We start from the raw sequence: 60,948 nt of genomic DNA, 5'->3' as shown, positions 1-60,948 counted from the left end.
TATGGGGTTTCTTTTTATGGTGATAAAAATGTTCCAAAATTGTGATGACATTTGCGCAATTCTGTGAATATTTTAAAGACCACTGAATGGTACACTTTAAATGGCGAATTGTTGGATATGCGATTTATATCTTAATAAAGTTGTATGTATGTACATAAAAACCCTATGTAAATAAAATACACCATTATGCTTTTAATAATTCATTTTTCATTTAAACATTTTTAGGGTTTAAGATTATAATTTCCATATAAAGAAAACGAAAATTAAAATAAAAACATTGCTTCACAAGTTTTAAAAACGACCATTACCTGACACATTTAAAATAATGAATAAAACTTAGTACTCTATTTTAAGTTAAAAAATATTTAATATTACCAGATAAAAACACTGATGGTGACAGCTTTATATGGCTCATTCCATACATTCCATAATGTAAAAGGGCAAGACCTTACTAGGAAAGAAATGAGTAGATGGGTTTGTAAAAGATTTATTGACCACATATAAGCAATTAATACGAGATGACAAATATTCAAATTATTACAAAACTTTTAGATACAACGGGGTCAAATAACTCTGATGTGTCTTTCTAAGAAAAAGAAATCATGTACCTTTTAATCCACAAGAAGTTCAAAGTCAACATTGATATTGTATAACTATCAGTGCTATCCTAGTGGCCTATAAATTTGCTATAAATAGCTTTATGTTTTGCTAGTCAATCACTCTTACTATGATTGGATTTTAACAGTGAGGACTGAAGAGGCATAATCATTTTTTAAGCACTGAGTAAAAACAGTGATATAAATTAATGATGGATGTTAGGCTTGACATCTGGTTTTTATAAGATGAAATATATTTAATTGGAGGACTCTGGCTCATTTTTAAGTCCCAAAATGTGTTTATGAAATTTTGTGAGAGAATATGTGTATGCCTTGACTCACTCTGCCTTGCTTTTAAAATGGAATATGTTTGGCACTAAATTGAACAAATGAAGACCAGCAAAATTATGTTGAGACTAAGCTGCTCCATCAGAGTTGCCTGTCCTGACTTATAATTCATATTACTTCTTAATTCTTGACTGAGCTGAAACAGACTTACTACATAGAACTTGTGATGTATGAAAACAGAATCTAGAGCTAAGATGAGACTGCTTCACTGATGAGCCAATCCCTCACTCTGTCATAATCATAGTTACAAATGTGACATTCATTTAAGAATTCATATTTTCACCAAATACTTATAATTTTTCAAGTTTTCTTGCTAGATATTTTCTTGGTTATGTGGCCAGCTAAAATATGGTATTTGAATTAAGTAAGGAAATTCATATAAAAAACATCTATTTTATAGGGATCTTTCTTTACTTGAAACTTCTTCAAAAAAACAAAACACCAAACAAAAACTTTGTAACCAAACTCTTGGAACAAAGCACTGGCGGCCATATTTTTGAGTCTCCAGTGAGTCTCGAAGTCCACTCATTTTTCAAGTTTCAAGAGTTTCTTCATTTGCTCCACAAGTATCAACAACACAAATTAAACAACTCGTTACTGGAAAAGCTCGAACTTTGGAGTTGGCAATCCATTTGTCTGTTTCGGTATTATATTCAAGGATGTGTCCTAATCGACCTACACCTTGAAAACCAGCCAAGACATAAACTATAGAGCCAACTGCTGCACACTTCACCGTTACACCCTTCCATGGCATCGGCGAGACCATCTTCCATTCGTTTAATTTAATATCATAATATTCCACATTGTCCAGACCACCTTCGAAAGAATAAAACGTGAACAACTATATGAACAATTTTAAGAAGACATCTTAAAGTAATAATTCTTTGCATTTTCCCAAGATACTATTATGAAAAATTTTTGAGCATGCAGAAAAGTTGTAAGAAATTCACAATGAATGCCCACATATCTACCATTTAAATTCTTCTCACCTTAATATAATAAAAAGTTACTTTTTCTGTTGTTTTAGAATCATAAATGTTTATATTCCACAAAATAAAAAATTTGCTATTTTGGAAAAATAAAAAAGTCAACTGATCTGTAGATTTTCCTTCTGATTAACTTTGATTATAATTATTCAAATGTCCTTTTTAGGCCTTCTGCTACTTATCCTTCAGCAGTTTACAGAAAATACCAATGAGTAGAGGCAGAAGGGAAAGAAGTTATTTGTTATACTTATGTAATGCTTAAAGTTACTGATGAAAATGAGGTTTGTGGCCTATCTATACATTCAGTCCAGTTTTCCATTATTTAAAGCAATTATTTAAGATTAGTATATTATTTAAGAAAATAAAAAGGTCAAATTTACTAATTTCAAAAATAGTAATATTGATTATTTTTATGCAATGTTTAAAAATGTATAGGAAACTTTGCCATTCAGAGCCTGGATCCAAGTCCTAAAACTTGTATTTAAAAAGTTTTAAAAGTTTTTTTAAGATTCGAATGTTTCTGTTATTCAATAGTTCTTAACCTAGTGTGATAACATTCCCCAGGCGGTATCTGGAAATTTGTGGAAGCCCTCGGAGGTTGTCACAATGACTGATGACCATTGCCCACATTTCATGAACAGAGACGTACTCCAATTTCATAAAATATGGTAAACGTACCCCAATGTTCCATAAAATATATTAGTCCCCAGAAACTATAATAATAAGTGTAATGATGTATGTGATAAATGCTTGTATCTAGATTTTAAGAAACATTTCAATAATTTAAGATAAGAAAATATCAGCAAACTCATTGAGAAAGCTGAACAGTGAATTAACATCAGATAGATACCTAAGCCATTCTGACCACCCACAGCAAATATCTTGTCTTTTACAAACACCAGTCCATGATTCTTCCTGGCCTCAATCATTGGACACAACTCAGTCCATCTGAAAAAATAAAAGAAAATTTTTAGTGTACTTATTCATGGGCAGTAAAAGGATTCATACTAATTTATAAGAAAGGTTTGTTATCCCAGTTAAGTGCTCGTTTACCACTAGCAAATGTGAACACACACACACATGTCCGGAAAGCTAGAAAACAAAAGCATAACAGTGGTTTTGAGTAATTTATTTACAGGTCGGGTAAATACAGATTTTATTCTCTTTAACTCCTATAGGACATAAGATATAGAGGATCTCTGGAGACTATTAACATAACATGTCTTTGGAAGAAATCCACTTCCTGTAGTTCACAATAACTTGTAAAAACGGTAACAAAAAAGAAGGAAAAGATACATAGGAGAATATAAAGCACTAATACTGTCACATGTGGTATTAGTTAATATTTACGTACGAAAAAGTAAAACACAAATTTATCATGGGCCTCTAGCAATCAGCAAATCAGTAGTACCTGTTACTATTCACACATTCATCTTCAAATCTACTCTTAGAACTTTAGGCAGCTCGAGTGTCAAAAGTACTGTCATATCATTCTGTCAAATTTAATAGCTTATTAGCGTGTTGCTGTGTTCACAGCCACTACTACACATACCAAGATTGAGAATATAAATATGGACACGAGTGTTGAAGAACATTAATTCACAGGTGCTAGCATCATATACACAGACACTGTGTTTAGCTATTTTTTTTCCTTATGAGATTCAACCCCTTCTTTTGCATACACTCCCGTACACACGACTGACATCTGTGATGGTGAAGGCGGTACTGGCATACAGGCTTGTGCTCTCGACAGCTATTACAAACCAAAATACCCCAAACTACAAAAGGAAAATTTGGCATAAGCATAACTCCCTAGCATGGTTATTTCTCTCTCTCTTTAAAAACAATTTGATAAATTTAACCTTTTAAAACATAATTAGGGTATAATGATTAGCTATGAAATATTAACAACTCTTTTGTTGGTTTATATTAATGTATTTTTAAAAAAATGGTTTGACGGTCACCATTCTCGTTTTCAGAACACTCAGTAAGGTGAGGTGGGCAATACTGCTCCTGTGCTTCAGGATAAACACACGTGCTCATCCGGGTGAAAAGACTAGCGACTAGCACACAGCTGGGAGTGAGAGAGCTGGATGAGGCCTCTACTGCCTCTCCACACGGTGAGCTTCAGAGAGTGAGCTGTCACCATTAAACATAGTATTTGACTTGGAAAAATTTAATAGCCATAGCCCTCTCTTCTCCGATTATGCCCATGATATAAAGAGCATGTTTTCACGTGTATATAAATCTCCTGAAGGTTTTGCAAAACACACTTCCTTTTATAATTCGCATGCAGAGATTGCACCAGGTCTTGCTCTCTCCAATGTGAAGCTTAGTGTTTAGAAGCTTTCCTCAAAATTCTGACTGCACAGGCTTCATTTCTTAGCTTCCAATTAAACCCGTTCTAGTCACAAGACGCTGAAGAAAACCGTCAAAACTGGGAAGAAAGAGTCTTACAACCTGGATGGACTGATCACGTATTAGAAAAGAAACCACAGTAATATGTAACATAACTTATTTTTCATTTTGAGATTTGTTTAATTATATTCACACTAGCTTTTTTTTTCACTTAGGAAAATTTAAGGGCATTGCAGAGAAATAGAGAATTCAAATTTAACACATTAGCTCAATATATATGAAACTAAAGAAATGCTAAGTTGTGTTTTAAAATATTCCCCAAACTGAATATATGTGGCTACTTTTAAAAAATACTGAGGTTGAAGAATTCCCTTAATATTTTTTCTCTGCTACTATGAACAGAATATTATTTCAATATCTCAAAATTTAGAAGCCTGGAGTTTACATAGTATGGGTTCTACTTTAAGTGATTTTTTTAGAAGTGAAGAAAGAATTAGGCAGCAGGATAAAATAGACTGCAGTTTTCCAACTAGTATTCTGTAATACTTTTTGAGTACAGGGTTTACAGGAGGGAGGACAGTAGTTATACGCCCCCTCCTGTGGTGGGGACAATATGGGGTGGATAGTTGAGTTGACGGATGATGGGATGAGGATAAGGGGTATTCCTAGTGTGCCCTGGCAAGTAAATTTTGAAAGAAGTTGTAAATTTGAAGATTTCAAGAGATTTCCTAGTTTCAACACTTTAACAAAAGACAAGTTTCAAGATAAGCTGCTTTTCAATTCTATTCCTAACATCGGTAAACCAGTTGAGCAAAATATGAGAAAAGAAACACTGTAATTGCATTTTTGTTTGGGAAAGGAGTTATTGATTATGCTTCCTTAAATCCTTTAAAAATAGGTGAGAAGCATACATAAATGAACACGAATGATATTTTATAATTCCATTGTTACTAGTTATTAAAAAAAAGCAACAGCCGGAGTGGAAGACTTCTATGTTTTGTTGTCTGGCAATATTTCCTAAATATAAAATTTGAGCCCAAGAGTTTTGGTGCCATTCTTTGGCATAACATTTAAACCGAATGCACTTACTCAATCACTTGTTCTGGTAAAGGAAGAATAATCCTTTCAAAAAGCAAGTGACTTTACTTTATGTAGTTCTTTAGATGTTTTGAGTATCAACAAAAAGTCTGACTGGAAATCATCTGTGTTCATTTCCTCATTAGTTTCACGTCACTGTAGTTACCTCTGTCCCCAGTGTCCGCTGATTTAGCACACTTTCTTTGGCTACATTAAATAGGTTCCATCGTTAATTACGAAGTCAGAAAAGTCAGAAAAACTGGCTGTTTATTTCTTTAGCATCTTGCCTTTTAAAAAGCAATTATTTACTCTGCAGTTGATTTAAGAATACTTTTGCTTAATAAATGTAAATCCAAACATACTTTGGTAAGCGCAAACTCAAAAGACATTATACCTAGCATTATGACTTATTGATGTCACGAACCAATACACAATATTTCTAATTAAAGGCAAATTTACTACTGATCATAAAAATTTTCCCCTCCTCCCCTACATTTCTTGACCTCTCAAAAATATTTTATGAGTCTGATGAATCAGTCAGACTTGTCTCATTCACAGGCATTTATTGCACAAGCAGAAGCAGAAAGGGAGGGACTCCCATGGGTATAAGCTAAAGCCATTTCTTAAGGTGTTCAGGCTATAGATATGCCCCTGACCTAGCACATACAAAAGTGTATGTACTATAGACCTGAAACTCATATAATACTGAATGTCAACTGTAATTGAAAAAAAGAAAAAAAAAAGTTTACGTGTATGTACATGCTTAATACAGGAACTAAATTCTTCTGCTGGGTTCCTTCTGCCTTTTGAAGTCATCTTCCACTGAGCTTATAGAATACAATTAACTGTGAAATAAGAGTTTTAAATTGGTACATACGTTTCTGTGGCAGGATCATAAACTTCACAGGAATTCAGCACTCGCCCAGAAACATTGTTCCCCAAACTTCCACCACAAACATAGATGAGGCCATTGGCTTCTACCATTCCGTGGCTGCAGCGCTGTGTCAGCATGCTGGGCTTCGTGTGCCAGCTTTCAGTTCTTGTATCATAGCACTCAAATAAATACAGAGCTGAGTTTCCTGTAAAACAAGAGGGTCCCATCATGCTTCATGTGGCGTGTGTGTGGGCTTGGAGGAGCGCGCTGCAGAGGTGAGCTAGTGACTGGAGGGAAGAATTTAGGGTTGTAGTCTTTTCTATCCTCAACCAACTACAACAGCCAAACACAAGGAAAGCTTAAGAAAAGCTAAGTCTTTCATACAGATTTTGGAAAATATTCAAGAAAGGATCTGTTGGAGAGACTTATTTATTGGTAATTAAACTTTAGAAAAAGAAATGGTTTTGCTCTCAGAAGAAAAATTAAATAAGAGACTGTATGTATGTCTTCAAGCCCAGTTGTGCATGACAGGAATTATCCAAATTTCAAATGTTTACACAGAGGGGAAAAGCATAGCTATTTACAGATGGTAAATCCATACCTTAAAGTATGAAAACTACTATCTGATAATATTCTGAGCCTTTTCGTTTAATATTCTATATCAGCCACTGCACCATTAACAAAACTACTCTTTCTGACTGCCCTCATGGTTGTGTGTAAGCCCTGATGTCAAATTGGTCCATTCTTCAGTATAGCTCGAGTTATCACTGTGTGTTTCTGGTACTTTGATGATATGTTTTAATGGCAAAACACATGTTCATTCTGTTTTACAACTTCTGCACATTAAAGGGGCCCAATAAAGAGTTTTCAAAATGGTACTATTAAAGATCAAGTGCTTTTTTCCTTTCCAAGAAAAAAAGTTAGAACTTTACCAAATTATTTCTCATCTCTCACTCTTCCAGACTTTGCAAATGCTTAAAGACCCCACTCCTACCCCTACCCACACCCTTACCCCCACCCCCACTACCACCCGTATAATACTCAATTGCAACCAAGGTCTATGAAAAGCAAAGATCAGCGAGTAACAAACAGAAGAAGCAACGGTCATGACTAACATCTTTTAAAAATTTTTAAACATTTTTAATTTTGTAGGTTTAGTTGGTTGATAATTTTGTAGGTTTAGCTGGGGAAATATACAGTATGACAGATATAAAAAACCAAGTAAAATACAGAGTAAATGCTGAAGAAATGATCTACTACACTTTCTACAAAAAGCATATCTACAGAACAGTTACTTTCTACTATTTTTAAGATTTCTTGTATTTGACATATGCTGTATTAGACATTCTTTGAAGATGCTTTAAAGAGGGAAAATGGTCACCTCAAGTCACATTTAGGAAATTATAATTTTTCTTTTATTTATTTGATAGCTAGTGTGGGCGATGTGAAAACTTAAAACAGATAAATATGCTAGACAAAAGTAAAACATTCTTTGGGCTAATATAAAAGTCATCAAAGAAAATAAAAAGATGTAGTGAACATTTAAATTCCATACCTTAGGTTTATTTGGTCTTCCTAGTTTTCTTTATAAGGCCATTATTCAGCTAAAGATATTACTTGAAAAGATGAAAGCATATAAAAGCTATGATGTGTCTAGTCTTCACATAGAATATTCATTTAGAAAAAGACCACTTACTGGACACTAACTTATTACCCATTAACAAGAAAGGTTTTTACACCCGCACCTACACCCCGTTCTGATCAATAAGTATAAAATACCACTGTCAGTCATTTTATTCTAAAATTAAAGAATAAAGTAAATAAAGAGATCATTCTTAGTTTTTTTTTCTGATACAAAGAAAGATAATACAAAATTTAAAAGCTTGAATGTAGTAAAGCGGTCTTTAAGGATCTATGAGTAAGCCACACTTGAAATCTTTAAAGCAAATAATATTACGTATCTAAAACAACTAATCTAGAACTAAAATCCAGACAGTGTCAATGAACACTTCGATATGACAAAAAATGGATAATTTACATAATCTAAGAAGCTGAATTTTTTCTAAATTAATGATTTATAAAGGAGTAAGGTAAACCTGTAGAAAAATAGGCTTTAATATGTAACATATGTATTTAAATTATGTCAAAAAATGCCTAGACGAATAACACCGATTGTTTATTTAAATATGAAAGCCAAAATACTCAGCTCTAAAGCACATCCCCCAAACAAAACACTCAGTTAGTCCTTACCAACTTCGGAACCTCCAGATGTATAAATTTTGCCTTCTGCGGCACAGGCAGCAAGGCTGTCTCTAGGTGTTGGAGGGCCCAGTTTGGAATACCAGCTATCCTTCACGACATTATAACAGTCCATTCGTTTTATGGGGAAAAGCTGAGAGCCACCCAAAATGTATACTACGTTGTCCCAAAATACGCATGCGGCATCTCTTCGTTTTTCAAAGGGGCAACGGATGTCTGTCCAGCTGTAATCCTGTAACAGGACAGGACAGGAAGCTTTCAGTAATGGAAAAATATAACTAGAAAGGATGAAGCAAAGATATAGCTGAGAAAATACAAAATATAAGAGTATGTTAACTTACTAGGGTACATATAAAAATGTTTGTTTTGAGACCATTATCTAATCTGTATGATTTCTTCAGAATGTTGGTTAGTTGGGGCAGAGGGCAAGAAAAAGACAATGGCTACTTTAGGTCTTTTCTGGCTCTAAAATAAATTTTAACACATTTAGATGTATCACCATCACCCGGTGTTCTTCTATTCCTTCTGTTACTGAGAATACAAGAAAATTCTAAAATAAGTAGTTGTTATTTTAAAAAAGCTTTTTTTTTTTCCCCCCAAATGTGAATATCTGCATCCCTTCTCTGCCAGGTGTAGAGAGTATTAATAATCAATGAAATTATAAAGCATAAACTGCCATTATCCAATAGATGTCTAAAGCTAGAAGGTAATTTGTGGACTTCTATGAGATATTTTTTGCAACCATTCAGTTGAGCCAGTGTAGTCAGTCACACTCTTAAAGCTGTGATATTTACTATAAAATACTTGAGTACAGTAGTCACCCCTTATCCACGGTGGATAGCTTGCAAGGCCCCCAGTGGAGGCCTTAAACTGTGGATAGTACTAAACCCTAGTATATACTATGTTTTTTCATATACATACACACCTATGATAAAGTTTAATTTATAAATTAGGCACAGTTAGACATTAACAATAACTAACAATAAAATAGAACAATTATACCAACATACTGGAATAAAAGTTATGTGGATGCTGAGTCTCTCTCAAAATATCTTTCTGTGCCGTACTCACCCTTCTTCTTGTGATGATGTGAGATGATACAATGTCTACGTGATGAGACGAAGTGAGGCGAATGACGTAGGCATTGTGACGTAGCGTTAGGCTACTACTGACCTTCTGACAATATGTCACAAGGAGAATTATCAAGCCATGACTTATGAATTATTTCTGAATTTTTCCATGTAATATTTTTGGACCATGGTTGACCATAGGTAACTGAAACTGCAGAAAGCGGTAAGGGACACTACTGTAACCTGTTCTGAGTCATCTGGAAATTCACTTTTACTTCTCAATGATTAGACATGAGCACCTACCACAGTGAGGGGTGTTCGCAGCAGAACTGTTTCCTCAGGATGTTTGATGGCATCCAAGGATATGTGTGCCCTTCTTCTAGGCAAATGTATGGGAGAATGCAAACAAAGTTACAGCACCGTGGACTCTCCTTGTTTTGAGGAACAAAAATGGCCAAAAATAACTAAGGTCAGACAGAAATCCAAACATTTCCATCTCCCTGAGCAAAGCAGTGTGTGTGATGAATAACAGTGAGTTTCCTTTGGGAAAATGTCAACTAATATCTACCATGCTAGTGTCTCGTGTTTCAGGCAATCATCGGATTAGATCAAAGTATTATAGAAAATAAAGATTGGTCTCTTAGCAAGAAGAGCCTCTGATTAGAATACCTTGACTCCTAGTGATCATAAACATTCTGCTTTTTAGGTGACCAGAAAAACAGAACCTTAATCCATTTTTTATTCTCAAGTTAGGTTCTATGTGTCCCCCTGGGTTACTCTGTGGTATGCCAATTGGTAGGCACACAAGCTACAGGATAAATGTAACATCTTCTTGAAGCTTCATTTTTACTAAACAAAAACTGAAAATCTGAAGAAAAATGTAAAAAAAATATTTTTTTTTCTTAGAGAAACTGTATACCACAGAAATAAAAAACAGAGAGAGAAAATAAGGACCACATTCTTCAGGGAGTGATCCCTCAAACCTAATGATTCTTTCACATATTCTGCAAATCTACTCATAAGTACTACCTCACCAAGTTCATTAGCAGAGAAATACAATTTCATTAATAGATCGTTAACTCAGTGAATCTCAAGTCTTGCACTTCTACACCTAATTTATTGATATTTACTATTAGAAAGCAACATGAAAACTTTTTCATAATTTCTAAACATATCCTCAAGAACATTATGTTTCCATGCTCTTACTTAATTTCAAGATGAGAAAATTGGTCATATATTCTTTTTTTTTTTTAACGCCTACAGCACCTGGTCTTCCTAGGTGGTCTCCCATCCAAGTACTAACCAGGCTCAACCCTACTTAGCTTCCGAGATCAGATGAGATTGGGCACGTTCAGGGTGGCATGGCCGTAGACAGTCATATGTTCTTTTAAATGATCTCCAGCACCTGCTTTTCTTCAAATGAAAAATAACTGCCCATGTTGAATCTGGGATTAAAAAAACAAAATACTTTTTTTCTTTTAGCTAAATGAGCTTAAACATTGAGACACTAGGATATGAGGTTTCAAAGAATGAATTCCAAAGAGTTTGGTAACAGAATAGTTCTAGTATCACTCAGGGATTAGAATAGGGGATAAATGGGTGCTCACAGGTACCTGTCATGTATGGCTTGGCTAAAATTAATTGCTCTCTTAGAACTATAAGCCCAATGGAAAAATGATAAGCCTTTGTGTATGCAGTATGTGTATGTATGTGACACAGAACTAGGCACATACTTCTATCTACTTGCGATTTGGGCTACAATTTCTCTAGAAATGTTCAAGTTTTAAAATCTTTTCCAACTTTCTGTGATTGGTCACTGTACATGTTGGACACTAAGCTTGATAAATACTCTATATAAATTCTGCTTAATAGTTCATATTCTAAGCAGGTAAGTGAAACGACTCTTCAAAAATTTCTACCTAGAATGCAAAATGGACTTTCAGATAAAATTTAATGTTTTACATTTGGGCTTATTAAATATACCTGTCAGTATTTTTAAATACAGTATATTTAAATATATTTAAAAGTGTCAAATACACCACTTGAATATATCTGGCTTTGGTTGTATTTATGTGTCGGGGGAGGGGAGCTTATGATTTTTTTTTTTTTTCCATGTGTGTTTGGGTAGACCTCCCTGGGAAGTCTACCTAATTCCCCCAAACTACCTAATGCCACTTGTCTGAAATAAAGTACCTAGAAGGTCATTTGATGTTTGCCCTTCAGTAACTTGTTATTCCGCCTAGGCGATAATGCGGATAGTTGATAAGCAAAGCAGAGGGGAAAAATTTGAATGGGAAGTGAGGCTTGTCAGCTCAGTGGGCATGAGTGCCGGGTCCTAGTGGTGGGACCACTCCCAATCCGGGGCCTGCAGGTGGAGAAGGATTACTTACAGCTCCCTGTACTGCTGGGCTACAGGGCAAACTAGAGGGACACGCAGCTTTCTTGTAAGCAAGAAGGTGGATGACGAGCACGAGTCACAGTGTGTGTACGTGTGTGCACAGGAAACTGTTACGCTACAAATATAATTTAAGTCAGTCAAGTTTAGTTGAGGGTTTTTAAGTTTCATTTTTATCTCTTCCATGAAAGTTATCCGTATTTAGCTGCTGAGAAGATATAAAAATGGGAAAACTGGGAAGCCTGGAAGATAGAAGGACTTCTTAAGTTTTCATATATCATGCAAAAATGTGTCCACACACATACACACGCAGACACTCCAAGGTATGAGGTCCTGTCTTGCCTATCTTGGTTAGTCGTAGTTAGCCTTTCTTGTTTCTGCTGTGATCTACCACGTTCTAGATTTTTTCCAAGTTCAAGATGCCTTTCCTTTTTGTAGGCTTCTCCTACTTCCCTTCTCTGAATCCCCTCCACACTGAAGTCTGGCCTTGATGACCGAGTGCTCCATTACATCCTGTTCTGTGTGATTTTGCAGCTGCAGTGCGATGCTACACAGGAGTAAAACGCTTTTTGAGGTGAGGGGCTGTAGTAGTTTCTTTAAATGCCTCAAGGCAAAAACATTAGTCTACTGTTTTCCTTGAGAACTGATTTTATATAATCTGTATTCTGAAAACACATAAATCCTCAAATAATAAAAATACTACAAATGTAGATTTTAATAAAGACAACCAAAATCCAAAATGAAAGAAATACTTTTTATTTTTAAGACTTAAGAACTTTATTTTGGATCATACTGAAAGGAAGCAAAGCAAAATTAGGGGAGACAGGGTCTTAGAAAAAAAGGAAAGTAAAATTAAAATGATAAAACCTTAAGATTCCTTGGAAAAACTTCGAGGAGTCAATTTAATCTGAGTTTAAGCACTTTCTCTTAAGCCACTATCTGACTTATCTTAGTTTTAAGGGCTGTTAAAAAGTCAGAGGCATGGTGACAATCTACATAGAATGCAGGTTTATGTCAGATGCCAGAACATTCCTAGTAGTTTCATTTATTTCACAAGGTCACAAAGAATATAGCTCTAAGGAGCTGGGAAACTTGTGCACTGAGCTAGGCTCTGTATGGAGGAGCTGTGGGTCTCATGTGACTCATTTAACCTCTCCAGGACGTTAGTTTCCTTATCTGTAAAACAAAAAGACTGAACCAGATGATCTTAGGGCCCCTCCCTTTAAACCCTAAAATCCAATGATCTTATGGTCCAAATAATTCAGAATGTATCATTAGGAGCTGTTATTAATTTATTCATTATTGAATACTTCCTTTTCCAGGAACTATGCTGAAATATCTTAAAACATTAATTTCCTCAATAACCCTATGAGAAAATATCTTCACTTTACAGATAAGAAAACTATCTTATCAAAGGTCACAGCGTTAGAAAGTGGTGAGTGAATCCAAGATACAAGTCTAAATCTATCAAACTCCAAAGCTGTGCTCTTAACTCCTACATTGCCCTGATTCTCTTAAAAACTTTCTTATATGGCCTCCTAGAAAGAATACTGGATTAGGAGTGAAGTAATCTACGTTCTTCTTGTTCCTGTAGTGTTTCTAGCTAAGTGATTCTGCGTACTTGACTTGACACTGAAAAACCTCAAGAGCCTCATATATCAAATCGGGATGCTGGTAGGATGGCTGCTGAGGTCCTGTACAGCCTGCACACCTTACCACTCACAAACATAATGCTCAACCGCTAAAACCACCGCGTCTCTGAAAACAGAGATTTTCCCTGTGTCTTTGTGTAGTATTTGGCCCAGGGCTTAGCATGTTGAAGGGAATGCTTTTATTGGGTGATAGCCCATATTTGTAGGCAAGTATATCTCATCCAGCAGAGCCACCTTCATTTTTGACCTTCTGAAAGTGAAAGGCTGTAGAAACTGCACTTGGCTCCTATTTTGGACCATGGCTGGCCCTACCGCAGCACTATCCTTAAATTACACTGACTCTATCTGGTGTTTATCTTGTCACTACGGCTCCTGGTCCTGTGGTGTCTGCATCACTGAGGAGCATGGAGACCTGTGACCAACCAACAAATAATAACTGGGGTTAGGGACCAGGTTCTCATCTACTTTTTTTGGGTAAACTAAATTTCTCATTTTTATCCTTTGTTAGAACAATTCTTCTTCTAGGAATTTACCCTGAAGAAAAATCTGGACAGCGTACAAAGTTGGCATATACAAAGATATTTCACTGCAGGGGTGTTTTAATAGGGAAAAACAGGAAATAGGCCAAAGGTCCACGAAGAAGACAGGCATTAAACAAATTATGGTATATTCTTAGTGTTAAATAAATTATGGTATGTCCTTCTGATGGAATAATCTGTAGCCCTTCAAAAGGGTGGTATTTTCGCTAATATGATATTACCTCCATAATATAAATGCTGGGAGAGTAAAAAAAGGTTTTGCAAAGTTGCCTGTATGCCATGATCTCATACATGGAAAATGAGAGAGTTAGAATAATGTTCACTAACTACTAATGACTGTCTTCTGATGTTGGAAACACTTCGGCTTTCTCATTTAGATCTTGCTATATTTTTAATGTTTTACAATGAGCATGTATTATTTTTTTAAATAGAAAAAAGTAAATACAACAAGGCAAATCGAATCAAAAGTATGATGCAAGGAAAACAACTCACAGTCGACGTTTCTAACAGTGCTAAATGTTTTAACGGAAATGTGAAATTTAAAGCTAATTTATGGCTTTAAAAACTGAAAAATAAAGAGTTATATTAAGAGGCTGAATTTCATCTATAGATCAGAAACAGTCTCTGCCTGCCTTCCTTCCAAATAGCACACTTACGAGGGCACTCTAGTTTTTCAGAAGTGAATACTGATTGTGCCAAGTAATTTCCGAGGCTCTACTATTCTCAAATGCACTCATTTTCAACAGGCTCACACAAATATGGCTGGAAACATATTAACCTCCCGAAGTCCAGAAACGAATTTAACAATCAGCCATTAGGAGGAAATATTCTTCTAACTTAAGTTCTTTAAGGGATATAGCATTGTAGCTGGGGAAAAAAAGGCTTCCACGGCTGGGGGGATGGTACGGAATGCCTGTGCTGTTGTAAGCTGCCAGATAAAATTAGGAACGATGACCATCTCTCAGCTGTTAATGATTAGTTAAAATTAGGAAGGAGTCTGAAGTGAGGCCAGAGACCAGCTCAAAGAGAATTACCAAGAATCACTGCTCTTTATAAAGTCACGAAATGTTCTTCCCTTCCACTCTCAAACAAAAACCATATCACCAAAAAACAAAATGAAACAAACAAACAACAACAAAAAAACCCCCCTGAAACCTGAACTAATCGGAAATTTAAGTATGAAATGAAACTCAGTCCGAAAGTGAAACCTGGCATGAATATGTGCTCAATAACAGCCGTTGTCCTTTGAATAGAAAACTAAGTAGTAGGGAAGTGTTCCACGGCTAGCGCCTGCCAGTTATCTCAACACAAGATTCGTCTTTAGATGAACTTTGACATGTAACTTTCAATTTTGGCACAGGAAGGCATATTCCACTTTAAATGATAATCTCAAATCTCGAAATGCACTAACATACTCATTTAACAACACGTTCTCACCAATGGGACAAACATCTACTCTGTCTCAGATGTGCAGAGTACAGGAGACACTGCGAATGACCAAGGGGTGTGAAAGAGTGAGAATGTGAGGAGAAAAACAAAATGCAGAGGATGGTTAGCTTTTTTACATTGAAATATGGAACAAGCAGAAAACCTAAGGATGGCAAGCAGAAACTGAGTAAATAAAGATCAGCAAAAAGAAAAAGAGTCAAATAAATATAAGGGATATTTGCACAAATCCTGAGATGTAAACTTTTTTTGTTAATAGATCAGAAAACTGAAGATTAGAGAGGCTAACTGGCTTGTCTAAGCTCATATACTTAGACTTGAAATGATCTTTGTACTAAAGCTGCTTTCCTTAAAAGCAAAGCGAAGGACGAGGAAAGGCCTCAAAAAAGAAAAAAGACCAGCGGCCTAGTTCTTTCGCCTATGTCTAATTTTAAAGCACAAAGTTAAGTTAGATTGCATTCAACTAAATAACACTTTGGAAGCTTTCATGAAAAATTTTAATAATCATACTTACCAAGCCAAAAAAGATGCACTCATACTTAGGATTCAATACAATCTTTTCTCTTTCTTCCTAGCCAAACTCCACCAATACCTGTCACTCGAGAAAATCTCCATGGAGCTTCCACGGACAAATCCAACCCATGGGGATCTCTCCCATCTTCGGACTTGTAACTGGTTATGTTCAGTGGCTGCCGCCTCATCGACACCAGCCTCTCTGCTCTCTAACCGCTTCATGCTTCTTTATACAACTAACGCACGAAGATTTTGAGGACAGGACATGACATATGTCTCTTTCATATTCCCTGCTGCTACTCAACCTACAAACTCCAAATTCGAGATAAACGGTGATACCGGTAATATGCCAAAAAATTATTTGTTTAAACTACACTTTTACAACCAGCTAACTACAATATGCTATCATATAACATACTGTTGTTTATAACAGCTGAGGATAATTATCTCTTATACCCGATCACCAAATTTCAAAGAAAAAAAATCACACCAAACCTATCTGAACATAATTTAATATTTTTAGAATGATGGATCTTCCTGGGCCTCTGGGTCAATATATGAACAATTACTAATGGTAGCCAACCGTAATTTTTAAGTGACTTGGTACAGTAAATAGTGATAATTTATCTCCTTCTCTGTGGTTTGCCCTCATCCTGACTCTTATCCCTTTGGCCCTGCATTCATGTGGTTACTACTATGTAGGTAATTCCAGGATGGCTAGAGTCCCTTAAAACACCACCAAACAGAGATACCATTCCTAGTTTCTTCATCACTTCCCACTTACAGCCCTCAATGAAATATCTGCAGCTCTGTTTCTTTTCTCTCCTGGCCTTTTTTGGGGGACTTATCTGTTCATTTATGATAATCATGCTGGTTGTGGCTTACAGAGAATGAGTCTGACGGCATCCCTCCTATGGTTAGTCATATTTTCATTGGAGTTTCTTGCAGACGGAGTGACTAAACACAACAGGAAATAGATCCCTGAAGGTGGAAGCCTCAGGCACTGCATCTATGTGGGCTGCAAGGGGCTGTGAAGCTGATTTCAGAACAAAACTACAAGCAGTGTGTTATAAAGAGGCTAGAAAAGAAAAAAACCGAGGCTCTTAATATTCCTATTTTAGAAGACATTCTAAGAAGACAGAACACTCTACTGAGAATTTATCTCAGAATGTGTTCCAATCTCCTCTATATGGACATGAGGACTACCAGTCTGACCCAAATGCTTGCAAACAATCAGGCATGAGGAGTACGTACTGTGCCCAAGCTGCAAAGAACACTGATTTGGACCACTGGGTGCCTATAATACTGACATTGAAGGAAGCTTAAGACAACCTACACTTGCATTCCAGCGGTGTCAGTCCCTGGATCACACAGCTACAGGTCCAATCTGCCTGAGATGACTGCTGCCCGCTTCAGACATTTTGTTCCTGTAGGTGCTCCTGGTTGCTTCAGCAGTGCTCACAGTGCTCACCCTTTTACCTTAGTGCACTGCTTCTACAGTATTCTTTTGCTAGTGGCAAACACTACTGATACTCATAAAAAAAAAAAAAAAAGACTTGTTAATTTTTTAAATGTAATACCATGTTCCTTTAAGGTTTATATTTCTTTTATGCACGTCTTTTAAAATCATATGCAAAACATAACTGCCGATTTCCACCCGAATCACGGATAGGGACTGTCTCCTCGGCGGAGGTCTGCTTAAAGGGGAAGGCGGCCACGGTGCAATGAGAAAAGGCAGTGATGCCTTTAATAAACAATATTTCCAGCAGGAAAATCTGTTCTGAGTTGAAGGTAACTTCATTTCTTTTGATTTAGGGCCAACCTATATTTAAATCCAGTTCTATACACCAACTGACAAAATTGCCTGTGAAATGTCATATAAAGTTATATCGGTTCAATCACCCTGAAAACCTCGAGCACAGGCATATCTTGGAGATATTGTGGGTTTGGTTCCAGACCACTGTAATAAAGCGAGTATCGCAATAAAATGAGTTGCAATCTTTCTGCTGTGAAGGATCTTGTCTTTGATTCATTAAAAAAAAAAGGCAACATCTGCACAGCACAATAAAGCAAAGAGCAATAAAAACGAGGTATGCCTGTCCCCGCGCTGGGCCAGACACTAATCTCAGTGATACGTCCACTTCAGAGTTCTGAGTAAGAAAATGTACACCTTCCGGACCTGATGGCTCCATATAATGTGGCACCGTAAGAATTCCTGCCTTTGTAATTTGCAGGCTCTAGCCCTTGCCCTGTGGTCTCACTCTCTTTGTGTTTTTGGCAGGGAATTTCCTTTTCTCTAGGGCATAGTTTCCTGTTTCTTTACCATCCGAAAACAGTGAGCTAAGAGCCTTACGAAGTTCTAAGCCCTCAAAGGTCATCATTTCATGGACAAGAAGAGTCTAAATAAAAACTGGTCAATTAGGTCAACTTTTATTTAGGCATCAACATCGTAAGACATTCCCCTCCTATTATTTGAGAACACCAATACTAAGAGAACAGAGCACTGGATAGAGATAAATAACTCTTTTAGTCATCACTGAGCACTTGAAAACTTTAAAAACAGGTACAGATAGAGAAGAGAAGGCTTGGCAGGCTTTACAAAAGGACCGTAACAGGAACGATATCATTTCAATTCAATACAGCAACCCGAGACTTCCTTTTCTGTCAATTCTTAGAAAAAAATACTAAGATTTTCTTTCTTATCACTTTTCAATTAGCAATTAATATACATACTTGCCTCCTGTGATATCCAAAGAATATCTAAAGATAACTGTTCATAGGGATATTGGCTTAATTCTATAGGATTCAATTAAGTAATACTGCTTAAATTGTCCCCTTTGAAGGAGATCAGTTCAATAAAAATGATCATTTTTGGCTGGTATAGAATACACAGAAATGGGTCCTATTAATGATAGGTAAAACCATTTTAACGTTTATGAAAGTATTACATTTGAGAATTTTAAAATAAAACAATTCCTATATATAGTACTCCTTTTTAAGCAGTCCACTTGAATGGAATAATATAAATAATGTTCACTTTGGGAGATTCAAGGTAAATAATAATTTATAATGAAATCAGCCTTCTCAATTATTTTAATATTAGAAATACAGACTAATCAACTCATATTAAAATGTTATATACAAACAATTAAATGGTGCAAATTTTTCAAGATGAAATTTTATAGCAAAAAAGAATGGGCTAATACTTTTAATAGAAATAGTTTATAAATAATGTGATGAGATTCTAATTGTGCTAGCTTCAGGGAATAAGAGATAATTGACAGAATAAGGATGTTTTTATTGGAGGAAATTTCCTCAATTATTTGAATTTTTCCACCGGAAGTCTAAAAATTTGTGGTTGAGTATATAAAATAACATTAAATATGGGCCATTTATAAGAGCAAGGTATGACATCACATGAGAATTCTGAAGTTACAGTATCATTTTCAGGCTCGTGTAGAATATGAATTTCTTTTCAACTGTTTAACAACAACAACAATGACAACAACAAAAAAAAAAAATCAAGGAAAGTGTTAGAACTATAGACCAAAAAACAAGTCCTAAGAGTCATCTAACATTTGCCTTATTCTAGAAACAATGCTCACTGTCTCCTAAATGAAATCAGGATTCTCCTCGTCCCTCTGGATTTGGATTGGCCTTTGTGGGCACTTTTGACACCACCACATGTGTTTTCATAAATGCCTTGTATGTTACCCCTACAGTATTACACATAATGCCTCCAAAGACCCACTTCACAGAGAAAGAAGTATCAGACAAGTATCCTGATGTCAACAGGATGCTCTGGATTCATCAGCTATCTATTATCAACCAAAAATGGGCCTAAAAAAGGATGAAAGAGACACTTATGTGCTTAGATTCAGCACCAGTTACGGACGTGCAAGGTTGGAGTGCTGTCTTTTCGGACTGTGGTATTTGCTCTGCCCCAGCAATACATATAGTATCAGCAAAATATGGTGTTATCTCCTCTACAGTTAAAAAACACAGGTCTAAGAAACAAGGGGTAAAAATGTGAGTAGACTCTCTTAAGGCTATAATTAATAATCTATTTTAAAAAACTGTGTTCCTAGACTTATGACCCAGGCTCTGCTGACCCAACTAACTGTACAATGTGTACTAGAAAACACATTAAAACTGGTGATCATTTCTAGAAGTTGAATTAAAATTTTATTTTTTTCTTTGTGATTTTCTAGGTTTTCCAAATTTTCTAGACATTATTTTATATTAAATCATAATTACTAGAAAAAATACATATAGCTCCAGAAGCAATTTGCATTAAAAATGGCAGAAAGCAAGGAGCTGTCATGAATGCAGGGAGTTATTAACGAAATGAGGTAAGACAGGAGAACGAGTTTTCCATTTTCTTTGATAATGGTTACTATCAAAGAGCAATTATGGAAACATTTGAGATTGGTGGACTAAGCCTTGATTTCCTTTTTGTACAATGACAATGATAACTATGTATCTCACAAGGTATGTGAAAGAACAGCCTAAACTGTAACATTTCTGCAGGTGTGAGTTATTAATACTGGTGGTAGGTGAGTGCCTATGTGCTCAAAGCTTTCAAAAACAAAAATGAGTAAAAATGAGTTACCTTTGGATTAAAATATCTACAAGACTGTGGTTGGGAGCCTCCAAATAGGGCTATGCGGTAGTCATGTTTCTTTCTTCTGGGCCTTGTGCCTTCCACCAGTTCTTCTCGATCCTCTGGAGACAGAAGATGATACCTCATTCCACCTATAGAAAAAAAAAAATACATGGCAACTCTTCAAGAACTTCAGGTACTTTAGTGCTTTGGAAAAAAACACCCTAAATATAATAGTGCTTTTATTTCTGTAACTGTTTTCCTATGATCCCTCTATAGCATTTAAGGGAAGAGTGAGGGGAAAGAGGCAGGGGAAATGTATATAAAATAGCATTAAGTATGGGCCCGAGTCCTAAACAATTTATTATTCTCAATGATTGCCATTATGTTGATTGCCTCCCCGCCGCCCCCACTTACTATACACCAGTGAATTATTTGGCTCTTCAAGCAATAGCTGCCAAAATAATTACTGCAATTCAGATTTCCTAACCCAGTGGTCCTCAATCATAAATGTATATTAGAATCACCTAGGAAATCTCTGAAAACTATGCCTGGGCCCTACCTCATACCAGTTAAATCAAAATCTCTGGTGGTAGGGCCCAGACACTGGTCTTGACACTTAAAATGTGGTTCAAAGACCAGCAGTTTCAGCATCTGGGAGCTTGTTAGAAATACTGAATTCCAATTCTACCCTAAACCTACTGAATTCAGAAATCTGCATGTTTAACAAAATCTCAATGTAATTCAGATGCACACAGAACTTTGAAAAGTACTGCCTTAGATGATTCTAAAATGCAGTGAGGATTCAGAACGATTGCGATCTAACATGATCTTTTAGCAATTCCTTGATTTTGTCAAAGTCCACTTAATTAAAAACTTTTAAGGTGTCATTTCAAATCGGGAAAGGTAGATTGTTCAATAAATAATGTTACACAACGATATGGAGAAAAAAATTTGTACCCCCACCTCATATTTTAAAGTACATTCCAAATTAATAGAATATTTGAATATGCAAGTCTCATAAATAAATATGCTAAAAGAAATATACGATAATTAAAAAAAATAGGTCCAAAATGGGGAAGCCTACGATGAAAAACACAGAAGCCATGAAAAAAATATTCAGACTTAACTGCATAAAATTTTAAGTTAGATTACAGCATAGCAAAAAAAAAAAATATATATATATATATCTCAAAAGACAATGACAAACTAGAAAAGTTATTTATAAATCACATAAAATAGAAAAAGATACCTTATTAATTAATAAGATTTTGACCAGCAACTAACAGAATATTAGACTAAGTATCTCAACTCAGAAAAAGAACTACAGTCTACGGCCATGCCACCCTGAACGTGCCCGATCTCTTCTGATATCAGAAGCTAAGCAGGGTCGGGCCTGGTTAGTACTTGGATGGGAGACCACCTAGGAAGACCAGGTGCTGTAGGCGTTTAAAAACAAAACAAAAAACTACGAATAACACTTAAACATATGAAAAGATGCTTAAGTGCTCAAGTCAGAGAAATACAAACTAAAACCATGCTTTTCCACTTATTGGACAGTCCGAGATCAAACTGTTTAGAACACAGGGTGTGATAAAGGTGTGGGGAAGCAGCACCCTCCTCCATTGATGGTGGGAATGCGGATGGGTACAAATTATCTGGTGGGCGATACAGTGTGATTCCTGAAAATAACAAATACACACATCCTTTAGCCAGTAATTCTCCTTCTAGGAGTTCATCAACTTCAAGTTTGCTGTCAGGGAAATGGTTAAAAATTATGGTATACAATGGGATATTATACGTGGTTGTTAAGAAGAATGAGGAAGGGTAAATGTGTATGCATGGAATCGTCTCTAAGGAGTAATGCAGAATGCAAAAAAGCAAAATGTGGAAGGGTACACAGTGTGATAACCATTTGTGTTTTAAAAATGTCTATTTTCATGCATATATGTGTATATTTACACATGCAATTTACACAAGCAAATGTAAATCAGTATACGCACAGACTCAAGACTACCTTTGAAAGGGCATACAAGATAATAATGGTAATCTCCAGAATAACAGAATGAGGGGGTAGGGAACAAGGGTATCAGAGACTTATTTTCACTATATACCATTTTATGCATTTTGAATTGTATATGATGTGTAGTATTATTGATCCAAAAAATAAAATAATGTAAACAATTCTCAACACATGCCAAACACTTCTGTTCACGAGGCAGTGTTAGACCCTTATATGAGGAGAAGACAGGTTTGGAGAAGAGTCTGTGAGTGGACGAAAATCGATATCAATATTTAACATTTCCTTCCATTTCAGAGTGGGAGTAGAAGCACTTGGCATTAGAACAGCCGGTAACCTCAGCGGCCGAGGTTTTGGTCCGTGCTCTAGGTCAGGGGTCTGCTGACTTTTCCTGTAAAGGGCCCGATAGTACATATTTTAGGATTTGCAGGACATATATGGTTTCTGTCACATATTCTTCATTCGTTTTTTACGATCCTTTACAAACGTAAAAACCACTTTTAGCTCAAGGCTGCTTTTAGCCTGTGGGATGTAGCTGGCTGACCTCACCACAACCCTCCAGGTCTAGATCTAAGACAGTGATTTTTAAAGTCTGGTTCCCTGGAACCTTGTTTAGAAATCCAAATGATTGAATACTATCCCACACCTTCTAAATCGGAAACTGGAGTTTGAGAGCCAGTGCTCTAGGAGGGCTCCACACAGGTCACAGGTGTACGGGGGACTCTATGGCCATAGTACTAGCAACAGGAGAGGACAGGGAGCAGGGAAGGGGACAGGAGGGAACAGGCCGCTGGGTAAAGTGGCTGACTGTGGTTGACTGTTGAAGTCTAAAAGAAGCATGAACTGTGGCCTCTTCAACAGATAGGGTTTTTCTCCTCTAAGGACAGGGCTGGGGACAAACACTCCAGCGCCTTTCCCTGAGAATCTCCTTGCTCCTTAGGCTATTCCTTTGGAAGTTACTCCTTTGAAGGGTCAGGCATTGTCATTTGCAAATTATGAGTAAGAACCTCGTCTGACCCCTTGTGTTGGCTTTGACTCTGTTCTTCATTTTTATTACATAACGCCCTTTATTTTAGTTGTAAATTCTTTTAACTTAGTCTATTTTTCTATCATTGTTTCTGTTTTTCTTCCACTCTCAAAAGTACACACTAAGTTGGATGATCTGAAGAAGGGAGACTGGAGGTCTTCGTTCTTCCCATTTAGCTCTGCCCAGACCCCAAAGCCTGGAAGTCTTGGCTGCTTGTGCTTAGTCAAAAAATTTTAGAACTCACTATTCTTTATTTTTTTAAAAAAAGGAAAAAAAAAATGAATAAGCAACAAGACCTCAAGAGCCTAATCCCCACACTTGGTTGAATTTCTGGAATAATACTGCTATCCTGTTTCTAAATCAACTCAGAATCCATGTCAGGACTAAATACTATATGTAACTGAGAACAGCTAGTTGTCTTCAACAGCTCATACTATGTATAAACAAGCAGGTGCAGCTCTCTGCCCAATGAAATGCTAAGGCCAGAAATATAACACACAGTTTGAGAATGGAGGCATAACACAAAACCCTGATATTAACGTGTATGAAACCCAAAAGCTGACAAGCCCTAATCTCAAAACATCTTCTTAGTCCTGATTTTCTTTCATCTCTCTGCACTTAAGAGACTAGTGGCCACTCACGCTCTACTTCCCAAAACTCTACACCCTGGTTTTCAAGACATCAGCCTTTGGTTCAAATAGCTCAGTGAATTCTTTTCCCTGGTTCTTTTCCTTGCACCACCCCTTGAATGCAGTTATTCACAAGCTTTTGTCCTCGAGTCATACCCTCTTCTCTTTTTCCCTTGACACCTTCACTGGACTCAAATATTTGAGTCTTTTAAAAAATTTTTGATTTTCATTTAACAAAAAGGTATTATACCATTAACTGGTGGTGTTTTATGCTTTTGTCGCTTATGAAAAAATTTCCATATTATTCATCTAAAACATTTTTAGTGAATATAAAGCATTCCACTGTACGGACATATCGAAAAAAGACTTTTGCAATCTGGGGGACAATATTGGATCAGCTTACCTAAAGCTACAACAATATTATTAAGTAGTAGCTATATAATAAGTCTAATGGAAATTTTACTTAATTTCCATATTAAGGAGCAAGTCACACTATTTAATAATTAGAACACTCAAACTTATTACCTCTTCAGAAGAGTGTGTTAGGCAGGAGTCAAAGTGCTCATTTCTCTTTATTTCCTTAACTTTGTGTCTGAAACCAGCTACATCTTAAACAAAATGTCCAGATGAGGTACGAAAAACAATGTAAGGGTTCAAAGAGGTTCCATCCAACTACCTTCTGAGAGAGACTTTCTTGCTCATCGCATACAGGCGTAACTCAGAGATACTGTGGGTTCAGTTCCAGACCACCACAATAAAGCAAGTATCACAATAGAGTGAGTCGTACTCTTTTTTGCTGGAGGAGGGTCTTGGCTTCAATTTGTAAAAAACTCAACATCTGTGAATGCAATAGAGTGAAGCACAATAAAACGAGGTATGCCTATATTAACTGAAATCTATACTGCTGTCCCATCTGTGGCCACTGTCCATGTGGTTTTGGTTTAAGATGAGTGGGAATTCAAGAAGAGCCTGGGAGAGTTAACAGAAGCTTACTTAACTCACCATCTCATAGTCATGCCACGTTTCATGCCTGTTTACAGAATGGGCTAAATTTCTACTTATAACATTATGATAGTTTAGACTTTCAGAAACACCTTCTGACTACAAAATAACTATAATGATAGAAATAAAACACACATTCTTTTAGATTTGTAGCGAAGGTCAGATCTATATGTATATATGAAAAATTAACAGAATTAAAGGAGAAATTGAGAAATTCACTACTACATAGTAGATTAATTTAATACAACTTTGTCAGTAACTGATAAATTAACTGGACCAAAAAAACTGGTGAGGTCATAAAAGATATAAACAAGACAAATATACAAAAATGGACTATTCTCAATAAATATTAAAGAATTGAATCTGACTACAATGTTCTTCGCCCGACCAATGCAATTAAGTTAAAAATCCACAACCAAAAGCTTAACTTAAAAGCATACTTCTACATAACTTAATGGCCACAAGAGAAAGCATCCTGGAAATTAGAAAGTATTTTTAAAAGAAAGTTGCAGAAGAATACACACAATATGCCATTTACGTAAAGTTTAAAAACATGCAAAACAATACCAGATATTGCTTATATATGTGGTAAATGTTTAAAGAAATATATGGTAATCAAATGCCACATTCAGGGCTACTGTATCCTCTCAAGTGGAAGAATGGAAGTTGTGACTGGGGAGTAGTACATTAGATGCTTCATCTGTATTGATTTTTTAAGGTGCGAGGCGAGTTTATGAGTGTTTATATTATTATTCTCTATACCTCTTTGTACAGCTTAAATATTCACACTAAATTTTAAAACAACACCACAACAATATTTGCCCAAATTCTCAAACTCTTAGAAAAAAGCAATAACTTTTATACGTGTCTATGAGAAACAGATTTATTTAAGTTTCGTAAAACAAAAGTACTTTCTTAATCATACACACCTCCCATGCACTCCACTCACACCCATCTACATACACCACACTTGCATCCGATGAATCAAAAGCCAGGTCAGTGCCAATAGGTAGGAACTAAAGGTATGCTCATTAAAGGAAGGGAAAGACAAAGCTGCTATTTATCACCACTGTTAGTCAACTGCACGCTGTTCTGAAAAAGCTATTCAATGTGATCAGGCATCATAACAAAATAAAAGGTAAAAATATTAGGGGGGAGGAAAGCTAAAATTATCGTTATTTGCAGATAAATGATTATACCTCCAGGAATAAAAGAGAAATCAACTGAAAAAGTTTTAAACAGAAATCAGTAATGACTAATAAAAGGAAAAAAGATACAATTCACAATAGCAACAACAAAAAATATCTAAAAAATTTTTAAAGAAGTGCAGAACTCATAAAAAGGAAATTACAAATTTTCCAGAGACATAAGACAATTTAAAAGAAGTACAACAATATTTAAAAGTAAGGTACTAGAATGAAATGGAAGAGAAACTGTATTTGTGTGTATGTATAGATGTGGGAATTTAGTTTATGATATTTCAAATCAGTGGAAAAAGATAAATTATTCAATAATAATATTGGGCCATTGTGCCAGACATTTGGGTAAGAAAACTAGATTCTTATTCTGTTGGGTATGAGATTTAAAAGTTTAAAAAATAAAATAAAGAAATCCATAAATGCACAGGAGAAAAATTTAGGGGAAAAAAAAAATCTTTGAATAAGGAAGACCTTTATAACTACATACCTAAAGCCAGACATCATAAAGATGATTCAGACTTAATATAAAAACAACTTGAGACTCAACCTGCCGTTTTGACGTTTTTTTCTCCTCTTGTCTTAAAAGCCATCCTCAAACGACAGGGAAACAAGAAACGAACACAAATTCTACCTTTGATAACAGCAGATCTGTAACCCTGAAATGCAGTTTATGAAGATGGCTTGCAGACAGAGAGCATGTTAAACACAAACGGCTGTGGAAGGAGATAGCAATGAGAAGCCAGCCAAACTACCCTGCAGAACTCTGGGAAGATTCGTTATCGGGGATACCAAGTACCCTAGAAGAGGGGGTGGGGGATGAAAGTGATAACTAAAATTCTGAAGAAACAACAGTTGCACTGCCAGGTCTCCCTGCCCTACTGCTCAGTAAGGTACCTGCCACGCCTCCCACTATAGGAGGGAGGAGGACTGGTTTCTGGAGATAGACCATCTGGTCACAGTTGTTCCAGACTCAGGGAATCACACAGAGAAGGGTGTGAGACTGAAAACTGGATTAAGTGAAAGTCTGCTATCAAAATGTTCCCCTACCTAGCTCCTAAATGCCTGTACCCAGCTACCTGAGAGAATATCCACAGATGCTGGCATGTGGGTATCCTCAATTAAAAAACTGTCTAGCTACATTGATTACCCTACAATTTGGCCCCAGAACTGAGAAGCCCACTCACATATACAGCCTTATCCTATCATTTTTATAATAACTCACTCTTATAAATATACGATGCACAGCTAAAATCAAACATTTAAGAAAAGCTTTCAAGAACAACAAGAACAGGAAGAAAACAAAGGTAATACAGAAAATACAGACAAGAAAATATCAAATGCACTATAATATTTTTTAGAATAATAATACAGACATGAAATAAGAAATTAAGGAATAAGTAAAAGCTCATGGAAATTAGTAATAATAGCTGAAATAAAAGTGTTGAAAGAAAAATTAACATTATCTCCCAGAACACAGAAAAATGAGGCAAAGACGGATAACGAGAGAAACAAGAAAAGATTCAGGGACTCGATCGCTGAAGAATCACACTACCAATAACAAAGAACTGAGAAATCTGTGGTTAAAAGGATAGAGAATAACCAACATGATAACTTAAAAGCATCACGTTGGTACCAGATTTCTCAAAAGTAACACTGGAAGCTACTAAATAAGGAAGCAGTGCTTTCAAAATTCTAACTGAACATGATTTTTAACATAATTCTATACCCAGTTTAACTATCCTTCAACATTATGGTAAAATAAAGATATGAGATTTGTCAAGTCTCCAAATATCTACTCATCATATACTCTTTCTCGGGGACCTTTGGGGATACATTCCATCAAATAGAGGGAATTAAGAAAGGGGAAGACCTGGTGTCCGGGAAGACAGATCTAACACAGGACATCCCAGGATGGCAGGGAAGGAAAGCCCCAGGCAAAAACTGTGCCTTAGGCCTGGAGAACAAACAGTTAATATTAGAATAGGCAGAAGAAAAACTCTATGAAGGATGTTTCCAAGAAATAAAATAAAAGCAACAGGTTGTTTAATTGTACAATTTTATTAAGTGCCATTTTACAGAGGGGTTGGGACTTAGCCTGCAAATCAAGAAAAATGAAGTAAATAAAAAAATTAAAAATGTGGCAATTATTAGCTCCAGGCCAAAAAAAAATTTTTAAAAAAATCTGTTTAAGAAAGAAAATGTGATCACAACATCTTATTTGGCTAAATAAAATAAAAAAGGAAACACTAGGAACAAAGTACATGAAAGCTATTGTACACAAAAGGAGACAAAGCACAAGGAATTTTTTTTTTTTTTATCTTCTATCACACTCATCCTTATAAAATAAAGACTGGGGAAACATCCCCTTCCAAGCAGATAGCTGAGAACCCCAATGGATTTATTATCTGGAAGGGCAAAGTCTTGAATGTTTCTCCATGGCTACTGAGTCTGATCCATTCTAGAGGGTTTAAAGCCCACAAGAAACTGGCTACATGATCAGGTTATAAATGGATATTAAGGCAACTTACTTATCACCATCTTAAGGCATTCGGGATTGTCTTGAATAAGTGGTTCAGCTTGTACCGTTTTACTTAAGAAATTCTTTGATATAAGAGGAAACCTGACTTTGGCAAGGATATCAACCATAAATGGCTGGCGATTAGGTTCGTCGTATTTCAACCACCTGACTGCAGCATCATAAACCTACGGGGGGGAAAAACAGCACAGTAAAGTTCTTAGATGGCAGAAACATACCCAACTGCTTATACTTACTCTCACATTGAAGGGGGAGAATCTCATAACCACTTATTCCTAATATTTTATTCAGATATTTGCTTTCATTCCCCAACATGTTGCTTGTAACTTCAGAACAGTTTATATGTGGCTCTAGTGATTTTTGTAGGTAATATGTTTTTTAGAACTAATTATTACTAATGTAATGACAGGAAAGATGTTGAATTCATGATTATTTGAAAAAAAATTCTCACTTCCTTTTTGGAAAGAGATATGATACACATTTCTACTGAAAAAAAAAATCTATTGGTCAATGATAGTTTCAAGACATGTCCATTTGGTAACTGGAGAACACGTTAATTTTCGAAGATGCCGTCCATCCCCAAAGATATGAAGGTCACTTATGATTTTATTTCAATCTAATATTCCTGAACTGTAAATTGATAGAATTATCTGCTTTCCAGAAACTTTATAATATACAAATTCTATATTTAAAAAATAAATTACAAGGTATGAGAATTGTTTTCCAAAACAATACTGTAGCAATCATAACTGTACCAAACAAGTCCAAGTTTATTAACATAATTTGATTAAGAAATCAGTAGTTTAGATACACTGAAAACAAACATATTTCATATACATACACATCTACCACATAGATGTTTGAACTAGTTAAATCAGTTGATTTTGAGTTGGTGTTAATAAGACCTAAGTTCTCATCTCCCTGTGAGTTAATTTTTATGGGAATTGGACTATTTTTTTAAATTACCTTTTTTCTTTTGGAATAGTTTTAGAAAAGTTGCAAAGATAGTGTGGAGAGTTCCCAAATACCCTGTACCCAGTTGCTAAACTTATTACATTAGCATGATACTGTTATCACAACTAATGAACCAATATTGTCCATACTTTTAAACAGTTTTTTCAGTTTTTATCCAATGTTCTTTTTCTGTCTCAATCTCACAAAGGATACTATGTTACATTTAGTTATTATGTCACTTCTGGCTCTTCCAGACTATGATAGTTTTGAGTTCTGGTCAGGTATTTTATAGATTTTCCCTCAATTTGGGTTTGTCTGATGTTTTCTCATGGTTAGACTAGGGTTATAGAATTTTGGGAGAAAGATCACAGATGTGACATGCCATTCTCCTTACATTATATCAAGGTTGCATGCTATCGACATGACTTATCACTGATGATTTTAACCTGTACTTAGTGTTTGTCAGGTCTGAAAACCTGTAGGTAGTGTTTGTCAAGTTTCTTCAGCCTAAAGCACCTTCTTCTTCCCTTTCCATAGTGCATGCAAGTCAGTTAATTTTGATCACAGAACTGAGTTTTTCTTTTTGCCTGTTCAGGTTCTCCAGATCCAACCTGTGAACTTGCAAACTAATATTTTGGGCCATGAAGAAAACTGGACGAAAGAACATGGCTCAGTGCAAACCTTTTATCCTTAGAACAAAAGTAACTCAAAGCCTATGACTTTACAATACTTCTATTACTTTCCTACTGGTACTGTAACAAATTACCACAAACTTACTGGCTTAAAATACAGAGAAGGATGTGGGACTGAAAACAGGGATTAAGTGAACATCTGCATATCAAAGTGTTACGCCACCTCACCCCCATATGCCTGTACCCAGTTTACACCTCTGACAGTTTGTCTGACAGTTTAGTAGGTCATTGTCCAAAATGGGTCAAACTGGGCTACAATTAAAGTGTCAGTAGGGCCGCCTGAAGGCTCTGGAGGAGAAATCATTTCCCTGCCTTTTCTAGCATCTAGCAGCCGCTTGCATTCCTTGGTTTGCAGCCCCTTCTTCCATCTTCAAAGTCAGCAAGGGCCGGCTAAGTCTTTCTCACATCACATCACTGAAATACTAAGTCTTCTGCCTACCTCTTCCACATTTAAGGACTTTTATGATTACATTGAGCCCACCAGATAATCTCAAGATCCCTAACTTAACCATATCTGCAAAATTTCATGTGTCACGTAAGGCAATGTATTCATAGGTCTGGGGATTAGAGCACAGACCATCTTTGGGCCTTGTTTTGCCTGCCATGGTACCTAATAGCTTCATCTCTACAAAGTAGCCTCTCTCCCATATAGCCAGCCCTTACTAGTACCCAAGACTTACTTTTCCTATGAAACAGACTCTGGAATGCTCTGTCTAATGCAAGAGACACATTCCCTCCTCATATTCTTTTTCTTGCCATGAATCCAAACATGAAGCATGAAAAATAAATAATGACATTTTTACTAAGAAAAATGTGAGAGGGCAATTTAGTCACCTGATCCTCTGCTCTCACAGTCAGAGTGTCCTGGTTGAGAAGATGTGTAACTCGCTTGACATCAAGTTGTAGAAATTCGTCAGTTTTGTAAACTTCAGTAAAATGCTGATGAATAAAGTCATCTGCAGTTGCTTTCAATTCAGGACAGTCCAAACACTCTGCGAGCACACTTATACCTAAATACACAAAGAAAATGAATAGAAAATCACTTAAAAAAAAAAACCCAAACATTCACTAAAGTATGACCCCAGAAAAATGAGCCTGCATGAATTTCATAAATCTGGATTCTCTTCTGTTTCATTGTTTATTCTTATGCCATCTTATGAATGGCTGATTTTGATATGTTGTAGGACAAGCTCCCTTCCAGGTTTTTTCAAACTTTTCTTGGCTACTGTTAAACATTTTCTCTTGCAAATTAATTTCAAAATAAGTTTCAAAATAAGCTTGTTCTACTTTTAAAAACCCTGATGTGATTTTAATTAGGACTGCACTTAATTTCTGGATTGCTTTGGGGATGGCTGACTGTTCTGCAATCTGGAGGAGCTCCACTCAGGAACATGACATACATCTCTACTCATTTAGATTTTTTATGACTGTCAATGTAATCGCACGACTGTCTTCACAGAAACCTTATAGATTCTGCATCCAGCCTTTTCCTAGCTATTTTACTTTTCGTTCGGGAGGGAAGTTATTAATTGGTTGCAAATGTTCTATATGAGGACTCTGCAAATCCAGCCCACATCCAGCTTTGGTGTCAGCAGCTAAGAATATATTTTAGATTTTTAAAGGGTAGTGAAAAAAAGGGCAGGGGGAGGAGGAGGAGAGAAGAGAGAAGAAAGGGGAGTGGGGAGGAAGAGAAAAGAGAAGGAAGAACGATGACAAGGACCACATGCAACACATGGACCACAGAGCCTAAAATATTCACCATCTCGCCCTCTACAAAAGAAAAAGCTTGCCAATCTCTCTCCTCAATAAAACCATTGATCATTGTATGTGATCTCCCTTCGAAGTCATGAGATACATTTTTTTCAGTCCATTATCTTTGGTTTTCCATGTTTCGACTTCATGCTATCTTCAGATAATGAGTTTTGATGCTTTCATATTTATACCATAAAGGTCCTCATGACTGATGCCTGCAATGAACTTACTGCCATTTTCTAAACGTACTGACTAATGCCACCGCATGTGAGATGCTCACAGTAAGCAGTCTGCTACTTATGCTCCCATCAGGGAGGTGATATTTTCAACAAGAACCAGTATTTGGTTATTGATTAATTTTTGGCAGTTGAATTTGTTGCAGTTATACAACCCAATTAAATATTATGCAGATTAATAAAAGATAAAGGTGAAAAGAAAGTAGTTTTCTATGAAAACTAATCTTATGGTTTAGGACAGACTTGAACAAAACTCAATTTAGGCATCACCAAGACAATTGATAAGATCTTGAAAAACACTGCAAAATTCTAGAGGGATTCTGTACGCAGAATCTCTAAGTTAGTGTTTTTCCTCCAACTCTTCCTTCTGAAATTCCTAATTCACGTTAGTGTCTCTGTATCTTCCTTCCATGTCTTTTTTTTTATCTTTTCACTATCATTTCCATTTCTTTGCAATCTTGTTTTGTATCATGAGGCAGTTTCCGGTTTGATCTTTAGTTTGATTTTTAGGTATACACATTCTATTTTTCAATTCAACTGAATTTCATGGAAAATCCTCCTTCAAATGCATTATTTCTATTTTAAGTTCTCTTCTATTTCTTAAGTTAAGTTTGGCTATAGGAGCCATTCGTTTTGGCTGTTTAGCTTGATTTTCTGTCCCTCAAACTACTGGGTTTCCTTTAACTTCGTACATATGATCTTTGTCTAATGCCATAAGCTGCCAGGGATTCCTTTAGTACACAAGGAAGTCAGATGACGGGGATCTTTTGGGCTGCAGAGAATTGACAAGTGATGAAAAATAAGACAGGAATTCTCCAATTACCTCACAGGGAGAGCTATGTTCAGGGCTCAAAAAAAAAAAAAAAAAAAAAAGAATGCAGGCTGAAGTAGTCCCCGGGGTACCTAGTAGCTACTTGGCCCAACTGGCTGGGCCACTGTCTTTGCCCCGGGCTTAGCCAGAGAATCAGGTTCCCTTTTAGGCTGCTAGGCTGTCCTTCCTCCCGGCTTTGTCACAGATGATGACAGAAGGCATCCACAGCGATTAGCGCAAACTTGCTCCAGGTTCCACACTACGCTTTCTACTGCCACGTCCACTCTCACTTTAGCTGTTTTTCTTCCTACTTGAATCACCCCAGTAGGAAATTTAGAGTGCTCGTGAGTTAGGGAAACATCTTTAAGGCATCATCTTCCAAATAACTTCTTAAAATCCCTTCTTATCATGAATTTTGTGAATTTATATAAGGGGAAATAAACTTAAAATCAGGCATCTAAATCTTGTTAATGAATGGAGCTCTAGAGAGATGGCCCAGAGAGATGGAGGGACTCTTCTCAGAGTGTTTCTACTGCATAGATGGGATTAGAGGCTGGTCTTTTATTTCCTAATACAGGGATCTTTTCACTATGTAGACTGATGGCTATCGCTAAGAAAAATTCCATCGGTATATTCACCTGCATAGCTATTTCCCCTCCTGCTCCCATCTGTCCAATGCCTTTTCTGGACACCAGACGCAATCTCATTCCATCCCCTTTGCCTGGCTTTTATCCCTCCCTAAAATTTGTTTCCTTTCTATCGGCCTTCTAAGGTCTTCTCTACACTCATAGTGGAGGTTTTTCATAGTGCCAGATGGAGTAATGAAATTATATAGGAGGAGGGGAACCTAGAAAAGAGGGGACAGAGAAAGCTTGCAAAACTTCTCATGCATCTCCAGGAGCCCTCTCCTCCAGCTTTTGGCTTCTTGTTATCAGTAACCCTCATCATCTCCTGTGAGTCAAAAATCAGCATTGGTTGGATTCCCAGGCCTCTCTCTTTACCATCTTTGATTCCGCTTTCCTTCCTCCTGCTTTCCTAGCACTCCTACCCTGACCCTCTTCTCCTCTGAATCACAGCAAGGGTGAGAAAATATAATTTATAAAGATCTGGATGTTCATTCATGTGCCACTAAGGACGATCTCACAGTGACAAGCATACTACACCATACTCTGGAAAACTCTGATCAACTTTCTCTGCTTCGCCTTACACCAAATACATAATACTTCATTAATGGCTTTAAAATAGAATGCTATAGCAGTGCCTTAATTAGTATCTTACTTGACAGTCTAGGATTTTTAAGTGTTCTGGTATTCGCCAGTAAGCATATCTGCAGTGTAGACAGACAGCACAGCGTAGCAGTTAAGAATAAGATTACGTGAATACCAACCCCAGCTCTTGCACATACCAGTTTTGTGACTTCAGCAAGTTACACAACCTCGGTTTGATTTTCAGATATAAAAATCTGTGACAGACTGTAGTGATCACAAGCGTGTCAACAAAAGTAAACATTCATGCTATGTTATCATCTGTCACACTGCCACCAGAGGCACTCCTTATCCTAAACAACAGTTCATTATTAAAGCTTTTCATATTTTGGAAAATAGTATACAATATTTAATGAGCTTGTTGCTACCCTTCCTAAGCTCTTCTTAAAATTACAAGAAAATTTTCTATTGGACAACGTCTTTAAGGTTAAATAAGAATACTTATAATCATGCTTTTTTTCTTTATTAAAACGTACATAAGGTTTTTTGTTTGTTTGTTTGTTTTAAATAGAAATCTGATATCTTACCAAGACAGTTTGAAGCATCAACTTGTTCTTTCAAAAAATCAACACACATTTTTTTCACAGGTTCAATCTGGTACTGGTTTGCTGCATCTAATAAAGACTGAACGTTGTTGCTATTCACAGAAATTCTGCAAATAAGTTAAAGTGAATATTAATTTCCTACCATTTTTAAATACTACTACTGTAGACTGTATCCTACTAGCCCTTGAAATTAAGTAAAAAATTAAACTTTTCAGTCCTTAAATGAGTATGGCGCAGGATCCTCAGCCCTCCCTTAGCCCCATCATTGTATTTCATTCTGAAGATTCTGGAACACATCAGTTTGTTACACTGCTTTGCTGTGGCAGATCCCGACCTCACTCCTCCACAACAGAAATGATCCTTCTTAACTTACCGAGCAGTATAAGCAAATTCCACGAGTTGCTCAATAATGTCGGGTTCAGCATCTTTGAGTTCCACTTCAAAGGACTTTGATTCAAGCATGTTAGCTAGAATGAAGAGGAGCGTAAATGGCATGAGTACTACCACTGGGGAACCATTTCATTCCAGGCCATGTTAAATACAGAGAAGATAACAGGACAGAGGTCTCTGTCCAGAAAGCCTAACATTCCTATAAAAAAAGCATATTAATTCTCCACACTTGAGATGTGCCTCGACTTAAAATATCTATGAAATTAGTGAATTGGAACAGGAGACATGAAACTAGATTTAGTATCTTCCCAACTCCTAAAATAATTCAGCAGCACTCTTTTAAATTGCTCTGAGCAAAATGCCTCTGATGTAGCTAGAACAAACCTATGATAACAATGACAATTATATATATAGTCAGCCACAGCTGGCAAAGCTCTCGTTCTTCCCCAAAACCCTCGCAGGTAGCCAGAGCATCAAAGAGAAAACCTGAGGCAAATATATTACATAACCCGATCAAGCTCACAAGACAATACAAAGTAGAGGAACCATGACTTGGACCCAGTTTTCCACTCCAAATCTAGGGTTATTTCTAGTATGATATGCTGTATTTCATTTTTCATTTTTATTTAGTTTAACCTGTTAGATAAAATGTCATAAGATTTGTCTGAGGTTAAGAAGAAAAGCCAGGGCATTCAAGTCGAAGCTATATCTCCATCAATAAAGACCTCAGGCCTTTAAGGCTAATGAAGAAATGTCTCCTTTGATTAATCATCACCATGATGACCTTTCAATCTTTTCACTGTCCTGTGGTCTTAATTTCTTAAGTCTTTTAAAAATTAGGGAAAATGGCAGATTTTCATTTGGACCCACCTCATTTTCACAGAATAAATAATATCTTTGACCTTAATGTACTTACTTGTGAACATTAAGTTAAAAAAGTGACTGGCTGCAGCAAGGACAACACGATGAGCAGGAATTTTTCTTTCCTGGACCATAAGGATCACATCACACAATGTTTTCTAATCAAGAGAAAAATAGATAAAATTAAAAGGGGGGTCGTTGGGCCTAGCTTAGCAAACAGAGAAAACAGGTGCTTGTCAAATGCTTTACCTCTATTTTCAACTTAAGTTTAGTTTTTTTTCCAGCACATAATTTGTTTATAAGACCTATTTAGGAAGAACTTACAGAGTTGCTGTCATGAGTTTATTGTATCAAAATCTGGCACTAAGTTCTCCAACAGTCAGGCAAATCTTCATAACTAGCAAAAAAGTAGTCTACTAATCCTTCAGAGAAGCCTTTTTTTTTTTTTCCTTAAACAAATTCTAAGATATTTCTCATGATGAGATTTTATAGGGACATCAAATGACATAATGGCAGTTATTGTTAAATTTTTCAAACATAACGATCTTTTTTTTTTAAAAATATCTATCCTTGATAAAATCCAGACTGTTCACTGCATTTCCCAAGAAAGTAGCCTTCATAGATCTAACTTGAAACAGAAACAACTCAGAATACAAAGAGTAGATGAACCAATGTCCATTTAGCATTCTTTCCTTATAAATAACACTTCTCCCAAATGCATTTTTTATAGGAGCCAGATAGCAGCCACTTATAAATTATGATTTCTGACCAAGGCCAAAATCATGTCACTCTAGATCTTAAAGGCAGAACTAGATTAAATACTTAAATGTGGGGAAAATAGAACATTAAAGAAAAAAATTTAAAGTTTACTGGAATCTAAATTTAGAGATGATTTTCAAGGAAAAAAAATGAGTTTTTTCATATAAAATTTCAATTTCTTAATAAAGTTAAAGATACCATGTACAAACAAGGCTCAAAGAAAATTTAGAGCCTATGATATAGTAAGTACTCTTTCAGGCACTGGGAATATGAAGCAAATAATATTTTCTGAGCGAAAAAAATCTATTACTCACAAATCTAAATAATGACTTAGTAGCTCAGAGGATATGGCATTTTGCAAGTTTTTAGTATTTTGTTGAAACTACTACTACAGTTTCTAATAGATAAATCACTGCTATTTCCTACTTTATTACTCCATGAATAAAAATTCAAATAAGATGGTAATGCTTAGAATGAGAAAGAAAATGGCCCCTAAATAACAGGCTAAAGAATGTACAAAATTTCACTTTACAGCTCATTTGAAGATTTTTTTAAATAAAACGTATAGACAATTATTTAGAAATTATATGCAGGTTACTTGTAGTTAAAACTACTGTTATTCCAACAGTGTGCTGAATTTTTAAATTTTGATCTCCTTTTATTTGGGGAGGGGATTCAGAGTAGGCATAGCTCTCCAGTGCTTTTGCCACTTACCACACCAAAAAATACCAGGTAGCAAAACCAAGCCAACTATTTGGTTACCAACAAAAAAGCAGATCAAGTTGCTTAAGACAAAGAAAGAGGAAAAAAGGGAGGAGGGAGGAAAGGATGCAAGGAAAGGAGAGAGAAAAGGAAAAAGAATGCTCACGGCAAGCAAATCAGTTAGGCGAGGGACCTACGGCTGCTGATGGGAAGTTCCAGAAAGTGTAGAGCTAAACTGAAATGTAGCAAAAAACCTTTCTAAGCCATACTCCACAATAGGGGATTTCAGTGGATTTAAAGGCACTAAAGGAAGTTAGAGAAATTGGTGAGATTATTAGTCTGACATTAAATCTCCAGCTGGATATTAATATTGTGTGTGTGTAAGGGGGAAAGGGGGTAGAATGGGAGGAATCTTCCGTATCCAAATGGTACATTTATTTGACTGTACTACAATAGATCAGTGGGTTTCGACAAGAGATGGGAGTGACCTAAAGAGAGGGCCCTCTTGCTATCAATCCTCTGGGGAAGAGGCGCATCCACAGGTAGGAAATGGGAAGAGACAGAGACCTTGGTAACACGAGAGGTAACAAGTACTAGGTTGACTGAAGAGAAACCTAAAACAAACAAAAAAAACTACCTTTTGAACAATACGTGTTCACTGGATAAAACAAGAAAAATGAACCTTGCAATTTCTCTGTTTATGTCTCCCCTTATTAGTCATACTTTTGCATTTAATATTTTCAGCTTTTGAATCTTTAGTCTCATAAACAGCATAGATTTTTGTGTGACTGATTCTAAAGTTCTCACCATTTAAGATTATTTTTAGTAAGGTTTAGTTTAATCCTTCATATTTGTTACTCATAACTTATGTTTCACCTTACATACGCCACATTTTTTATGCTATTTATTTAGCTTCCTTATCTTTTTTCTTTAATTGCCAGTTGCTATTTTGGTCACCTTTTCTTTGTACTTTTTTCTTCCTTCGGGGATTTACTTATAGATCTGCTGAATATTTGCAAGCAATTCAGCTGGGTATTAGTCAAATATTGTTCTAGGAATGCAAGGAGCATTCAAGAAAAATAATTCTATTAATGTAATTCATCGCACTGACAGAAAAACTTCATGCAGAAAAACTGCTAAGATGGCAAAAGGATGTTTGATAAAATTAAAAATTCATTTCCTGAGGACTCTTTAATAAAGAAAATGACGTGTCTATAAACCGAAAGTCATTCATCAGAAATCAAAAGCAAACATCACATTTAATGGTGCAGCAGGAGAGGCATTTTTCTTTTGAGTTTGAAACAAGATATACATATCACTACTATTATTCAACATTGTTCTGGAAATTTTAGCCAAATCAGTAAGAAAGAAGAGAAATCAACTTAATACTTGTAGAACTAATATGAAAAGTCAGTAAGATGGCTGGCTAGATACAAAGAAGAAATATGAAAAAGCAATTAGCTAATCTATATATGCCATAAAGAAATACGAATGAGAAAAACTCAAGTCACAGCAGCAAGAAAATACTTAAATGTCAAGAAATAAACCTAAGAAATATGAGGGATCTACATTAAGTGGGAATTTGGTACATGATAAAGATACCATTTCAAAAATGTGGTGGGAAGATACAGACAATGTTTAGGGCAGTAAAACTATTCTGTATGAAACCATAACAGTGGATACATGTTATTATACATTGTTAAAACTCATAGAATGTACAGCACAAAGAGTGAACCCTAATGTAAACTATGACTAATTATAATGTAACAATATTGGCTCTTCAAGTGTAACAAATGCACCGTACTGATGCAGGATGTTAATAATAGAGGAAACTGTGGGAGTGAGGGGGAAGGGGTTAATACCAACTCTCTGCGCTTTCTTTCTGCTTGATTTTTCTGTAAACCTCAAACTGCTCCAAAAAAATAAGGTTTGTTAATTTAAAAAATGTAATGAGAGGTGAGATAATTGAAAAAAATATGGTACTGGGATAACTGTTACACGTCTGGAGAAACATTAGATTTCTGGCTATTACTGTACTGCCTCTTCCTCTGGGGAAGGTAGTTTCAGTCTCTTTCTCCATCCATCACTTGTGGAAGATGACAACAGGATGGGCAAAAGTGTGGTAGAGGTCGCAGAGCCAGGCCTCCTGGTTCATTCTCCTTCCATAAAACTTCCCTCAAAGTGGAACATAACTCCTTGGGGCAGACTTGTCCCCGGAGCAGGAGAGGGCTAACTATTCCCATTCTTCAGCTGCTCTGCTTCAGATGGGTGGGTAAATTTAACTCAGGAGAGAAAAAATTCCATTTTATGCTCAGGTTCAAGCCATGTTCTCCAGTCTGTTTGTTGTCACCGTTAACTTATCTGTTTCCTGTGTTGACTGCTCAAATGCTTAGAACAAGCAGTGGAAGAGGGCCCCTCAAACCCATACCTACGCACAGATGCTCACAGCACCACAGAGGAAGCAGAAACTTAGGTGCTGCTTTAGTGCCTGAAAGTATTAGGGACGTTTGAGGAAAGAGTCCTTCGGTTAGGAAAGACTCACCTCAAAACACGCAAGCATTTCAGGCATGTGTTTGTGCAATGACCTTTTGCTGTTTACAAATTTGCCAGAAAGAACTGCAGAAGGCAGCTGTAGGTTCCACATAAGCTCCACAGGAGTGTAAGAGGTTCCGGCTGGCGTTGGTAGGCGGCATGGGATCAGCCGTCCCAAATTCTACTCTCCGTTGTCTCCCAAGGAGAGGACTGAGGGATGACTAACCTTTGGATTTACGTAGCTGGTCGACAAGGTTCTGCAATCAGTCCCTCCCAGCATGATTTTGGGTTGGCCTTGGGTATAAATACCTGAGCAGACTGTAGATTCAACTATAGTTGGGTGGTGGATTTAAGTCACTGAAAAGGTAAAGGGAAGTGGAGTCCTTACATGGGGGCAAATCATCTGCTTGGATTGAGATACTAGAAAAAGTGTCAACAAAGCCACAAGAAACCCAAAGGCTAGGAGAAAACTTAAAAAGGCCTCTTTAGGCATCGTGTTCGTTCGGAAAAGAAAAACGGCATCGGACTTAAAAAATACATACAATCACAAAAAGACAAGTGGGAAAGCGAAAGAAAAACAAAGGAAGACACCTACATTAATAGAGGAAAAAACGGAATTTCATTCCTCAAGGGAAGCATGTGATGAGTTAGGCCAAACGGCTTTGAAAGAGAAAGCGAAGACACTTTGGTATAACGCCTCTTTAAAGATGGGACTAGGAAAGCGAGAGTTATTTTTGCTATTTATTCAAGGAAGGTGATATGGATCAAAGAGATGTCATGAAGGAAGAGGAGAACCAGGAGTAGATTAAAATGGCTGTCTCAGAAAGAGCCTGTCCCTAGGAAATTTTTGTAAGATTCTTCTTAAAGCGAAAGGTAAAAAAAAATCAAAAATAATTAGAGGACGGCCCTTAAAGACTGGGACAGTTGGACAGTTGTAACAGGTGATTCATAGTGAGTTCAGATGGATTTGAAAGGTAAAAATAAGATCAGCGATAGAATATTTCGTGAATTTGTTAAGTAATTTGCAAGGTCATATGGGTGGGAAGACGGAAATGGTGCAGGCTACAGTGGAACTATCTGGGAAGTTTGTAGAAATAAGACGCTGAGGGAAGAGCACTGGGTCACATTAACGGGAAGCCAAGTAACTCAGACACGGTCCAGGCCTAAGTTAGATGCCAGACTTCCTCATAATTGGAATTACCTTACTGAGACTGGTGAGGAGTGGCAGTAACGGAATCGACTTGTTCTTTCAAAAAATCAACACACATTTTCTTCACAGATTCAATCTGGTACTGGTTTGATGCATCTAATAAAGATTGAACATTGTTGCTAGTCACAGAAATTCTGCAAGTAAGTTAATGTGAATATTAATTTCTTACATTTTAAAAATAATACTTCTGTAGAATGTATCCTAATAGTTCCTGAAATTAAGCAAAACAATTAAACTTTTCAGTCCTTGAATCAATCCTGAATACGCGGACCTCTTATTTTTCACTATGGCAAAATCTACAAAAGAAAGGCACTAGAGGAAGGAGTATGTTAGCAAAACAAACACCCGGGCCCAAAATGAAAAGGACAGGAAAAGGAAGGAAGGTATTCTGATCTCCACGATGTTAGCTCTACATGACATAGAAAGGAAAATATTCAACTCAAGCAGGTTAATGACTCAGTTGGGACTGCCTAGAAAGAACAAAGGGACACAGCCCAATTTGACACAAATTGGTAACAGAAAAGAATGCATCTTCTACCACCAAGTTTCCAAGGTCTGGAAAAATCAAATAACGAGGAAAGCAAGGTTTTGAGGAGCACACTGCAAGGCATACTGGTCCCTATGGGGACCACAGGCCTTAGAGGAATCTGCTAAAGATCATTCGCCAGGTGAGACACATAGGGCAGAAAAAAGACTCTAAAAGATAGGATTAATAGATATAAAGAACTTAACAGCAAGACAGATCAAAACGGGGACACACAGATGTAGATCAGAAGAGTCAGAACTGCAGAGGATGCAAAGCCACAAACTCTGTTCCATGCCTGCTACGAATGTGGCTTGCTCTTCTCTCGAGAGGGAAGACTTTGTCACTAGACAGAACTCAATCATTTTAGCACTGGTTAGCCAGGAACACAGGGCAAGAAAAAGAAATACAAATTAAGACGTAAATAAATGTGCAGGATGAACAGGGCAAAAAGGGAAACTCTAGGAGACCCAGCAGCTGGTGGATCCCCTGGCAAATGTCTGACATTTTGCCCAAGAAGAACAATATGTCCTATGCCAGTGAAGCATCATTATGCATAGATCAAAAGTCCCTTCTCTCTATGGTAAATGCAGTGTCCCTCTTAGCTTCTTGATAAGTAATTCTTCTCAGATGGATTTAGTCTTAGGGGCTGTCAATTAGACTGGCAACCTGTCAATACCAAAAGCCAAGGTTTTTTCTTTTGTTTTCTTTGATAATTCTGTTCCCCCAGAAACTGGAGTTTCTGTTCTGTTTTGGGCTGGGAACAATAACGTGGGTGAAGACTATATAAATAATACGTCAACATCTGCACTATTAGAGAGACGAGAGATCTGCTTGAACTTTTTCAGGTTTGTGGAGGTGGGGATGATGCTGTGCTTAAGAGACCTAGGGTCCCTTTGACATACTGAAAACAAGTGGTACCAACAACTACCCTTGAGCTGGAGAAACTCGGCTTTAGAGGTGCTAAACTAAATCTATTCTAATGGAAGACAGCACACACTGCAGCTGCTGAAGAAGCTATCCTGACTACTCAAACACGTAAGCAAATGCCTTACACTGCCGACTCGGCAGTATAAAAAGCCAGAGAGAGCAGACAATTGCAATTGCTTTCATTTTAATTTACACAGAGATCACAGATGTGGGAATTTAATAATATGAGGGTTCGTAAGAGTCAAATTTGGGGGATTTTATGTTGCCAGTAGGGAATTAGATAAAGTGCTTTAAGCTGTCACATGGTTCACTGGAGACAATCTAGAATGCTATGAATGAATGACATCATGGTTGAGAAAAATGTGAGATGGGAAATGGAAGTGAACTTTCAATCTGGAGTTAACAGATATCTTTTTATTTCAAAACTATCTGGAGTGAAAACTTCAACTGCTAAACTGGCCTTCAGAGAATACACGAAAGAATAGTTACTGATAGAGGATGCCTCATCAGCATTTAAGATAGAACAAAGCATTCCCTGTGCCAGCAAGAAAACAGAAAACCTAAAAGACAGAGTAAACTTGGAAATAAGAACTTACAGCTAGCTACTTCTGTTGGGAGAGGGATGGGGCTTCGGTGCCTGAATTCTACCATTCAGCCCTCTGAGATTCTCAACTCAGGGCATTTACATAAGTATCAACATCCAAATGAGACACAACAGAACGTAATATTGACAGCTGGGCAAGTACTTGCTAATTCCTCATATGCAAGGCTTCTCTAGCAAAATACAATTGAAAAATGAGGCTTTGTTTGAGAAGCCAACATAGGCCTTTCCACTCACCTATGCATACCCCAATAACCTAAATTTAGAAATCTGCATATTTATACGTCCTGCAAGGAAAAAAAAAAGATGGCTGGGTTCAAATCCACCTTATAGAGTGCACCACAAGACATACCTTACCTGCCCTGCTTAGCAGATGGAGACTTTAAGAAGAAGTATGTGAGCATCAATGGAGTAACCTCACCATTAATAAAACAGCAATGTCTTAAGCGCTAACAACTAGATAGAAACTTCTCTCTCATTGGGCAAAAGGGAAGAGAGATATGAGCTCAAGAGACCTTATTTCCTTTCCTTCGGGTGAGGTAACAAATGTTTCACACTTCCAATTCTCGGTTCCTCTGCCCACTGTTTTCAACACTACACAGAGACAGAGACAGACAGACAGACAGACGACAGACACACACACCACACACACACACACACACACAGTATATTCTCTTTTCAGGGAAAAGCCTTATACCAGTGGTTTTCAATTTTTTTTTTCTTTAAGCAGCAGAATCCATTTTCAAATGATCTGATTTCATAGAATGTATATAGACAGAATGGTTTCTCTGTAGCCACAACGTGCCTAGCAACCAAGGGATAGAAAAAGCTCCCCTCACTATAATGCTTAATGATTCACTTACAAAAAATTTGTTTGTAATCTCAGCAAGTAGTTTTTTTTGTAGGTGGTTCTGCTAGAGATTTGGGAACCGAAGAAAGAATGATTCGACCAAGTGATATAACAACGTTTCCACGGAATTGGAAGTTGCAACTATGACCTGGTCATTTTGGCCTTCTCAGTCACTGGGTAAAAACAACAAAAGTTATTACATCTGGCTAGAGGCCTGACGCTGGCCATCCATGGAGGAGAGGATGGCTGGAACTCAGTGGATCCTGTTGGGTACCTTCTGGTTGTTGGGAGAGACAGTACTCTATGAGTTCCTATGCGTCTTCCTGGACATGCCAAGAATGCAAGGGCCTGCCACTCTTTACCCGGGCCACTATTTCTCAAGGTTGTTTTGGCAGCGAGTGACTGTAAGAGACTGAGATAATGTCTCATCTCTTGGATAAAGACCAGGTTTGTTTATTGTTTGCTATAAAAATGGCAGATTCCTTAAGCTCAGTGTTCATTCCTTAGCTGCAACACAAACGCACTGTGTATACGTCCACCATGTCGTCCTCGTAGTATTTGTGGGGCAAAGGGAACTGAGACATACATTCTGACCCTCATGACGCTCTGCTGTGAGTAATCAAGTCTTTGTCTCTGACATAGGAGTCTCATATCTTCTGCCAACATCCATTAACTAGCAACAGGCTAAGCAGGTTTAAGCAGCATAAAACTGAATCCCAGACTCAACACTGGTACTGCCAAATCTAGTGGTAAATGTTAATGAAAGACTAAAGTAACTCTTTACAGGCAAGACCAAAGGCTCAAGATACCTAAGACTGAAGGATCAGGTCACTCCATCAGATAAATAACCTTGGAGAGTTAGCTAAAGACAAAGAAGAGGAATAGGCAGAAAGAAGCCATAAATAATAAAATAGTAATAAATAAATAATAATAAACAATGAATGTGGCTTCTACTTTTATTTTCATCCTTGTTCTTATATTTACATAAGTTTAACCCCTTTCCTTTCTTCTTTTCCATCCACAATCACATGAAGAATTTATTTACTTAGCCCTTAAGATCTTGAAATGATTACAGAAGGAATGGATATCACTAAGAGATCTTGAACTTGGGGTTAGATGTCATGAGTGAAAAAACTTGATTGGTGACATTTTTTTTTTTTTAATTATAAGAATGAGAATAAGAACATTCATGTTTGTATTGAACAGGCTAAAGTGTAGACCATAGCGGACATTTGTGAATTCTGGCAATCCAGCATCTAATTTTTCCTGCTTATTAGAACCCCAATCTTCCATGCCTGGAAAAATTGCTCATTATGAACTATCTTGGAGAGAGGGCAATTCTCTCCTACTCACTCCTTAGCAAAGCCCCAAGCTGGCAAACAATATAAAGACAGCCAATTAGACACCTACTTCCAGGATTTTAAAACTTGAATGATAGATGGAGGGAAAACTCATCTTTATGGCAGCAGCAGCAAGTGGTCAAGACTGTTCTTGCATTGTAACCTTGACTCCAGGGTTTCTGCAGTCTGGCTACCAGAGAAACCCTGGTTCCTGCTTGTTTGCCATGCCTGCTCATCTTCCAGCCTATGGTCAATGCTGTATATACTCGCAATAAATTATTTTTACTTTCTGTTGCTGGTAACCAGGAATCCCAGAAGATTCACTGTGATAATAACAATACAAACAATATTTGTACTATGCTGAATAATTTATCAAGAGTTTTCACATTCCTTCTCTCATTATTCCCAACATCAGTAAGTTAGTTTAGTATGATATCATGATCATTGTTGTCCAGATAAGAACATAAAAGGCTGAAGTTGTGACTTGCCCAATGTCACACAATTAGTTAGAAGACAGAGCTAAGATTCAGATCCAGGTCTGTTTGATTCCAAAGTCCATATTATTTCCACTATAACATGTGGTTTCTCAAAGTAATGAGTGACTAAAGACAACATTATTAAAAGAATTTTATAGAAGACACAAACCTTTTAAAAATAATTGTTCATATGAAAGCTTACAGTATAATATTAATTGAATTTAATTCAAAGAAAAGGTCTAAGAAATAACTCAATTCTGGCATACTGTTTTCCAGTAAACTAACCTGAGAGGTATAGCATTTATGACAGCCTAGATGGCATAATCTCAAGAATGTCTCTCTTAAAAATAATAATCAGCTACATTTTTGACAGCTCAACAGAATGTAACTAAATTATATGCTGTATTATGTACTAAAATATATACCAGCTATACCACTGATGTGAATCCTTGTAGTAGATGCCCACTGGAGTAGCTACCTGACTTACCATTCCCCGTTCTCAGGGAATGACCTCAATACATAAAATGAGTCTTTCAAGACCATGTTTGTGCTACATGGCCCTGTTCTCCTTAGTAGATAATTTATGCAAAGGATTAACATTTAATCAAAACTAGGTCTATCAGAGCCTCTCTCCCTAGGATTTGAAACTCTTGAAGAGAAACAGACTGATAGTAGTTAGCGCTGAGGTGTAATGAAAGCGGTGTCCTAAAGAAAGGCTACGGGACTTTGGGGCTGGCCTGGTCCCTGCATCTCCGAAATCTTGACTGTCATTCTCCTCAGTAGGGAACATTAATGCATGCATGTCTCCCTGAAGATGTGCTGCTGTACTCATTCATTCAATACACACGTGGTGTGTGTCACGAAGGCTGTGTGCACTAGATACTACTAGATTTAGGGGAGGAACATTAATCCCACTCTGGAAAGCCTGGGCCGCACAGGAGGCAGGTCCCTCTCTCTGTCCTCACTACTCTGTCTCTCCTCTGTCCTTTAAATTCTGTTTTCCTCCACTCTTCCATTAAAACTGTACTTGCTAAAACCTCCCATTTTCAAACCCTGTGGACACTTTTATCTTTTTCGGCCTCCCTATAACATTTGATCCTCCTATCTCTTCTTCTTCGTTAACTTATACCTTGAGTTCGATGACATTACTGGCTATCTTTCTTCTGTCTGCCCCTTAATCTCCAAAGCATTCTTCTTCCTATTCTTTAAAATGTCGATGCTCCCCAAAGTTTCATTCTCTGTCCACTTGTCTTCTTACTGTGCCCTCATCCTACAGGTGTTATCAACCGTAATGATGACATTAACTATTAAAAATCTGAGCACTTATGTGATAGATGTTGGCAATGCAGCACTGAATAAGACAGACACGGTCCCTGCCATAATGGAGCTTAGAGCCCAGTAGCAAAGACACACAACAAACTATAATGTGTGTATTGCCTTTACAGCGATGACAAATGCATGAAGAAATTGAGTGTTGTAAGGTATATGAAATAGAGGGCCTTGACATAATCTAGGGCATTCAGGGAGGAAGTGGCACTAAGGTAAGAACTGAAGCATGAGTAGGAGGGGACGAGAGTCATAGGCACGGGTACAACATTTTAGGCTCTGAAAGGAAGACAGGTGCCTGGAGTGAAATGGCTAAGAGACAAGTGGTAGGAGATCTGATTGGGGAAATAAGCTGGTATCAGATCAGATAAGGCTTTGAAGTCCAGGCAGAGGATTAATATTCATTGTACAGTCATAAAAATTAACCTCAAAAAATCTTCCGAAAAACCTGCCTGCCATCATACTATTTCTACTTTTTGCAAAATCTTTCCTCGACCTCCAGCTTCATCTTCGTCCTTCTTTTTAGCAGATGATCTCATCTATTTTTCAGAGAAAACGAAAGTCTTTGGACAGAAACTCCTTCATTCTCCGGATTCCAAATATAACTACCTACCGACCCTCTCCTCCTTCCCGCTCTTATGGACGAGGAACTGTCTTCCTCCTATATGAGATCAATCACCTTGCCTTTGGATCTCATCTCAGAACCATCTATTAATTACCTATTCCGTCTCATATATTCAACCTCTTCATTTCGCTAGTTTTTAAACACACTTACATATCTCCCATTTAAGCAAGTAAAACCAAACAGCCTTCATTTGACTCCCTCACTTCCTTCAGGACCAAATTTCTCCAAATAGCTGTCTCAATTTTCTCATAACCTACTCACTACTTCTCATGGTAATCTGACTTCTCAGTCTCTCCATCAAAACAACTCTCACTATATTCGACAAGCCCCTCTGTGTTGCTATATCTTATGGGCATTTTTAGTTCGAACCTTACTCTGACTTATCATAGGCTTCAAAATGTACCATCTTCCTTCTGAAACAATTTCTTCTCCGATTCTCAAAACTCATTTTCCTCCTATTCTGGCCATTTCTTTTTTGTGTCCTTTATAGGCTCATTCTCTAGCTTTTATCCTAGATACCTGACTCTCCACAGCTTCAATCAAGAAGTTACCTTCTCTCTGCAGATAATTCTAACCCATGACTCTCCAGACCTGTCAACTCATATACCTCAATGTCTCATGGGCCTCACAAACCAAAAATATCTAAAACACAAATTATAACCCTTTCCTCAAAGCCTTGATCCTTTTCCAGTTATCACCTCTTTAAGTGATACATTCTAGAACCGCAGAGGTCATAAGTGACACCTTGTATTGAATTCCTCGGCACCCAATCAATCACTACTATCACAATAGCAATAAAAATAGCCAATATTTACCGAGAACTTACTCATTATCAGGTTGCATTTTAAATTATCTTATGGTTATCTAATTTAGTCATCACAACCATCACCAAGTCCTATTGATTTTACCCTCTTTTTTTCATAGATATTGCTGTTGCTGGTACCACCTTGGTCCAAAGGACCATCTCACTGGGCTACTCCTGCAACAACTTCCTATTTGGTCTGCAAAGCAATCGGTCTGAGAGCTCTCTAATTCATTCACCATAGAGCATTTTGTTTTGTTTTTTTTTTCCCCCAAAAGAAAAAGATAATACCCACTGATTCCTCCTCACTCACATATACATTTGAGAGAGTTTTAGAATAAAGGCAAAACCCCCTAACTTGACTTATGAGGCAATGCATGGGTAGGTCTCTAGCTAGTTTTTTTCCAGTTTCATTTGGCACCATCCTTCCTTTTATGTCTGTGCTCCAGCCACACTGACCTTTAATCAGTCTCTTGTACTTGCCTTTCTATGGTAAGTAGTTCTCCAACTCAGGGCCTCTGCCTATGTTGTTCCCTCTACCTAAGAGGCTCTTCCTTAAGGTGCCTTGTTAACATCTACCTTTATTTTAGCTCTCAGTTCAATTACCACTTACTTAGGAAAACCTTCCTGAAAGTCAAATCATCTATCCATATGCCTCACTGAACCCTGTTCTTTTCCTTCATAATACCTACCCCTGTTGCAACTTTACATTTGTGTGTGTGTGTGTGTGTGTGTGTGTGTGTGTGTGTGTGACTATTTGATTAATATCTCACTCTCCCCCTAGACGATAAACTGCGTGAGGATAGTAACTATCAGGTTTTACTCACCATTTCAACTCCAAAATCTAGCAAAATGTCTAGCACACAGTGGGTTCTCAATAAGTATTCATCTGAATGGATGACTTGGAAAGCCAGACTGAGATAGGATAATAGTGAGCCAAAAGAGGCAGCGAAAACCTTTCGGTTTTAACAAGGGGGAGAGAGAGATTATGTACAGGGAATACTGAGACTAAGAATGGATGGATTGGTTTGTTGGTTTAAAAGCTGGAGAGGTTAAAACGTGCCTAAATGCTGATGGCTAGAATCCAGCACAGAAGGAGAAGTTAGAGATGCTCAACAGAGATGGAATAATCAACAGCGTAACTTTTCTGACCAGACTAGTACTGAGGGAGTCAAAGCCCAGGTGAAAGTCTTTGGCCCCAGATGGAAAAGAGGCAGCTTCTCAACTGCAGCAGCATAAAGAGAGTAAAAAGGAAAGTGTCAAAACAGGTTTATGAATTTGGTGGTGGAAAGTTAAAAGTTAGATAGTTCCAGACTAACGCCTTCTATTTATTTGTGATGTTGAAAGAAGGATGATGTACTGAAAGTGAAGATACAGAGAAAAGATTCTAATTAGAGGAAAACAGTAAAATAAATGGAAAGTAGGATCACTCGCCAATACTGACAGCCCAGCGGAAGTCAGGACTTACCTGGCAGAGGGCTGCCCAGTAATGGCATATTCTCCAGCTGTGCTTGGAGGTGTTGCACAGAGAAGGTAAACAGTCATTAATGCTTTTTGCTAGATGGATGTGACAAAAGGACAAAGGGTTAAGAAAGCTTGAGGCACTGGAAAGAAAGTGAAGAGACAGAGGTGATAGCTCCTAAGCTGGACAGACAAAAAGAGAAGACAGAGAGTTAAGACTAGAGAAAGGTCTGTCAATGGAGTTTTGAGAATAAAGTGAGACAAAGCATGTAAAACACTGCAGAATGGCTGGTAGAGAATAAGAGCTCAAGAAGTGTTCCACGAGAGACCCTAAAGATTAATGACATGTAATAATTTACTGTCTTGGAGAAGCTGAGCCATTTTAGTAAGTGGGCCCAGTTGTCTGCACAGTATTCAATCCTCAAATCAGCCTTGTGGTTCTCTCATATAACTCTCAGCAGGCCTTTAACATAAGCTTTCAAATTCCAATTGTGATTTAACTCATTTAAAGTGAGGGAACTGTAAACGATAGTGGTACTTAGGAAGGTCTCAAAACATCTCTCTCGAATGTTAAGGGTCTTCTGGACTTCAGTAACACAAGAGCAACAACTGGATGTGTGCAGTAGTGACTATGACCCAGTCCTGCTTTGCATAGCCCCTTCCAGTGCATCAGGTAATAAAATTAATGTAAACAAAAAGTTAGGGAAATAAATAAAAAGATGAACAACCTAATTAAATAAGAGGCCGCTATACACCCACCAGAATGGCTGATGTTATGAAAATAGTCAATACCAAGTATTGAAAGGATGTAGAGCAAAAGCCTCTCTCAACACACAGCTGGTAGAAGTGTAAATGGGCAAAACTTTGGAAACTGTATGACAGTACCTAGGAAAGCTTTATGTAGCATAACCTATGACTCGACAATGCCACTCTTAGGTATTTCTCAACAGAAGTGTATACATATGCACATCAAAAGACATGTACAAAAATGTTTGAAATAGTGCTCTTCTTAATGGTTCCAAACTGGAAATAACCCAAATGTCCATAATGACAGAATGGATAAATTGTGGAATACTATAAACAATGACGATGAACCAGAGCTATACACAACAACATAGAATAATCTCACAAACATAATGTTGACTTTAGGAAACCAAGACACAAGAGTATATAATGTATGATTCCATTTATATAAGTTAACAACAACAAAAAAACCACCCAAATCTATGATGAAAGAAGTTAAAACAGTGGTTACCTTTGATGGGGCAGTGACTGAGAAGGGCATAAAGAAGAACCTCTGGTGTATAATGTTCTATTTCTTGGTGGTGGCGTGGTCACTTTGTAATAATTCGTTGAGCTACACAGTTATGATTTGTATCCTTTTACATGAATCTTCTACTTCATTGGAAAGTTTACTTAAAAACAAAAGGCTAGAAATGACTGAAAGGATGATGGAGGAAAAGGGTCCACAAGATGCTGAAGCTGCTGGTTCTGCAGAACCTCTTCACCATTATGTATAGGACTGACTGAATAATATAGTATATTATATATGCTGTATATAATATACTATGCTACGGAGAGATGAAATAACCTAAATCATTACATCTAGAATTATAAAACTAATTAATGGTAGAGTATGAATTGAAATTCAGGTTTTCTAATTTTGCAGTGTTCTCAGATTCTAGTAGACATGTTTCTAGGTACAGACAGAGGTATCCTTGTCAATCACGCACTCATTATCCTGATCTCCAAAGCAACGAGGTCATAAAAAGCAAAAATACTCACAACACAAAAATATTCACTAAAGAACAAGAACACATAAAATTTGTCGTCAGTCCAACATTCCTCCTCTGGCACAAACCAGCTTTGATTTCTGTCATTTCTATCAAGTGACCTTGTCAGTCATTCTTGGCGAATCTCTCTTGTGTTACAATGTGAAACGGAACAATACAAGTATAATGTAAATCAAATGCAAAGTGAACCTGCGCATTTTGCAAAAGACGTACGATTTCATGAAGTTGGTAAAAGTGCTATTAGAGAAATATCTGACTAACATGCAAAGCCACTGACAAAAGGAGAATCCAGCATGTCAAGGTCAATTAACCATTGCGGAAGAGATCCCTGGTTGCCACTCAGCATCCATTTTTCCTTCCTACTCAGTAATGGAATCCTGATTTCAAGAACTGTATTTCTAGTTTGACATTAAATAAACAGATGTTAAAATACTCTAGAGCTAGGTTTAAGAAATGGATATGAATCAATTTTTAAACCCAAGAGCTAAAAATACAGTCTCAGACAGTGCCCTCAAGGAAAGAGCTGATGCTGCAACCCAGCTGCACCTTATCTAAGAAGTGAGGCAATGCTTTACAATACTATAGTCCACGGATGGAAACGCATATTTTGGGGAGTGGGAGGTTTGCTAGAAAGGAATCTGAGCACTGGAGAACCTGTGTTCAACTATCGTTTACAGGCAGACACTAGTGAAATGCACCAGTGCATTCAGAATCAGTGGTGCTATAAATATAAAGGTTTACATTAAAGTAACATGCATGTAACATGCCAATGGATACATGAAAATTACATAAAATATTGAGTCCAGACATTCACAGGTACTTCAGCACAGAGGCCAGGAAAGATTTAAAGGCATCCCCACAGATATCTACTGCATTCATGCACCACGCAGTACGCCAGGAGCTGATGAACAAAGACAAGATCGCAGCGGTCAGAATTCCGTTAAAGAAACCAAAGTTAAGATCTTCATAAAGATCTTAAATTCTTCGACTGCTGTCCACATTCTCATCAAAACCACTAGATAAGCAAACCAGGTTTAGCACTTACTCATACTCACAACCTGCTTTTGTCCTCCTGAAAAACAGGGCCACTGTCACAAAACCGGAACATTCCCACAAATCTCCTTGGATGCGTTGTTTTCCATAAATAAAGCTTACGAAATGAAAAGGTAACCAAGTGGCTTTCCTATGCTTTAGTGGCATAGATGTTATGGGATTGAAAAATAAATAAATGAAATCTCTCTAGTCTACATTCTTTGGCGTTAAAATCTATTCTTTTCATAACCTACCTTTCGCCGACGTGCTGAAGACTCGTTAATGCGCCACACACCAAAGACAGAACAAAGAGCTGCTCATAATAACAGAGGCGCACGGTGCCCTTAAAAATACGGCACGGTATTTATCCGTGACAGTTTCTGCTCTAAATTAACACTTACAGGAGGATTTGTCTTCAACTAGCTCCACCCGGGTACCACGGAAGGGGGCGGGGATCCTTATTTAAGGGTATCTGATTTCAGGCCAAGCAATGCTTCTTTCTTTGGGGTCTTCGGGCTGGGCGGTGCCAATGGGCTTCTTCGCACAAGATCTCACGACGCCTTAAAACTGCTCACCAATGGAGGGATCCTCGCCTCACAGAGATAACTAGGGCAGAGCTGTTATACAACGGACACCCGACACCGAATGCCAGCCCGAGGAGTCGCCCCGGAATCTGACTTGGGAGTCACAGCACCGGCAGACGAGGAGGCACTTCTGCACGACAACAGTCTAACGCGACCCTCCACTAACAGCTGCTTTGCTTGCGGGCGAAAACAGAAGGGAGGGCGAGGACACAAAAAGGAGAGGGTCGCGACCCCCAGGGCCACCTCCCCCCTCGCACTCAGGCCGTCCGTCCCTCCCATACAGGCGGTACCTGTTTCCGCATGTTATTCATGACGCCCATGAAGCCTGCCAACAATTTAGCTTCTTCTCGAGCAGCAAGTTTCTTCTCGGTCTTCTTCTTGCTGTTCTTCTCCACCCCGGAGGCCGCCATCCTCCGTCAGCTCGGTTCACGCCCGGGGCTCGCCGGCTCGGGCGAGAGGGTGCACGCTGAGGCTTCTGTTTACCAACCACCGCGGCCGCGACTGCGGCTCCAGCGACCTGCTCCCGAGCCGGGAGGCAGCGTCCCGTGCAGAACCCGAGCGGGCGGAGGAGCCTGCGCACTGCGCCTGGGGGGGAGGGGGCGGGGTCGCTAGGAAGGGGCGGGGCGCGGCCTGGCGTAACCGCGGCGCGCTGCTCCGAGGGACGCCACGCGGGGGCGCCGCGGGGGCCCTGTCCCCGCCTGGAGTGGGCTGAGTTTTGACTTCCAACTGGTTTGAGGGTTCGCGTGCTCTACTCTTTGCCCAAGACGGATTTTACAAATATAGGTGACGCAGCGAGATCAGCTTTTTGCATAATTGGGCAGTAGGACACATTAAAGTGTCTCCCGTTAGCGTAAGCTCCAAAAGAACAGAGCTGGTGTTGTCTTCACTGTAGTATCAGAGGTTGGCATATAGTAGGCGCTTAAGAAATACTTACCACATACTACAAGTTAAAGGAATACGTAAAACACAAGATTTATTTGCTTGGACTTCATAAAGCACAGTCCCATTGGTGCCCCCTTCATGCAGACTGCCTGCCTGCCTAGGCTGGTTTACTCCTCAATCTGTGAAACGAAGATCAGGTGTGTCGGTTCCAGAGCTCTTCAGTGAGGCTTCCCCAGGTGTTCTACGGGAACGTGAAACTCAGTCACAGAACTGATGAAAATGCTTTTGTAACAATAATAATTTTTTCTTTCTAGTGTATGGTAATATACAGGATTATTTGAAATTTTACATTATTTTATATTCTGAACTTTTTACAGATCCCTTTAATATGTTTTATGTAAAATAATTTACACTATTGAAGCATTATGCTTTCTCCTGATGAGGACAAACAATATAGTATAATTCAAATGAAAGAGCAAGTGGCATAAAGGCCTTCACTTTTGGGAAGAATAAGACACTTATGCTTCTGTGCAGTTTATCTTTTTTCTTTTAATCTAGAGGTTCTCAGATATTCTTCTATTTTATCCAGTTAATAATTCAAGGTTTTAGAGTGGACCCTGACAATAGGAATCTTTTATTCCCAATGAAATTAGAAACAAAATTTTTGCTCACTTTATTAAATGACCTAAGATAAGACACTGAAGAATAAGAGCATATTTAAAGTTTTTAATTGAAAGGAAGTAGAAACCTGTCTTCTAACTGTAAGGCCTTGTCTTCTAAAACTAAGGATTACGATTCAAAGGCAGACATATAGGTGATGAGATCAGGTGCTGTTGCAGAACAAGGCGAAAGAAACAAGGAACAGGATCCTTTCTACTTAGTGTTGGAGCAGTCCTTTCACATGTTACAGAATATGGAAGGCCAAAGGTCGTGAGTCATAGGAATCGAAGCTTAAAGAGACCATGGAGGTTATGTAGCACAGAGGTTAAGCCTGAGGCTTTGACTGGATTCAAGATCAAGCACCCCTACTCTTTAATTCAACTTTGGCCAAATTGCTTAACTCAAGCTCTTGTGCCTCAGGCTCCTTATCAGTAAGAATAGAACCTACTACATGCATCTGGTGTAAGGATTACACTAAATGCTTTCACTGTTGCAAGCAGGAGACAAACAGTATTACTTTACTGAGTTATCAATATTAACTATTATAATTTAATCCAGCATTTCCCAAAATGTGTTCCTCAGAATACTAGTGCTATGAATCGTCCTTCACCTCCCCCTGGAATAAGATCCCTGGGAATACAATTTTGGGAAATAAGTAATATGTCCTTCTTGGAGAAAATTCCAAATACATTTGCATATTAAGCATTTGGAGAAGACTTGCTGTACCTATTGCTTGAACTTAATCATCTTTGCAGTGGTATATTGCCTTCTGAGGTGTCAAGTCAGCCCATTTTCATTTTCCATGAATTATTCCATCTTCTATCTACTTACAGGATGGGGCCCCAAAGTTGTGCTTGTTCTATAGGACTTTACTTGGTATTAGCTGATTGGGCCAAGGTTGAATACCTGTACCAAAGAAAGCCAATTAACAAACTGGGGTACAGAGCATCATATTCTCTCTGGAGACTGGACAGATAAATACTGGTGAGCTGGCATGTGGCAGTCCTATGTACAAGGGGCTCAGGCGGCTTTCTATGTGCATAGAAAAAACAGAGAGGAACTGACCTCGGAGACTTCAGAGACAGAAAAAAACCCAGAAACTCAGAGGGAGGTCAGGGGAGAGACCCAGTGGGGTGTTTGGAGGGGCAGGGAAAAGGGAGAGGGAGAGAGAGAGATACAATAAGGTTAACTAAGCTTAAAATGTAGAATCTCTAACTCTAACAGACTTCTTTCAAGGCTGGGGTTCTAGCAGTATGTTCACATGGTCATTTGGTTTTGTAAAATTTACAAAAGTAAATATTTTAACCACGATAGATTGAGTCTGTTGTCTCATTCAACTCTAATTTTGCCTCTATCATATTTCTTTTTAAAAATTATTTATTTTTATTATTATTTTAATTTTATTTATTTTAATTTTTTTACTTTTTAAAACTTTTTTATAATCTATCATATTTCTTTTACTATCAGGTGGTATTGGAGTGGACATGGATACTTTGAGGAACTCACTAAGGACAAATTGAATTGGGGATACATTTTATTGGGGTTGAGTAGGATATATTTTTGTGGCTCATAGTTATTCCATATAGTTAATTTATGTTTAGCATTCTGATGTAGGTATGGATTCCAGGAATAGTCCCTGTGCCCACTGTGCCAACTCTGTGCTGTAATGGAAAGATGCAGAGCCAGAGATCTTATCACCACATGCCCTAGAGTGCTCAGTGCTGAAAGTATGTAAGGAGTGGAGGAGAAACAAGTTTGAAATGTATAAAGCCAGAAGCTGGTCTGTTCAGTGTTCTTTCAATCTTCAGATATGTAAAATTGTAAGCAAAAGACTTAGTATTCATTGAATTCTAGTCAAAAATGGATGGAATATACTTGTCATGAATATATTTTATAATACAACATATAAATTATGTGTGACCTCAACTTCCAGAATGGCAGGGTAAAGACTTGAAAATCCACTCCTCCATAAAAGCAACAAGAACACTGGGAAATGGTAAAATCAACTTTTTTCAAAATGCTGGGCATTTACTAAAGGCTTGCAACAATCCAAGGAGTATTTTTCTGTATCTTGCTTTCTTTCTTCAATATTATGTTTATGAAGCCCATGTATGTTGATACATAAAGCTCTAATTCACTCATTTTTAACTGCAATATAATTGTTTTTATATCGATATCGATTCTTTATCCATTTTCCTATTAGATATTTAGGTTGTTTAGACTTCTTTGTGTTACCAAAAAATCGCTGTGAGCATTCTTTCCTATATATATACCTCCCTGTATAATATGTATGAAATTCCATGATCTGTGTGTGGAATTACTTAGGGAACGTGCATTGTCACCTTTGCTAGATTTTGTCAAATTGCTCTCAAAAGTGGCTGTACCAAATTATATTCTTGCCAGCAATGGAGAAGTTTTCAATAAATTCAGATCCCCAGTTCTTTCCACATGGCTCATAATCATAAATGGTAAAGAACTGAGGGATTTAAGCTAACAACTAGTCATAATTATTTAAGCCATTTTTTCCTTCAATAAAATCAACAAAAATTAACATTTACTGAGTACTATTATGTGCCAATCACTGTGTAACATATTTTCTCTATATTGTCTTCCTTCGTCTTCACATGGCCTTCTGAGCTAGGTACTGGTAATTTGGACTTCACAAAACTTGAGACTGAAAAGACAAGCTATAGAATGAGAGAAAATATTTGCAAGACAACTCCTATCAAGGTTCCAATGGTATTTTTCAGAGAAATAGAAAAACAATCGTAAATTTTTTATTTTTGTGAACCATGGAAGACCTTGAGCAACCAAAGCAATCCTGAGAAAGATTTATGTTGTAAATTTATGACATTTAAAAAAATCTGCCCAACTTTAGGGCTCAGGTGCTTAACAACTATGACATAAGACTTTCTGTATTATATTTATTGTTGAAATTTTTATACTGTGTGGAAGGTAATCAAGAAATGAATAAACATTTATCTTGCATTTTATATGTGAGAAATACTGTAGGGAAAGTCGAAGAAATATAATGTGATTCCTGGCTCCCTCCACCTTCTCTCAAAAGCTTAAATTCTAACTAGGATTTTAAGACACTTGAAGGCATCATAGGCATTGAGGTAGCAAATAAAAATCGATGAGTGGTTTGTAAAACCGTCTTTTCATCTATCCCTATCCTATGCTGCTCTCAGGAGTGAGTGAATGAATGAACGCTTAATTGGTTGATTTTGTTAGACCCATATTGTTTTCTTAGCTTTTCTAAATATCAGAAGACTTCTGTTTGTTCCTTTTGTGAAGATAACCGAGATCATTCACCTGGAAGGAAGAGTCCTAAGTGGGCAAAGGAAGATGGTAACAAGCTAGGAGGCATTGGGATCATGGTTTTACAAAGAGCTTTAGATCTGTATTATGACAGTGGAACCCTACGTGTTGGAAACCTTTATTAATGAGACAGACAAAAGATGATTTTTCAATGTTATTTTTTAAATCCCTAATGAGATTGAACATCTTTTCATATGTTTATTGGCCATTGTTTTTTCTTTCGTAACTTGCCTGTTTATGTGCTTTGTTCATTTTTTTTAAATTTATTTTTTGCTTATTGATTTGTAAGCATTCTTTGTTGAGGTGGGTTTTAGGCAAATTGAGTTTGAGATAGTGTGTGTGTAAATGTCCAGTCAGTCACTGAATATACAGGATGAGGTCTCTGAGAAAAGAATACAAATGAGCAAAAGCAGATTACTGACTCTGAGCTCAAGGAGGAAAGGATCCAGCAGAGGCAAAAAGTATTCAGAGTGACCTAGAAAAACATGTCCTCATATGATCCTTACCAGTCACACTTTCTTTCACTATATAATTTAGTGTGGCATGCATGCCTGCAGGAAGTCATCTTTTTGAGTTTTACTCCCCAAATATATCCCAGAAGCCCCAGGGGTTATGATTCATTTCCAAATGTTTATCCTTCTAGCTCTTATTTTTTCTTAGCAAACTCAAAACTCAGTGTGCTCCCTTGAGGCTAGAGGATTCCACAGAGCTGTCCTGATGCTATAACTCCAGAATGTGCTGCTAATGCAGTGTTGACTAAGACGCCCGGTACACCGCTTTCTGAAACCTGAGCCGTCTGAAGACAAGCCACGACCAGGCCACACTCTCGTTGCACAGAGACAATCTGCACCATTGCTACTATTGCTGAAACTGAACCTCAGCATTGTTGTCTGCTGACACAGGCCAAGCCAAACAGCTGTAGCTTTAATTATGCCGTTGGGGATATTGCAGGTCCTAGCCCAGGCTGTTACGGTTGCTCCTCATTGTACAGAGGAGAAATGCACAATTCATGGTGAAATGGGATCTACTCAAATACGACCTAGCCTTACCGTCTTCAAACTCCTTCGATTCACATGGGCACTTCCATGGGGCCCAGGTCTGCCTCTGGATGGCTGCGTTGGGGGCATATCCACTAATAAATCCAGGCCAGGTTTCACTTTTCCCAGCTGATCGCTTCACTTATCTTTTATCATCCTCATGATAAATTATCTCCTATGGACCTTTTTGTTTTTTCCTTTCGCTTAATTTAAGTTGTGCTGCCCAAATCCTTCAAACAATTTGGATTCATTTGAACTTGAAAGGGAAAGAGCCAGGTTCTCACTTTTATTTCTCCCAAGGGCACTGTCACGCATGGAGGGCTCTGACCAACATACCCTCATTCCCGGCAGCATCTAAGTTTTCAACAGCAATGGATATATTTGAGGGTGGGACAGTGCTATTAAAATATCTGTCGCATCACAATGGCACCTTCTCTCACTTACCCAGGCAAAGTTACCTTGAAATGTTGAACCACCAGCAGAGGTGGACTTTCTATGAGGTTAATGAAGCCCAATTGTCACTATAATGGCCCCTTCCAAGGGACAGAGAGGGCCCTCACAATGTATTTACATGCTCATATATTTTTGTAAAATTTGCAAAAGTAAGGTATTTTTATATTTTCTTCTTAAAGAAGTTTTCTTCCTCCAATTATATAAACTCCAGGCTCCTGGATCCATCCCTGATCTCAAGCAAAACTTGATGAAAGGTTTACCGTTGTAGTTTTGTAAATAAAGTTTTATCGTATCTCATCCATAACCCTTTGTTTATATATTGTCCATAACTGCTCTCACCTACAAAGGCAGAATTGAGTAGTTGCAACAAAACTCTAAGACTAGAAAGCCTAAATATTTACTATCTGACCCTTT

At 37.5% G+C, this 60,948-nt stretch overlaps 1 protein-coding gene and 2 non-coding genes across 5 annotated transcripts; 1 reads left to right on the top strand and 2 right to left on the bottom strand.

Moving 5' to 3' along the window:
* Positions 1-343: 343 nt before the first annotated feature.
* Positions 344-54,704, bottom strand: KLHL7 (kelch like family member 7). 3 transcript variants are annotated; one of them, XM_039862531.1, is made up of 11 exons: positions 54,472-54,704; positions 36,691-36,793; positions 35,758-35,851; positions 35,367-35,491; positions 31,610-31,785; positions 29,122-29,296; positions 20,726-20,868; positions 8,490-8,730; positions 6,243-6,444; positions 2,781-2,878; positions 344-1,760 (listed from the first exon to the last, which is right to left on the bottom strand). In XM_039862531.1, exons 1-11 carry the CDS (start codon positions 54,589-54,591, stop codon positions 1,477-1,479), a joined length of 1,761 nt encoding a protein of 586 aa, XP_039718465.1. In that variant the 5' UTR covers positions 54,592-54,704; the 3' UTR covers positions 344-1,476. The 3 variants fall into 3 exon arrangements, with proteins under 3 accessions (XP_039718465.1, XP_039718467.1, XP_039718466.1); XM_039862533.1 differs by lacking the exon at positions 54,472-54,704 and adding an exon at positions 53,999-54,332; XM_039862532.1 differs by lacking the exon at positions 54,472-54,704 and adding an exon at positions 53,852-53,986.
* On the bottom strand, positions 10,823-10,941 carry LOC120602622 (5S ribosomal RNA). The gene has a single exon (XR_005652802.1). It is a non-coding gene; the product is annotated as a 5S ribosomal RNA (ribosomal RNA).
* Positions 22,046-22,164, top strand: LOC120602596 (5S ribosomal RNA). Its single transcript, XR_005652798.1, has one exon. It is a non-coding gene; the product is annotated as a 5S ribosomal RNA (ribosomal RNA).
* Positions 54,705-60,948: the final 6,244 nt, after the last annotated feature.

This window comes from Pteropus medius, unplaced genomic scaffold (genome assembly GCF_902729225.1).
Source record: "Pteropus medius unplaced genomic scaffold, Ma_sr-lr_union100, whole genome shotgun sequence".
In the NCBI taxonomy this organism is placed as follows: Eukaryota; Metazoa; Chordata; class Mammalia; order Chiroptera; family Pteropodidae; genus Pteropus; species Pteropus medius.
The sequence above is the reverse complement of the archived record's forward strand: the minus strand, read 5'-3'. Positions and strand labels throughout refer to the sequence as shown.

Bases quoted from the DNA above. Each gene is read 5' to 3' on its own strand.
- KLHL7 (XM_039862531.1), bottom strand. From the start codon at position 54,591: ATGGCGGCCTCCGGGGTGGAGAAGAACAGCAAGAAGAAGACCGAGAAG. The intron at 36,794-54,471 runs GTACCGCCTGTA...TCTCTTGATTAG, and splicing joins TGAATAACATGCGGAAACAG to AAAACATTGTGTGATGTGAT. The intron at 35,852-36,690 runs GTAAGTACATTA...TCTTCATTCTAG, and splicing joins TTTTAACTTAATGTTCACAA to CTAACATGCTTGAATCAAAG.